This window comes from Lytechinus pictus, chromosome 1, assembly GCF_037042905.1.
Source record: "Lytechinus pictus isolate F3 Inbred chromosome 1, Lp3.0, whole genome shotgun sequence".
Classification (NCBI taxonomy): domain Eukaryota; kingdom Metazoa; phylum Echinodermata; class Echinoidea; order Temnopleuroida; family Toxopneustidae; genus Lytechinus; species Lytechinus pictus.
In genome coordinates, this window is record NC_087245.1 from 22,672,146 (window position 1) to 22,733,093 (window position 60,948).

General features: G+C 37.1%; 4 protein-coding genes across 5 annotated transcripts; 3 read left to right on the forward strand and 1 right to left on the reverse strand.

The window, feature by feature from the left end:
* The first annotated feature begins 4,510 nt into the window (after positions 1–4,510).
* LOC129264581 (kielin/chordin-like protein) lies at positions 4,511–16,586 on the forward strand. Its single transcript, XM_064099765.1, has 7 exons — positions 4,511–4,725; positions 7,673–7,788; positions 8,670–8,755; positions 9,763–9,865; positions 10,430–10,608; positions 11,097–11,228; positions 16,491–16,586. Exons 1-7 carry the CDS (start codon positions 4,511–4,513, stop codon positions 16,584–16,586), a joined length of 927 nt encoding a protein of 308 aa, XP_063955835.1.
* A 3,442-nt stretch (positions 16,587–20,028) lies between these two features.
* On the forward strand, positions 20,029–32,442 carry LOC129269444 (cholinesterase 1-like). The gene is made up of 10 exons (XM_054906980.2): positions 20,029–21,092; positions 23,935–24,094; positions 24,811–24,888; positions 25,130–25,248; positions 25,588–25,752; positions 26,533–26,661; positions 27,754–27,918; positions 28,702–29,042; positions 30,959–31,143; positions 31,582–32,442. The coding sequence occupies exons 1-10, from the start codon at positions 20,715–20,717 to the stop codon at positions 31,674–31,676; spliced, it is 1,815 nt and encodes a 604-aa protein (XP_054762955.2). The 5' UTR covers positions 20,029–20,714; the 3' UTR covers positions 31,677–32,442.
* Positions 32,443–35,181: 2,739 nt separating this feature from the next.
* LOC129259482 (cholinesterase 1-like) lies at positions 35,182–44,512 on the forward strand. Of its 2 annotated transcripts, none has more exons than XM_064098287.1 (10): positions 35,182–35,688; positions 36,460–36,619; positions 36,861–36,938; positions 37,740–37,858; positions 38,297–38,461; positions 40,413–40,541; positions 40,709–40,876; positions 41,363–41,703; positions 42,073–42,257; positions 43,322–44,512. In XM_064098287.1, the coding sequence occupies exons 1-10, from the start codon at positions 35,311–35,313 to the stop codon at positions 43,414–43,416; spliced, it is 1,818 nt and encodes a 605-aa protein (XP_063954357.1). In that variant the 5' UTR covers positions 35,182–35,310; the 3' UTR covers positions 43,417–44,512. The 2 variants fall into 2 exon arrangements, with proteins under 2 accessions (XP_063954357.1, XP_063954365.1); XM_064098295.1 differs by having other exon boundaries at positions 35,225–35,688; positions 36,473–36,619.
* A 2,663-nt stretch (positions 44,513–47,175) lies between these two features.
* LOC135153866 (uncharacterized) lies at positions 47,176–59,499 on the reverse strand. Its single transcript, XM_064098301.1, has 3 exons — positions 59,389–59,499; positions 53,140–53,994; positions 47,176–48,659 (listed from the first exon to the last, which is right to left on the reverse strand). Exons 2-3 carry the CDS (start codon positions 53,987–53,989, stop codon positions 48,499–48,501), a joined length of 1,011 nt encoding a protein of 336 aa, XP_063954371.1. The 5' UTR covers positions 53,990–53,994; positions 59,389–59,499; the 3' UTR covers positions 47,176–48,498.
* Between the last annotated feature and the right edge of the window lie 1,449 nt (positions 59,500–60,948).

Here is a 60,948-nt window from a genome sequence, read left to right on the forward strand (position 1 = left end):
TAAATAAAGGAAATGGTATTCACAAAAAAGATTGTATCGCAGTACTTTCCATTGTAAAGATGCATTGAAGCAGTAACATGTTAACATTACTTTACAATAACATAACATGCAAAAAATAGTTCTGACGAAGCAACGAGAAATATTTCAAGTATTTCATAAAAGTGAGGGAGTATAGAGACAATTTTACGGTTACTATTTAGTTATTATGAGGAGGGTTAAGGGAGGAAGTAAAGAGGAATAGCAAGAGGAGGGTAAGGTGGTGGTAGAGAAGGAGAAGGAGAAAGAGCAAGAGGAGGAGGAGTGAGGAGAGGAGTAGGAAGTTGGCGGACGAGGAAAATAGGAATGTCACTGAGTCTGGAGAAGGAACTCGTAAATTCATTTATAAACTCGGCTCGTAGAGATATGAGCAGTCCATCCGTCATGTTGTAGCACGGCTGTCCCAAAGCTTACGTGATTTATAACCTACACTCCGCCATGTTGTACTTTATCTTCTCCAGATAATCAGATAGTGTTGCAGAATATACGAGCTTTGAAGATGAAAAGAAATTTCTTGAAATAACGTTTGGGTGCAAGGATGAACTTTGGTAAGGATTACCAAGTTCTTGGAGCGAAGCATGTGAACACTGGTAAATATACTGGTTAATCCTTACCAGTAGAGTATTTTTCGAGGATGGGGTTTACATTTTACCAACAATACTTTTAGTTGATCTTCCCAAATTTCCCTATATACCTGTAGACTGCATTCATGCTTTACAGTTGGATTGCTCTTAGATAAAAATAATAGTTCATACTTGTATAATAATTTTCTTTGTTTTCAGTTATTCTGTTTTTCTCTTGTTGGAAAATTGTAGATTAAAATTTATATTCCGAATTGTTTGAATTTAAAAGGTTTAAATGAGACACCACAAAAGTGAAGTGATATAAAAATTAGAATAGTAATGTTTTTTTCAAATTTATCCAGAACATAACTAACCGTTATGTATATAATCTTCGTTTAATATTATTTGAATTATGTTTACGAGGACTTTCTTAATATTCCTACGAATCGGAAAAGACCCATGTTTTCGATAATTTGACCAAGTGAACTTCAAATTGTAATTTCTCTATACGTTCATAAATGATGTATCGCTACGTCAAGCTTTTTTTTGGTAGGCTTTTGCTACCCATGTGGAGTTGGTCCTCCATATTGCATTGGACCTTTAACTATACATTAATACCTTTATACACCCCACTCGCAAACCATCGATCCTATGACGTCAGTTACAAGTCCTTTAATATCAAACCGTAGTCGTAGATTTAATGAAATGTATACAAGTGCAACGGAAAAACATGCAGCATCATTAGATGAAAACAGTTTCATTGCACGATGAAACGGTGTTACTTTCTTTACCTTGTTGTAAACATGATTATTGGAACTTTGGGAATATTAACGCCTTAATGTAATTTCCTTAATGTTTTCAAAATCAATCTTGCTAACTCATTTGAGATTTAATAGTTAAGGCAAATAAAGAAATCCAAATTGTCTTTTTTTGTCAATATGTTCATATCTTCAGTAGATGTCATAAACATTATTCGTCGTTGATTTCCGAAGCTCCCATATTCAGTTAATACATTTATCATTATACGACGGAAGGTAGAAGGGAAAGATATTAAAATCTAAATTGATCTGCGCATGCTCAGTCCTTAATTCAAGAGGACTGGGCATGCGCAGATGGTATTTCATTTGAATCTACCGTCATTTACTAGTATCGGTGAACACGAGTCCGAGTTTCGGGTATTGGGATAAGGATAATATTTGTGTAAGGAGAATGGATTCGTGCGTGTGTTTGTGTGTGTGGAGTGTGTACTTCGACCAGTGCGTGTGTGTTATCGAGGAAGGGGTGTATGTAGGCCTATTGATTAGATATTAACACTCCCTATAACAGTTTTTTAAACGTTTAGGCCTTGGCCTCTCCTTTTCGGTCCTGTCGTATAATTCTGTCATATCTGTGGACGATAAGAGTGACGTGTGTGTGCGTATGTGCGTGCGTGAGAAGGAAAATGTATTTTGGTGTATAATCATTTTGATAAGAAGTGACGTGTGTGTGCGTATGTGCGTGCGTGAGAAGGGAAATGTATTTTGGTGTATAATTATTTTGATAAGAAGTGACGTGTGTGTGCGTGTGTGTGCGTGCGGGAGAAGGAAAATGTATTTTGGTGTATAATCATTTTGATAAGAAGTGACTTGTGTGTGCGTATGTGCGTGCGTGAGAAGGAAAATGTATTTTGGTGTATAATCATTTTGATAAGAAGTGACGTGTGTGTGCGTGTATGTGCGTGCGTGAGAAGGAAAATGTATTTTGGTGTATAATCATTTTGATAAGAAGTGCCTTGTGTGTGCGTATGTGCGTGCGTGAGAAGGAAAATGTATTTTGGTGTATAATCATTTTGATAAGAAGTGACGTGTGTGTGCATGTATGTGCGTGCGTGAGAAGGAAAATGTATTTTGGTGTATAATCATTTTGATAAGAAGTGACGTATATGTTCGTATGTGCGTGCGTGAGAAGGAAAATGTATTTTGGTGTATAATCATTTTGATAAGAAGTGACGTGTGTGTGCGTATATGTGCGTGCGTGAGAAGGAAAATGTATTTTGGTGTATAATCATTTTGATAAGAAGTGACGTGTGTGTGCGTGCGTGAGAAGGGAAATGTATTTCCCTTCTCACGGCCGTGGCCGAGTGGTCTAAGGCGCCTGGCTATACATAAAAAGTCCGGGGTTCGATCCCCGGCCGCGGCACCTATGCCCGTGAGCAAGGCATTTAATCTACAATGCTCTTTTATCCTCCTTTCAAATAAATGGAAATGCTATATGCATTATTGGTAACTAGGTGTGAAAAAAAAAGATAAGCCAAATGTATTGTATGTGTATAACCATTTTGACCTCATGTTTTTTTTTCTCACAACGCTCTCTTTTAATACTGTACTGCTTTCACGGTGTTTCATGTAGTGAGGGCTATCCTACGGATTGTACAACATACAAGTTATTCCATATAGCTATGTACTGCCTGGCATCATTAATCTAATGACGTCAAACCTGTTTACACAAACAACACACATCGAGTGAAACTTTTATGAGAATTAATACTACCAATTAGGTAAACCGGGTAAATAAGTATTTTTTTTCAATTTAAGTTACCCAGTGTGCCCTATTGAAAAAAAAAATGCTTTTCCCTACAGTTTGGGTAATGTTTTCGCCGTTGTGTTTTTCTTTATTCAAATCAGCTTAATCTTAGGGTGTAGTTCCTTTAAGGAGAATAAGTAAACTTTGAGATCTTTATGAAAACTAGAATTCATAATGAAAAGATTGTGATGTGATGTGATGATAGATGCACTTTCGTCATATCATGGATAATTTTATATTTGTAGAGAATTATAAGAAATGCTTCTTTGACCAACAAGATCATATTTAGAATTGACTCTGTTTGAAAGAAATATCTATTCAAGGGTTAATTCAGTCACTATACATGTATATCTGCTTGTACCAATCATCTTAATTCATTTGTTTTATTTGTTATCAGTCCGTTTCGCGGTAGAACGTTAACCGCGGGACAAATAACAAGTCCACTTATTCCGTAGAGTTCTAGTCGCAAAAAATCAATCTTACTAGTTAATTGGCTATACCCCGCATACACGCACCAGCCCAAACTAATGCACGCCACAGCCAGACATCATATGCCTTAACGGGCATAACATGTTTATAACGCACTTGATCAAAATACCACAAGCGAAATATGAACCAAGCTCAAAACACTGGTATAACTGTGGCAACTCAACTATATTGCCGTATAATTATTTGTCCTACTAAAAAAACCGAGTAAGAGAGTAGTTTTGCTTTTCGACTATTCTATGCAAAAAAAAAGTTTGTCGGTGAAAACTTGTATCCTTTTAATCAGTACGTCAGTAAGAAGATCCCTTTGACATGTTTGTAAATCTTGTTAGAACACTCACATTGACCCTCGGTGACATCATTACAGAATGCACATTTAAGTACGCCATCAATAAATAAATTGTCAAAATAAATATGTCCCGCGGAGAGCCAGGGGCGCATTAGAAGTTGTCGTTATGAATTTTAATGAACTGTACTTAAGATCGATGACGTATTGACTAATCCAATGGAGATTCAGTTATGTAAACAAGAGGATCTCCGATCTCTCAGCACCACTTGCATGACTAGGAGTATCTTTACCATCGAGAAATAATGAATGATTGCTTAATTTAGGTAAGCTTGTGGCAACACTTTTTACAAACACAAATCGATGGATTTGTAATGGTTTTTTGCTATGACTTTGTGACGCATATGCCTAAGGACGCCTAGTTGTATAACTAATAAAATCGAAGGCATTGTTGTCCTACATGACCCATCTCTGGACAGTAGATTAGGCATATCTGGGTGCCTTGTATTTTTCTTATTCCTCTTATACTTGATGCAAACTTATCCAACTCACCCTTTTCCTAAAAAAAATCACGATAATGATTGCTTCCATGGGTATTGGGACCATCATGACCATAACTGCCACCACCATCACCAATACCACCCCACCATCGCCAGCGCCGAAGCCTTCATCACCAACACTAGACAATACCACCACGACTACCTTCGCCAGCAACTTCTTCGCAATCATGATCATCTTTAAACCGAGAAGGATACCAATGTCGCCAAACATGGATTCTCATCGAGCACGAGGGTGCACGGCAGGAAATAACAAAAAATATATCAGCTGATGAAGGAAAAGATGAAGAAGAAGAGAAGAAGAAGAAGAAGAGGATGAGGAGGAGAAAAAAAAGAAGAGGAGGAGGAAGAAGAAGAAGGAGGGGGAAAAGAAGAAGAGAAAGAAGAATGAGAAGAGAAAGAAGAAGAAGAAGAAGAAAGAACAGGAGGACGAAAGGGGGATGAGGGCAAGGAGACAGTGACAGAAAGAGAGACAGGCCTATACGAATGCAGAAACAGAGAATGATATAATGAAATTAAACGCCGAAAAGGGTTAGGATAATGGTATATGATAATTCTAATGCTTAACAAATATCAAAGGATCAATTGATCAAACTGAAAAGAGGGTTGGAATTTGGAGATGGGGATGATAATGGTAGGTGGCGGAGTCGCGTGCAAGAAATCCCACAGTCAGGAATAATTGGAGATGGTAGGAGAGATATTGCTGCCGTGCTTGCACGACTGCTGGGTTTTGAGAGAGACTGCATCCTTTGGATATTGATTTCTTGATTCAATTTACACCGGTCGATATTTCTCTCCACACTCCTCAGCTAATTGGCCTCAAGCCCACGTGGAGGATACTTGAAATCTATCGCTAGCATCGACAGGGCGTAGCCACGGGTGAAGGGGATGGGGGAAAGGTTCATGTACACTCACCCTATATCATCCGTTGGCAAAGGGTGTGCGGGAGTTCATGAACTCAGGCCCCCTCCCCATCATCCGATGGTGAAAAATTGAGGTTTACTCCACCACTCATCCGAAACACTTTCTTAGCTTGTTTCAGTATGTCTGTATTTTTTGGTTCTAATTATATGGTACACATCTTCCCTTGATTTGGCAAATGTATTCATCACAATGTTTTATCAAGACAAAACAAAAGAAGCGCAGAAACCTCGGAACAACGATGGGCAATGAAGCTAACGCTGAACAATTCTGAAGTTGATAACAGCATCAACTTTTTATTCCTTGAAATCCTGAAAATTACACAATATGAGAGAGAAAGTAAAATATTCTACAATGGCTTATAGATTGATAGTCTTCTATTGGCAGTATTATGAACCTCCAGGTGTTTTTTTTTCTTCATCTCATACAGTCACATGCAGCGTTCCTGCAGACAGGGGTGCAGTTCCTCGGTCTGCCATTCATGTTATTCATGTATCAGTTATGTTTCATTTGATGTCACAAAAGTATGATGTATTCTCCCTTGCCAATCACCCCTGCAATTGTGAAGTTATACCACACCTGCCTCCGCCTGTAGCTGTGTAAAAGATTACGACGCAATGAACACAGAGAGTAATCTAAATAAGTGCAGCAGTTTGAAATCGAATATGTAAAATAACCACTACATGTAATTACTGTTTTAATGATTTTGTTCGTGTCGACATTCTGGTAAATTGTACTGACCAATAAATTGCGAACATATCATAAAGAAGCATGCAACAATGATTCGTTATACTTTTGAAACAAAAAATACATTTTTTTTTATAGGCGCATCTGCCCCCTTTTTATTCGCAACAACCTGACAACCCAATCACATGCGTCTTGATTCGTCTCTGTTTGTGCTAGGCCAATCTCTGATAAACAGGAACACTGCCGTCTTGCAATATCATCCAAGATTTAAACATATCAATCACAGACATATCAAACCAACAAGAAGATAGAGAGAAAGAGAGGGAAGAGGAGGGGGGGGGGGGGTACCATGATCTGAAAACTAGTTTGTGACCACGACAGGATTACCGCTTTTCGTGAAGCTGTTTCTACGATGACTTCGAGACATCTCCGCAAGACGTCTCCAGGAGACTATGCGGTTCTTCGGGATTGAAGAAAGAAAATGACCCACAGACTTGTCTGATGGACCCCAACAATTCCCTATGGTTTCCCGTCGACGTTTCCAACAATTGCAAGCCCGTAATTTTTTCGAGAGTGAATAGATGTCGCGATAGGGAGCTTTCTTTCGTGATTAGACGGTAGCTTGAAGATACAAGCATACTGGAATGTAATCGCGCTTGAAAGCAAAAAGCGGATGACGCTTTTTTTGGTTTAACCTTGAAGATGGAGCTCCTTCATGCGCACAGGGACTGTTCCAATACAGTTCGTGTGAATTCATATGATTCTTCTCCATCATCTCTGCGACGTCTACCGCTAGAGACCAAGGAGACTGGCGAGACGTCGAAGGAACTTCTCGAAAACGTTTCAGATGCGTGACACCTTTGTGATAACTCAATATATTTCCTCACACGTTTGATCAGGGCTGTTAGAATGCTAGAAATACCGTACTTGTATGTATCTTATCCAGTCATTGAAAAGTCACCAGCCCCAGCCATGAATAGTCTCCTTCCGTTATTCTATATCCCCGTCTATATCCTCCTCAGCTCTTGTCCTGTCTCTTCACTGACTACATGAGAATGGTTTGCTCTCTTTGCCTGTTTGCCGGATGGGCAACCGAGAAGACAGGGAACGGGAAGAGGGGAAAAGCATATAGCAAGGCTGAGAGCAAGAGCAAGAGAAAACGAGAGAAATAGAGCGGATTGAAAGAGAAAGAAAGAAGGATAGAAAAGTGAAAGGAGTAGGACAAGGAAATTGTGAGTCTCATCTACAGAATGTTCCTTATTTTCAATGTTTATATTATCAGAAATCAAGTTGCGGAAAATTCGAAATGAAATGAACAAAAGTGTGTAGACTAATAGACACCCTAATCCCATTGCTCATGTTGAATCTCTCTGAGTTTGAATCAGTGCTAATGCTACCCCCCCTTTCTCTCTCTCTCCCCCATCTCTGCCTTCCCTTGTTTCTCTCTACATCCCACTCTATTTATATCATTCTCTCCCCTTCTCTCTTTCTCTCTATCTCCCTCTCTCTTGTCATTTTTCTGCTTTCTTTTACATACTCTCTTACTCTATCCGTTCTTTCTCTTACATACGCAGGTTTATCAATGTCTGGGCGATGGAAGGAAGGGCGAGAATTCTGCTTCAAGTCTTATCTATAGCTGTGTTCTGCATATCGATCAGCCGATCTCAAATAGAAAATACTTCATCGCCAGGTAAGAGATCTATACCAGGGGCCCGTTTCATAAAGAGTTGCAACTGTTGTAACTTTCCCATATGGCAACTACCATGGAAACCTTGATTTTGATTGGCTGCTAAGCCCTGTTGCCATGGTAGTTGCCATAATGGCAAAGATACAACATTTGTTACTCTCTATGAAACGGGCCCGGCCAGTTTTGTGATTAAATGATTTCGAGAAAATAGACCAAGCGAGGCAAAAATAAGAGAGAAAGAGGGTCACTTTTAACATAATGATTTGTATAAAAGACTAATTTTGTTCTACCAGCCTGAATATAAAAAATACATCTATAAGACTATAACGATAGGTATATTTCCAAAACGATAGGTATATTTCCAAAAAATTACCCAAACAATGATTTTACAAAATTGTAATCTAAGTGAGATTCGGTAGTACGAGCTTTAACCACCTTTCCCCAATCCTACATCTGTACAAAAGGGACTTACAGTAGATGTCTTAGATTTCTAGCGTTAATTTGCACTAATGAGGGTAAAATTTTCTCTTGTATTCCAAAATGGTCGGTGAAAACAGCTCTGGCTCAGATTGTATGAATAACTTTGTAATTATTATTTTATGTCTTTATGTCCAAAGTTATAGGTAATTTTACTTAGTAATCAATTTAAGCGAGTATTTGGGGGAGGGGCTTTAGCCCTCCCCTCTACCATGTCTGCCTCACCTGTAAGGTCTACCCGGGTCAGCGATGAAATCCTAGCCCCAATTTCACTGTAGACGTATGCCCAAGTCTTTGGGATACTTGAAAAATGAATAATCATGTTATCGCTATATGGTTTTTATCTGAAAGCTTTCATGTTCGCCATGTCACGATTACATGTGTTTTATTTAAATCATTTCAAACAGCTCAGTGCCACTTCGAAGGGAAAGATTATCAAGAGGGAGCTAGATACAAATCACAGGTCGATCCTTGTATCAGATGTAGATGTAAGGTATGTTCATGGTTCTAACGAACACGACGAAGTTGTTCTTTTTAATTAAAAGATGCCTGGAAAGTGGTGAAATCGTCAAGAAATTCATTTTGTGATGAATTCTAATTTCAGAGCTTTGTTATACTTTTAAAATCACAAAACTTGTGAATTATGCTTTAAGTATGCAGTATTACAACTTTAATTGTTGAAAATCACCAAAGTAGAACTCCTCCTCCTCCGATCTTGGTAACATTCATGTTCATTCAATGGTGTCATCTTGGTACGATTGTTTTTTTTTTTCTTAACTTAGTATCACACCCACTTCCAACCGATGGGTTGTATTTTTACAAGAGAAAGCAAAAAAAAGATTAGACATTTAAAAAAATGAAATGTAATTTAGACCCAGGCGGATCCAGAGGGGGGCATTTCTGGCCCGTGCCCCCCCTCCCCCCACCCTTGAGAGTCGTAGTAAATATTTTTAATGTAAATATGTCCTTTATACACAAGTGAGCCCCCCCCCCCCTGGAGAGTCACGGGAAATATTGTAAATATGTCGCTCATACACAAATGAGGACTTTTTTTGGCTATTGTCAAACTTTGCTTGGGAAAATGTGTCGCCCTTTTGGAAAATCCTGGATCCGAAAAGACTTCCCCTCTAGTTGTAAAAGCGCGCAAGTCAAACCCATTTTACATGACGACGCATAGCTTCTCTGATTGTTCCCGTCCAGATAACGACCTCCTTCTGTTAACATTCATGATCTGCATTCAAGCAGGCCCAAGAACAGATCTGCTTGAAATACTTTCCTACGTTGGATGATTTTCTTACAGGGTGGTGAATCTTAATGTTCTTTAAACAATAAGAGAGAATGTAAAGCGGGGGAAAGCGCTGAAGTCAAGCCCTTTCCACATCACGACGCATTATCTTCTCTGATTGTTACCGTACGGATAATGACCATCTTTTTAACATTCATGTTCTGCATTCCAGTAGGCTCTGTTGGCAATACTTAAATTGAATACTTTTCTTACAGGATGGAGAATCTGAATGTTCTTTAAAGGCTAGGAGTGCATGTAAACCGGTGACATGTGAGAATCCCATTATCAGCCCAGGAAAATGCTGCCCAAGATGTCCAGGTAAGTCTCTCACTTAACTCAAATCTGTTTTTCCATTTTCCAGAACTTGCTTCCAAAACTACAGAGACTCCGGATACATTTCATCACTAAAAGCGGCTCTACGGTGTCATGGAAAATAATTATGTATAGGCCTACTCGAAATATTTAATTTTCCAATTAATTTGCCCGCTTTCTGAAATCACATTCTACTATGTCCACACACAGTTAGCGCCCTACTTTTTGTATGTCACTCGCTGTCTGGATTCGTTTGTTCTCCAAAACACTCTACATTTTGAAATCTTGCAAGCGCTGAAGGTCATCGGACTATTCTCTCCCTACTATATTAAATTAGCATGACAGGACTTCAGTATTTTCAATTATAACTATTCATTTTTACCCGAATGCGATCAAGAGACCGTGATAAAAATGATTAAAGGAAATTTTCAGCGAACTGACGACACACTAAATAAAGACTCTGTGTCGCAGTCTTCACTGATGCTGACTGTCGAAGTAGAAAGTGGCAGTGGGTCTGACAAAATCATTCACACGTTGATATAATGAGAACTCATATTCACCCATGCTCAGGACCAAACTCAAGGCACAAAGCAAATCCAACTCCTCCACCGACACCAGGGGAAGGAGAAGGAATGACCACTGTATCTTCTTCTGGCTCTAGCATCTTGATAATGAGATTACCACCACCACCAATTATACCACCTCCTCCCCCTTCCGGAGTCCTTGGTTTTGATTTTCATAACGACACAGTAAGTAATATAATGCTTTGATTAGTACAAGTACAAGTATAACAATAAGTAACAATTTCGTTGTCTCTGACAACTGTCCATCTTTCTGCCTCCCTCTCTCTCCAGGGTGATTCTATTATTATTATAATTATTATCATTATTATTATTATCATTGATTATTATTATTATTATTATATTATTATTTTTGATATTATTATAATTTTTATTATTATTATTGTTATTATCATTATTATTATTAAATAGTTTATCATTTTTACTATTATTGTTATTGTTATTATTATCATCACCATCATTTCGTGATCCAATTATTACTTTTGCCCCCTCCCCCATTCTCAACACACCACTATTTCTGCAGTTGTATCATTATGTGAAAACTAAAATTAAACCACTTGTTTTTATCACTACTTTAATATGACTTCTATTCGATTAAAGTGCGATTTATCGTGGGTGATTAATCAATAAACCTGTCTAATGATTTTATAAAACAGTTCATTCCAACAACCATGATGCCTCCAGCCCCACCATCACCACCACCGCCACCTCCACCGACAGATCCAGATACGACGACGACTACCATGCCGACTACCACAGATGATGGCGTGTGTACCATGTCATGCGTGGTATGTAAAAAATATTTCAGTGATTACTTCAATTCTGATGGTGTTTTGGATAAGTCTATGTTCCTCTTTTCTTAACTGTTGTTTAAAAGGCGTTCGTTAAGCACCATGAATGCATTTACAAAGCACAATGAATGAAACGATAAGAGATAAATAAATGGAGACTAAGGCCGATGAACTTAAGCAGTGGAGGGACCGGACAAATCTGGGAGAAGGACAGACGAAGAGAAAGAAAAGGGAGGAAGATGGAGAAAGGGAGAATAGAGAGGCTGGGGGGCACCATCCCTCATCCAAAAACAGACAGGTAGACATACAGACATGCAGAGAAAGAGTGGGGTAAAATTTTTAAAGTGAGGGATGTTGGCTCACTTGACTGACTTTCGAATATACAGTACAGAATCCAAATTAAATGACTGGATTTGATTATGAATCCAAGGAGTTTTTAGAGATGGAGTGACCACGAAATGCAAATTAATTCATGTACATAGCTTCAAATTTTTAAAGGAAAACACAGGTGTATTGTTTGGTGTTTACCTTTGATGCCGCCAGTTTCATGGGGAAAAGTAAAAATCGCTTTGTGTAAAAAATGAAGATAATTGGGAATATTTCTAGTTTTATCTGATTACAAAATGTGAATTTTAAACACATGACGAAATATATCTCAAAGCATTACTATGGCCTGAAACTGGGCAAAATTATGGTATGGTAACCCGATATGGTAATACTTTGATAAATGTGAAAACCCCTTAAAATTTGACAATTCTTGAGTCAATATTAGCAATTTCCAAACACTTCCACATGACAAAAATAAATAAAAATAAAGATTAGTTTGAGGGAATATATTTTTTTGCTTGCTTTCTTTCGTTTACTCTTTCATTATTTTCTGCTTTGTTCCTTTCATTTTTTTTTTCTGCTTCATTCTTACCCTTTTCTGTCTCCTTTCTTACCTACTTACTTTCTTTCTTCCTGTTTTATTCTTTATTCGTACCTGCTTTATATACTTGTTTTTCTTTACTTACTTTCTTTCTTTCTTCCTTCCTCCCTCCCTTTCTTTCTTTCTTTCCTTATTGTGCACGTGTCTCGAAATATATAATAATCAGTCATTGCGTATAAAATGCCTATTGCGCCAGAAACAGTGTACGCGCTTTGCCCATGATATTCTCTTGACATAAGGAACGCTTCTATTGGTTAAACTGACAATATAAAGCGCATTTTGATTGGTAATATCTTAAAAATGGGCGTGTTGAAGATAAGAAGGAGGCAGTCCTTACAGAGATAAGAACGCGTTAAGAAGATTTTCAGAATACCGATTTGCAATGATTTTAGCGTCTTCTTATCTCAATGAGATAAGATAAAAGATAAGAACAAAGATAAGAACGTTTTCAGAATACAGAAGACTTCAAAACATCGCATGCGGGATGTACCGGGTCTGGTCCGAGCTCGGACCCTCGCGCGCATGCGATGTTCTGAAATCGGCAGCGAATTATTACGTGTGAGGAACTTCATGTTGGCTCTAAATCATCAATTTTGAGACTGATAGAAGCATGGAAAAGAAATGAAACTTTGTGTAAAGTAAGAATATTAGTTGTACTTGTTTTTAAAGATCGTGATGTTGCATTAATTTTGTATTTTCTCCCCATAAAATCCCACCTTTTGTCACTCGGAATATCCGATCGAGTTCATGGTCTCGAAGTTCGGGTAGGTGAAGCGTAGTGTAGCGGTAGTGAAGTGGAGTGGAGCCTGCACGAACTTCGCTCGAGGTAACATAACCCACACCTGCACAGATTGATTTCAAATTTAAACGTACCATTTCTACTCTTAATATTCATACATAGAGCCAACATATTTCCAAGTTATCAATACATATAATTATTGAAACCTTAAATACAATGATAATTATATATTTTGTACTTACAACATTGGGCTCATCAAAAATCAGAGTGAAATTAACTTATTCAAATTTCGTGCAACATCATCATGTCCGAAAAATAGGGCTCCCTCTCGAGTCAACTACAATTTCCAAAGAAAAAATGTATCTCTTAGAACTGTCGACATAAACAAATTATGACAAATTTTGGCCTCTTTTTGCCAAGCAAAATAAATATATATTCCAGCAATTTACAGAGGGGGGGGGGGGGGGGGGGGAGAAAGAACATGCAAAAGATAAGGAAAACATATTTATCTCACTTATCAAAAGTCGAGCGCGCAGCGCGAGGTAAAAAAAATATATTCAGATCTGAAATTTGCCATTCATGAAGAGCAAATGTATCTCATCATTTTTACATTCAGACTTAAAATGGGGACATGATTATTTAAGCACTTTTTGTAATCATGAAAACATGCGTTTGTCGCTGATGAAATTATGAAAGCTCGAAGCGGGAGGAAAACATTTTAAACAACATGTAAACCCCTTGGACGGGGATTATGTACTACTGCATAGAACAATCTGCGTGCGCCGGGAAGAGTGAACACATAGCCCCTAAGCAAATTACGTTTCATCAAATTTTGAAAGAAATCGCTTTTCCCATTGATTCTCTTTCTTTCTCCCTCTTTCTCTCCTTCCCCATTTTTGTGCCAGCCAATGGGGGGGGGGGGGGGGAGTGCCCCTGTGTCCCCCGTAGCTACGCCACTGAACGACATAAGTACGTGGGGGTCGAAGGTTCCCAATCGGCTGGCAAAAAGGGAAAAGGAAGAGAAAAATTGAAAAAAATGGGGAATGATGTAAACAGTAATAGAAATCATTTTTTATATATTAAAAATAGTCGATCAGACGCAATGATCATCAAAATTCATTTTGAATAAATTAACAAATAAATTTGCTTGGCAATCCTGGACCCGTTTCATGTCACCACTTCTTGAATAAATTGTGACATCTTTTCACGAATTCATCTTTTCCTCACTGGAGGAGATCAACCTGATCAAATATTTATGCCAGTGCACGTTCGACCATGCCATATCGTTTTTTTTTATAATAATTTATTTGAAATGCAGTGCTCTCACATATTAAATGTCATCATTTGGTTCGACTATGAATATTATGACATGCAAAATGACCTCGAAATTTTGAAATCACAAACTCCTAAAACTTGAAATTGGAATTGCAATAGGAGCGTGTGTGTGTATTTGAGTTTTGTCAGACGTGTATCAATCAGATATGATTATTTACGTCTGGGACCGACCTTTAACGTCACCATCCGAAAGACGTGACCAGGGGCGGTATTCTGAAAACGTTCTTATCTTAATTTTGTTCTTATCTACGTCACGTTCTCAAATTGGTATTCTGAAAACGTTCTTATCTTTTTCTTATCTTTTGTTCTTATCTTTTTCTTATCTTGCTTTCCATCGATGCTGAGCGCGTAAATTTATAATTCGCGCATATGATACAAAAGCGCGCTAAAAGATAAGAACAAAATAAAGATAAGTGGTATTCTGAAAACGTTCTTATCTTTTTTCTTTCTTATCTCTTTTCGATATTTATGATAATATTTAAGATAGCTAGAGGGTTATCACATCTTACGCTGTCCGTCTTCTTTCTTGCTAAAAATCGATGGCCACTGGTAGTAACAAGTATTCCTCCCAACCTTTCTTTCATTCACCCTTTATTTTGCCTGTCTCTTTTTTCTATCCCTTTTTTCTTTCTTTCTTTTTTTCTTTATTTCTTTCTTTCGTCCTTCCTTTCGTTCTGTCTTTCTTTATTTCATTTAGGCCTATTTCTTTTCGCTTTTTCTTTTCTATCTGTTTGTCTTTTTTCATTTCTTTCATTCTTCATTTTGTTTTGTTCTTTTGAATCTTTTAACTTCTTCCTTATTTTTCTTTTGCGTTATTTTACTTATTCTTTCTTTTTCATTTTTTAAATTGAATTTATTTCCGTTAAAAACAAATAACAATACATATAAAATTATACATGTGAATTGATAAATGAAAAACGGGAGGATGGCCCTGCTCAGCAACATCAATCATGGTGCTGCTGGTCTACCGAGGGGTCCTTCCTTTTTTATTTTTCCTTTCCGATTTTTTTCCTTTTTTTCTTTCACCTTTTCTCTCTTTCTTTCTGTTTTTTTTCCTTTCTTCCTTCACTTTATTTATTTTTGTAATCTTTTTATTTCTTCATTTTTTAGGGTAAATTATACTTTATTTTCTTCTTTATTCTTTCCATTAATCTTTCTTCATTTTTTCCTGCCTTTTTATTTTTCCTTTCTTTTTCCTTCCTTCTTTGAATTTACCTTTCTTTTTATCTTTATTTAGTTTTCAATTTTGCTTTACTTTTCCTTTCATCTTTTATCTTCCCTCTCTTATCTTTTTCTTTCTCTCCCTCTCTTTCTTTATTTGTTTTCTGCATTGATCCTTTTATTTTTTAATTTCTGCTTCATTCTGACCCTTTTCTGTCTTCTTACTTACCTACTTACTTTACTTCTTTCTACCTGTTTTATTCTTATTCGTAACTGCTTTCTTTACCTTTTTTCCTTACTTTCTTTCTTTCTTTATTTTGTGCACGTGTCTCGAAATAATAATCAGTCATTGCGTATAAAATGCCTATTTCGCGCAATGCGCAAGAAACAGTGCACGCGCAGCGCCCATGATATTCTCTTACATAAGGAACGCTTTTATTGGTTAAACTGCCAATATAAAGCGCATTTTGATTGGTAATATCTTAAAAATGGGCGTGTTGAAGATAAAAAGGAGGCAGTCCTTACAAAGATAAGAACGCGTTAAGAAGATTTTCAGAATACCGATTTGCAATGATTTTAGCGTCTTCTTATCTCATTGAGATAAGAACAAAGATAAGAACAAAGATAAGAACGTTTTCAGAATACCACCCCAGGGCTCGAACCTCTGCATCAATTTGTAACTTCCCCACAGCTTGGATTACAGGCGCACGCCACAACGCCTAGTTGTGGCGTGCGCCTGCAATAGGAGCCTAAATTAGTTCCATATTTTATACACCGAATCTATCAAAATTAATAGTTAGTAAATCTATTTATCAGTTGGAAATGGTAAAATTAATGAAGTGAGGAGCACTCGTATTACACGTGAATGTAGATGTAATACCAAACGTCATAGACAAAAAAGTATGTGTACCTTCGGTATAATCAAGAAGATCTCATTTGAAACCTCCTTGGTATATATTGTTTTTCCCTGCTTTCCAAAATAATACGAAGAGCGCCCTCGATGATGAGATGATGAAGAGCGAACAGTATTCAGCTTATAAGAGATTTCCTTCCGGTATATGATTCGTATTCAATATGAATCTTTCGATATGAACAGGGAAGTGGGAGGTTCCCTGATCTGAGAAAGCCCTGTCGGGTTCTGTTCCATTTATTATCTCATAATAAGAATATCCGGCTCAATTACACAAATTAACAGTACGCAAGAGCATCAGAACGATTATTATTACCATCATGGGTTTTATTTACTACGGAGAAGAGATCGCAATCGTGTCCAGCACAAGGCCCGTTCGACTTGATATTGGGGTGCGTGCAATGAAAAAGAACACACCTGGGAGCCACTCATCCTGGGCAACTAGATTGATCATCAAGCGCCTCGATGGACCTAATGAAGGACCGGTGGAGGATAATCACGAGGTGGGAATATTCAGTGAGAACAACGAAACCAGGCTAGATGTTGGTTCTTGGTCTATGAAAGAAGAGGTGCCTTCTAGTCATGCAAGCTGGGCAACTGTTCTCAAAATTACAACCGTCAAGGGCAACAGGGGCCGGAAAAGGGACAAGAAGGGTCGTCAAGTTGTCCAGTACGGGGATAAGGTTGGGATCTTCTCCAGCACTGCCGATTGTCGTCTTGATATTGGTTCGGACGCAGTGAAACCCATAAGTAGTAGCCATGACAGCTGGGCTACTCGCCTCCATATTCAAAAGATCCATGAGACAGAGGATAGTGGTATCGCAAGGAAGTTTATCGACGAGTGGCCACATGCTACGATTCATATCCAGGTCTTTGACGATCGCGACCACTCCGGTCTGCCCGTCAGTGTTGCCAAGAACCTGTGGAATAAATCGGGGCTGCGTCAGTACAAGGAGAAGAGAGAATCCTTTGATAGCGACGACTTTAGCTATGTCTACAAGGGAGCTGTGTCCAGATACGCGCACGATGAAGCGATGGAATGTCCTTATGCTGTGGGCATCGTCTTTGGGAAGAAGTCAGGAGCAAAGCATGCTTGCAACGTATTCCTTGATGAGGATAACAATGTGAAGATTTTGGAACCACAAAACGGAACCGTTCTTGATGGGGCAGAATGGGACTGTACACCATATTTTGTCCTCATTTAGGTTTCCATCATTGCAGATATATAAAGTAACTAGGGGTCTATACGGGAGGCAGTAGGGTTCAAATAAAAGAGCCATGATTGCTGACAAGTTAATTGGCTCACTCAAAGAGGAGACAGGTGCATGTGATAATGGTGAAATAATCCCCCTTTTTGAAAATCAACATGATTGAACCAGGGAATTATTTGATCGAACCATACTGCAATTGCGACTTTGTTGTCAAAGCGTCAATAAAGAGTTATTTAGTCTTGAACTCTCGTTGAAATGCTCCCCAGGGAATGTACGTTGTAAGCGGGCATGCCAGGATCTGATGACCGGGGTAATAATAAATATAATCTGTAAAGCACTCAGAGACGTCGTTAAGCGCTATCTAAAAGCGGATTATCATTATAATTATTACTATTATTAAAATTACGTCCATGACTGGCCTTAATGGTACATCTTTTCAACATTACAGCCTTGCCTTGAATTATTTGTTTATGTTTGACCAAGGTGCATTATGATCCAGATACCAATTGGAGGATGCATTAACTGATACCATTTTATGAAAGAAAAATGTGGATCTTGGACGAAGACATGTTTATCACGCGGTTTGAGCCTAAGATAAATAACTCATCTGCCCCAATGAAGATAATAATTTATGATCATATCTGTCTAAATTATGACGGACATAACAGTTTGGTTTGTTGTTGTGTTCATGTTAGAATGCATAGCCATGGAATGTATCGATATAGGCCTTATATTTTTTCAAATCATGCGAAAAGCGCTCTGAAACCGTGTAGTGTTTAATAATTCTGTTGACAGGCTGTAGGGAGCAATAATACCCTATGGATGTGTTAATAAACCTCTAACATAACAGACATAGACCAACCTTTTTGGCGTCGTTTATTGCTGTAATAAGGGGGCTTCAGGTCCGCATAATAAGATACAATTTATGCCATTGACATAGCAGCGCAACTGACTCATTGAATAATTGTTTTTGTTATTCTTTGAGAGCCCCCAGTTATGGCCGTTATAAGATTCATCTACATATATATTTATGGACATTTAAGCTTTGCGATATTTGCTCTCATCAGACTACACCGCACAAATGAATAGAATAGATCATACACAACAAATAGATATAACAAAAGAGAATACAAAGTTCGACCCTAAAATAGTGAGCGCTGTGTATTTACCCCCTTTTCTATGTATGCATTTGTGCATCAATTCATTGATTTATAGGTGATACTCTGATGAGTGCACGATGCAAAGCTTAAAGGAGGAACTCCACTCAAAATACAATTATTTGGACAATAAGAGAGAAATAAACGGAACATAAATGCTGAAAATTTCATCCCAATCGGATACAAAATAAGAAAGTTATCGCCAAGGAGTTTTCTATTCATTGTTATTATCATCATTATTTTATTATCGTTATTTATTATTATCATCATTAACTATATATTAAATATTCATCCTGTTGATTTATATTTTCAGTGCAAATATAATATCATGCGTGACGTAGCATTAATCAATGTTCCCCAGAGCTATCCTCTGCCAAACGTTGCTAAAGCTGTTGTACATGTAATAGATCACACACACTGACACACACACAAACACACCCTTATACACGTCCAATCATCTTGTCATTTTTTTCGCCTAAGTATTTGGTGCAAGACACAGTAGTCATGTTAAGGAGTATAGATGCCTGGTTACATTTATATATATATATATATATAGGTGTTATATTAAATTATCAATTTCGTAATTTCTTTGTTTATGATGTGGAAATAACGAAGTAACTTTCAACTTCCAGTCGAAAAAAAAACGTTTATTGTCGTTTGTCTGTTTTCCGCAATCATTCACACCTGTTTGAAAAGTGACATTTTCCATTTTCCACACTAGGCCTATCGCGTAACTCGTTAATGTGGGAAATTGTCATGAATATAAATGAATGTTCAGGTGGAAGTATGTCGTGCTCCCAAATTTGGGTTGATGTGATCATGGCAAGCCATTATAAACGGAGGTATACTACCGGACTTTTCCAACTCGTTGGGTATTCATGCGAATTAAGCGATGTTCGACTTGCCGATTTCGTTTCTCGTAATTTTTTCGGCTCCACGACGCTCGACCGATTCAAGAACATAGATAATGTTGTCAAATATGCCCTTCGTGACAATAAACAACCAAGAATTCTTTGTCGAAAAATGGTTAATTAAAAGAGCAGTTTCGACTCGGACAAATGACATATTTGCAATTTGCGTGAGCGCCAAAACTTTGGACGAACCTGCTGTTCCGGCCCACCAATTTTCGAAAAGACATCCCAGCTGGTCTTTATCATTTGACGGGCATTGTCAATATATTTACTGTGTTGTTTAATCTGCTCTGCATCGCGGCGCGAAAACTCTCTAATCTGACGATTTTAAAAGAAAACGTTAGTTTTATTGTTATCAACTGATAGTAGATACCTATAATGATTAGAATATTTAACAACTTAAATCAGATTACATTGCCTATTTCGTCGACAAGAGTCCGAACAAGAGTTAACGCATGTACAAAGAAATTTAAACAAAAATGAAATATTGATAATTATGTTCGTTAAAAATCATGACTTTTTTGCCAAAAAGTCATGATTTCTTGACTTCCCGAAAGCTGCCACGATATCCCTTTATAATTCGATTGACAAAAATGATGTATTACATCTTGAGGACGTCTTGTCTCCTATTCAAATATATTTTGTACAAAAATCGTGCCCCTCCACCAAAAATGTGGTGCCAGGATAGGATTCTTCTACTCATGGATGTCGATCACGGGGGAGATTGGGATATATCCCCAAATATTTCAGAAGGCCGGTGCTATCATACTGGGCTTATTGCATGGTGACTGCCGGGTACTTGTCGTTCCCTTAAACAACGTAACCCCTGACTATAAATCTATTATCATGTATCCCAAAGATATGAAGGAATAGGTTGGACAAAGTGAAGGAGGGAGGGGTGCAATAAAGATAGCGGGAAGGAAACTTGGTGTATGACAACGAATGGACTTTGAACAGAAATAATATCAACAAACAAACTAGTGATAATAATTATTAAACAAGCTTAGGTGCAAGGTTATCGGTCAAGTTTGCCGTCGCGTCTCGGAGTCTCAACAATCATGTGCAAGATAATCCTATATGGAACTGAACTAACACCGCCTCTTAACTGTTGTGTGCCTCAATATAAAAAAAATGTCTTCTGCTTTTACCCATTTCGTGACCGTCGTCATGGCGTTGTTCATACGAAACTCGGCGTCTTCCGTCGATGTTGACCAGCCGATCGTGAAAACCTCAACAGCGACTTTCTTTGGAAAGCGACTCGATCTACAACCTAATCAGCTTCCAGTCGACTACCACGGCAGTGTATCAGCTTTTACACGGATTCCATACGCTGAACCACCTGTAGGTCAACTCCGATTCACAAGCTCCATTGCCAAGGTCATCCAGGGAGATTTTGACGCAACTAGACCTTCTGTAGTATGTCCACAGCCAAGGAATGAGATCTGGGTGGTCGAGACAGAGCAGTCGGAAGACTGTCTTTCTCTCGATGTATTCGTCCCCAATCCAAAGGTACAATATCAGGGACATGGGAACTATTTTTTCAGTGGGGGTGCTGAAATCTCTCCTCAAAGGCGGTGGGGGGGGGGGGGGGGGACAGACACAATTGAGTTTTCCATAATTACACACACACACACACACACATATATATATATATACATATATATGACAGTCACTTCTTAGCTTTCTTCTTGTAAAAGAACATGAATATATAATTAGATAATTCGAGCGCTAAGCGCGAGCTATTTTTTGTGGAAATTTCATGTATTTTGTCCTGAAAATTGAACATTTTGAGCAATTTTTGTGGTCCAAGATGCGTATGTAATAAATAATAATTGTGAGCGCGAAGCGCGAGCTGAAAATTTTGACATTCCGACCTAAATACTGGACATTCTAAGCACGTTTTGTAATTATGAACAGGATAGGTATATAACTATATAATTTATGCGAGCGCGAAGCGCGAGCGGAAACAAAATTGAGATTTCAGACAAAAAAACCCTGAGAGATTCTAAGCACTTTTGTAATCATGATGAGGATAGCTATAAAACTATACAATTGCTGCGAGCGCGAAGCGCGAGCGGAAATAAAAATGAGATTTCAAACCTAAAAACGAGACATCTTTTGCACTTTTCTAATCATGAACAGGATAGGTATATAACTATACAATTGATGCGAGCGCAAAGCGCGAGCGGAAACAAAATTGAGATTTCAGACCTGAAAACGGGACATTCTATTCATGTTTTGTAAATCAAGAAAATGATGGGTAATTGGATATATTCTTAAATTAAAAAAAATAATGTGAGCGCGAAGCGCGAGCAGAAAATTTTTGATATTCAGATCTGAAACTCCACACTGAATGTAAAATGGTTTGAACAGATAAAGAAAACTCAGACGAACATAAGAATAAATATTTGATCAAAATCAGACAAGGAATATCACAGTTATTGCATTTCAAAGATTAGTATTATTCCAGAGAAACAGTTTTAGACATGTCATCATTAATATTCAATGAGCAAAATGATGATGTCATATCCCCACTTGTTCTTTTGTATTTTATTATGTAAAATTAGGTTTATTCAATATTTTCCTTTCAAGAACCAGAACAGTTGAATTGACAACTGATTTAGTCCATTAGATATTCTTTGCTGCAACTTATTTCATTATAAGAGAGACATAATCATTCACTCTGGTATGAAAAAAATGAAACAATTTTGATTCCATGTAGTAATACAAGAAACAGGATAGTGGGGATGTGACAGCATCAGTCCATCTATTAAATATTCATGACGACATGCATATCACCATTTTCGTAAAATATTGCTAAACTTTAGAATTAAATAACTTAACTAATCGTTATCAGATTTTGATAAAATTTATTTATTTTGATAAAATGTATATGATATAAATATTTTCAGCCCGGAGTACCCCCCCCCCATCAAGCTGCGTATCTGAATAAACATGCATGCGCGTGTTTAGAGTTAGACCTAGTATCTGGGCATTCCAAACACATTTTTTTACTATAAAAATCAATAATGCGAGCGCGAAGCGCGAGCAGAAAATATTTGATATTACGATCTGAAAGAGGGTGAATTTAAACACTATTGCAAGTAATGTGTCGGAAAATTCTGAGGGGGGGGGGGCGGGGGTTTTACAAAACGTCGTTCATTTTCATTACATTTCTGTCATTTATCATACCTACCACTAGATTTCCAGGAGGTGCGCTGCTTATGGAAAATAAAACACGCAGCACCCCCAAATTTGGGGGGTGCTTCACCCCCAGCATCCCTGGTTCCCAGCCCCCAGGGCCATGGGGCAGGGCGAAAAAGACTGTGAAATTTGATTTCTATTGTCTGACTTGTAATTTTTGTGTACAATACACGGGCGGTCGGGCGCGCGCTCACTTGATTCGACATAAAACCTGGAAGTTTCAAGTCCAACCCATAGAGATATATACTAATCTCTATGGTCCAACCACACCCATGTCCCTCCCTGCTATCGAAGAGTGTATTGGTTACCACGTATTGCGCGCGACCACGTCTGTATCGGAGTGCTGCCCCGCTGGAGCTTGATTGAGTCGCGTTATAGGAGGGATGTTATTGGAATATGTGATAGACTATGTAAATGATTTGCGATTGTCGGATGTGATAATTATGTACATTATAACATATTTAAAAAAATACAGAGGGAACCTGATTTCGTGGGGGTGCTGCCTATGGAAAATAATACATGCAGCACCCCCATGATAATTTCTGGGGGTGCTTCAGCACCCCCAGCACGCCCGCTTCTCAGGTCCCTGTACAATATATCATTATGGGACAGCACGCAGTAACAGTGTTATTGATTTGAAAGGGGGGAGTGTGCTTGGCTGGGACAACCTAACGGTAGCGTCATTTATTTGGGTAACATGGCTCACATCTCTATTTTGATACTCTTCTCTTTCGTCCCCATGTACCTTTTCAACAATTCAAAGATTTATTTATTGATTTTTTTTAAGGGGGGGGGGGTCGCCCCCTGCCTCCTGTAGCACCATCCTTACCTGAAATCTCTTGTTCATCTCAGCACGGCGATGAGTTTCTTCGTGATAACCAGAAACCAATAACCAACGTGGGATCCAAAGAGGGGAATGTATACATCGGACAATTGTCGCTTTTCTATATAAGTAATTTACCTAAACAAGTGTGGGTGCGTGGGTGTTTGTTTGAGGGAAGGGTGTGGTGGGGTGAAGCACAATCCTTCGGTTCCGCAGCCTGGTTAGTTGGACAAGATTGTACCTGAATTCGTGAAGAAACATGAGGAAGTTTCATTGATAAGTTCGATTTCATAAATGATTTAATTCATAATGTTATCCATTAAGCCCCAAAATGCAGCAGTAATGATGTGGATACACGGTGGTGGATACCATATCGGACGTGGATCTTTTCCAGGTCAGCTCCCCGTCCCTTTAGTTGCTTTTAATGACGTCATCGTGGTCACTATAAACTACAGACTAGGGGCACTAGGATTCATGACTACCGGTAAGACAATTTCTCTAAAAATTGTCATGTAATGGCAATGCAACTCTTTTGGGGGCTGAAGATAATAGATGCGGATGGTATTTGGCTGTGAGTTAACCTTTGTTCATTTATTCGAAGGAACCTCATGCAAACTAGGTTGAAAGAATATAACTCTCATTTGAAAAATACCCTACTAGTTATTGTTAGGGGAGAGGTAATTTTCCCAAACCCCAACAATATGCTGGTGAAATTATTTTCAACTTGATGGAATTATAAATACAGCGGTGACACCAGTTAGAAATTGATTATAATCGATGACCAGCGATTCTCACCGCTGACTGGCGTCTTCACAATGTAAAAAAAAGTAGATTGTGTTATGCTTCATGTTCATATTACATATTTAGATGAAGAATGTGATTTTGAACAATAGATTGATTTGATACCACACTCTAAAAAAGGAAGAGCTAACTTAGCTCTTAAAGAGCGTGTATAGTGACTGCACTTTGGAGTGCTGATTTGTCTAGTTCAAATTCGAACGAGGAAAATCAGCACTCGGAAGTGCAGTCACTATACACGCTCTTTAAGAGCTAAATTAGCACTTCGTTTTTTAGAGTGCACCTGAGATCACATCAAATGAGAAAAATTTACGAGGTACATAATAATACAAAACATATATATATATATACTTCAGTAAATAAATCAACAGGTTGATGTATGAATGGATTTATATTCTGCAGGTGATGGTTCGATACCAGCAAACATTGGCCTCTTAGACCAAAGACAAGCTCTTATCTGGATTCAAGATAATATTGAAGGTAAGAAAGAAGGGAGAAAGAGAGCAAGATATGAATGATATAAAGAAAGAAGGAAAGACAGAAATAAACTAATTGGAAAGTAGGCCTATATATAATATAAAATAATATATGGCAAATCAAAGTACAGAGCTAATGATTTTGAAACTGCATGAATTGTCGATTTGTATTAAAGAAAGTAAATTTAGATATTAAAGCATTTAATGTATATGAACATCCGTCTGTTTCTTAATCATCAATTTAGCTTTCGGAGGTGACCCAACCAGGGTGACAATCTTTGGGGAGAGCGCCGGGTCAGCCAGTGTCAACTTTCACGTACTGTCTACAATGAGTGCTGGGCTCTTCTCGGGAGCTATCATGCAGGTTGGTTCAAAACACAATTGTCGACCAATTTTTATTTTGTTTATGATCTTCCAGCAATACTCTGTGCCGAAGAAGGTTGAAAAGTTAAACCCAGCTGTGGCGTCCTTAATCTAGGCAAGAGGTTGATCTACATTTGCCACTCTAAACCCAGGTAACTCGGTAGAATGTAAGAGTCAATGTGGTATACATTTATTAATTTGAGCAAAAGTTCTTCAAATAAGAACAAAAAGTTGCAAATATATATGCCGTTTGTCCAGAGTCCAGGACGACACTGCTGTTTGATTCACCGATTTTCTACTTCTTTAAATGGTTAACGCCCCCTTTTTTTTTTCCACATAGAGTGGAGCTTCCACCCTAACTTGGAGCCATCACTCTAAATTGGCGGATGCGGTTCGTATGAGCTTTAATATCGGTAAAGCCGTTGGTTGCGACGTTAAAACCACCAGTCAACTCGTACGTTGTCTCCGACGCATACCTGTTGAGGATTTTATTGAGTTAGAAGGGGTAAGAATAATGACATGTTATTCTATACTCATACACGCATAATTATGACAGTCCCCCTCTTGCTGGACGGAGTGAAAATATTGAGGTGACTTGGAGGCAGGGGGCTGGGAATTGATCAATAGAATCGATTCCCCTTCTTTGCAACTTTTCTCCGTCTTCTACATTTTCAGGGAGTTATTCAGAAAAATTGGCGTAAAGATACAATTTTCATCATACTTTCGTGCGGGAAATGTGCATTTTATACATTACATTCATGTACATGCTCAAATAACTGATTTCTATTGTTGTATTTCAATTTTTTCAATTCAATTTATTTTCATTCTTCAACATAATGCAAATAAATACAAGATAAATTAATTCAATTTAAATAAAAGCATGAACAAAATTCAACATTGAGTAAATGATATCACATATTCAATAAGTGATTCAAATATAAATTAACATGCATGTCAAATATAAATCAATATGATAAATATAATTAAAAATAATTAAATCAATATAATTATATATCATAAGAAGAATGGAGCGTTCTCGAAAAATTTCCCGTCCTGTATAGCTGTCGTTATATTTTGGACAAATAGTGAGAACGCGAAAGAAACGAGCCCCAAACTGATAATTTTTTAGGACCAACATATACCCACGAAAAATTACAAGCATGGTCTTCCGTGAAACCACTACACTCGATAAGTTTGATTTATTTTGTTTAAATATCTATTAGTTGAAATAAAGTCAGTAGGAACCGGTAATTATTGTTTATTTTTCTAATGTACAATTTGTCAGATTTCGCGGATCAATAGCGATTTTTTTGTACGCCCTGTGGCCGATGGTCAATTCTTGCCTGATGACCCAATCAAGATGGCATCGAAAGGAAGATTTAATCAAGTGGATGTGATGATCGGCTGCATGGCGGTAAGCTAATCACTATCATATCAACAATGTCGAAAACAATTTCAAAAAACCAATTGGGAGAGCATTAAGATTTCCCTTTGAATATAAGGCCTGCTGAAACGGAGATTGTATGCGGACGAAACAATTGCTTACACCTATGATAGGCCTTTGAAACGATTCTTTAAAGGACAAGCCCACCCCAACAAAAAGCTGATTTGAATAGAAAGAGAAATTTAATTCAAACAAGCATAACACTGAAAATTTCATCAAAATCGGATGTAAAATATTAAGAAAGTTATAATATTTTAAATTTCGCTTAATTTCACAAAACAGTTATATGCACATCCTGTTCGGTATGCAAATGAGGGGACCGATGACATCACCCACTCACTATTTCTTTTGTATTTTGTTATATGAAATATTTTGATTTTCTCGTCATTGTCATGTGAAACGAAGTTTCATTCCTCCCTGAACACGAGGAATTCCATTATTTTAACATTTTGTGGTTCAGGCAAGGAGGTCCTAATTGGCAAATTCGTAAAAATTGTAATATTTCAATCATTACAAAATTCGTAAAAATTGTAATATTGAAATAATTCAAACAATAAAAAAAAAATGAACAAAAGGAATAGTGAGTGAGGGACATCATCGACTCTCTCATTTGCATATCACTGAGTTTAGCATAGAACTGTTTTGTGAAAATAAGCGAAACTTTAAAATGTCATAATTTTCTTATTTACATCCTATTTTGATGAAGTTTTCAGCGTTATTTATGTTTGATTTTTCTCTATTTATTTAAATCAACTGTTTTCTGGGGTGGAGTTGACCTTTAAGTGATCAAGTAGTAGCGGGAACGGTAAACAAAAGCAGAAGGGTAAGGAGCGTGACTTCCTATTCACTCATTTTACTCAATAAAATTGGTATAATTTGATTAAAATTTATTATTTTTATATCGTATATATTTGCAGACTGTATCTCTACGTTCAAAGGACAACAACGTAAAGAGTAATTTGCCATTATTATGATCACCTTTGTAAAACAATTATTCTGTGTTCGTCAGTTACTGTACTGAAGTTGTTATTTGTTTAAAGTTCTATATTCATTTTATTGCAGGACGAAGGATCTATCTTCACAATTCCTTACATGAAGGGACAAGAAGGAACTACACCACATCCTGTGAACCACTCTGAATTTCGTCAGACTATTGCAGTGACTCTCGGCACGGATGACCCAATGACTCTCGATTTAGCTGAACAACTCTATGCATCACCAGAGGAGGTGAGAACATCCTCCCCCTACATCTGCGGCTAATGATATTAATACCCCTGATCAATAGAACACAGTGGGCTCACACAGTGGCCATAATTATGAAGACAGAAATGTTTAAATGTTCTAGAGGAATTATGATAAATTCCACGCTGTGGACATCTCGACAGTGTGAGTGGTCACAGTGTTCACATATATAGTGGACTAAGTGCAAATGTGATCCACACGGAAAAAAATGAATAGTGTGATGATTATTGTGTTCCACACTGTAAACACACTGTGGAACACACCTTGGGACACTATGTTCTGTCAAGTAGGGACGGTTTACAAAAATACATGAAGGGAACTCTGCCCCGGTCCCCGAACGATAGAACTGTTCTTACTTTCGATCAAGAATAAGGGGTATACAATACTGAGTCATACATATCGTCTCCCGCTTTAAGTTTAATCTCTAGTGTACTTGTTTGTACCTATTCCACATCGTTGAAAAATGGTAGCGAAATTCTTTAAGAGCTTTCCACGATCCACAGGGTTTTCAGTCGGTGATCCCCCATATTTCTGTAAACTGGTGTGGGTCTTTGAAAAAAAAAATAGCTAACACTTTTTCAAAAGAGAATTTGTGATATTTTTCGGGAACAGTTATATCCGTATTTATCTTGGTCCAATTTTGACCGAGCATTTTATCTTCGACGTTAATTAGTTGATTCATCTACGCGGAGATCATTCGATGAAACCACTTCTGAATAAGAAAGCGAATCTGATAAGGTTATTATTATTAAAACTTTTCTCACTTAGTTGTCCAAAGCCGATGCCAACTTCGTATCACATGTCACCGCACTGTTTGGTCAGGCCATGTTCCTCTGTCCGACCTTCGATCTCTCTATGGACCTTTCTAGGGCAGGAAGGAACGTCTACCCGTATCTAATGTCACACGTCCCTTCCTTCTCAATATGGGGCAGCAAGTATGACTGGCTAGGTGCCGCCCATGCTGAAGACATTGCCTACGTTTTCGGTTCACCTTTCCTGAGCAATTCCAACGACGACCACACGGAAATTACTGGTCGATTCGGAAACGACGAAGATGTCGAGATGTCGCTTCAGATCATGAGATACTGGTCCAACTTTGCAAAAACAGGGTAAGACTTGTAGGCCTACAAGACATTCGTATTATATATATATATATATATATATATGTATATATACAGTTGAGGCCAGAAGTTTACACATACACCCAGGAGATTCAAAGAAAAGTTGACACTTGCCAAACATCATAAAATTTACTGTATCTTACTGTATCTTATAAAATATTTGTGCTATCATGACAAATTTGATATCAAACAAATGAGTATGTCATGCCCCTTTTTCACATTGCTTTGTCACCAGGTGCTGAAAAATATTTAGGTGTCATTTTTCCCAAAAAATCTTCATATTTTAGACAAATTAAAAACAAATACTTGACAAAAACATTTCATATTTGTGCTTGTTACTTCTCAACACAAACTTTTTTTTTATTTTCACTTTTTGTGTCCAGTGGTGACATATCATGATAGAAAATGTAATTTAAATCATAGATTTGACATTTTTATATTTCTATGAAACGACGTTTGAAAATATAATAACAAACGATAGAATACATTTAGCACGAATATTACTTTTTTATTCAAAGAAAATTCCACCTCAAATATAATTTAATCACAATGGCATCCCAATTCTGTGAAAGAGCTTGACATACTCTTTCATTTGATACCAAATTCGTCATGATAGTATTTATATTACTGAAGATATAGTAAATTTTACGATGTTTGGCAAGCGAACAAATATCACCAAATTCCATGGGTGTATGTAAACTTTTGGCCTCAACTGTATATGTATGTATATATATATATATATATATATATATATATATATATATATATATATATATATATATACAGTGCGTGTCAAAAAAAAGTTTACACTTTGAAAAAGCCCTGGGGATTAAAAAATATACAACATGTGGGTATTTTTTTCACATATAATCTTGGTTTTGGGTCTCATCTATCCAATGAAAGGAAAAGTTTTGACAGAATGTTACAATTGAGTGAGCACTGTCCATTTTTGTAAAGCTCGCAGAAATCTGTTTGCGCAGAAATCCTTGTTTTCACGCTGTGTCAAGGGGAAAGGGGCGAAATCAAATTTACCCTGCGAAACATTTCTCATACATGTTCCTTGCACTTTTAGTCATTGAAATTAAACGGATACATTCAAGCATTTTGTAACAATTTTGCCACCCAAATTGAAATTTCAACACTTAGTAAGCACAACCTTTACCCTTTTTGTGCCAGCTGGATCTGAGGACATAACTGAATCTGAACAAAAATTTATCAGACATCTCCAGCATTTTTTCACTAATTTTTTTATCATTTAAAGTGGGTTTACATATCATTTTTCATTCAATACTTGTTTCTCCACTTTTTTCAAGCTTGAAAATGATTAACAAAATGAAAATCAAGCCTAAGTCATTTCATGTAAATCACAGCTCGGTGTAAAGCAAATTTTCTCATAATGGCCTTGTTGTGTGGGGGAGTGGGGTGGGGCGCACTTCACGCTTCGAAGTGTTTTGGGCAAGGAAACAAGTTAAAAAGTAAAAGATATCTTCAAATCAATTTTACTAGCTAAATTCCACGTGTTCTTCATGATTAAGGTCTACCTTTATTAGCATAAGTATTTCAAGGTTCTGCGCAAATGATTTTTCACGAACTTTTCAAAAGTAAGTGGTGCTCCCTCAAGCGGAAATATTTTTCGACAGTTATATCGTCATTTGCTTAAATGGATCTGTACCGATGTTAAAATGTGGAAAAATCTTCAGGATATTACAAATGTATAATTTTAGAGGATTTTTTCAAAGTGTAAACTTTTTTTTTGATACGCACTGTATATATATATATATATATATGAGAGAGAGAAGGGGGGGGGGGAATCTATAACCTGATAATATATATAAATATATATTTCATCCACAACTATTAATTCAGGTGAACCAATTCTTAATCTTCCTTTTTTTGTTGTGCAGGAATCCAAATTTATCAACCGATGGCAAAGAAGCAGGCTCGAAGTATCCGACTTGGTCCAGATACACCCCATCAGCACCTAGCTACAAAGAATTTACTCCTACATTCGAGAACCGTGAAGGAACACCGAATTCAAAGGAATGCTACTTCATCAAGAACCTGGTCCCAAATCTCATCACCAACGCAGGTATGATAAGGCCGATATCTTTATTGGATCACAATTTAAACGCACAGGGAGAGTTCAATGGAGTACATTGATAGTCAAAAACTTTCTCGAAAGGCAAGATTGGAAATGTGGTCCAAAGATGGTTGTGAGAACGAGAGCAACATCAGGAAAGAGATGATGAAGAAAACAGAACATACTTTTAGAAATTATACTCCAAGAACATGAAGAAGGAGATTGCTAGTAAGGTAATGCAAAGTTATAATTGGCTTCTAAATTTAGTAAGGATTCTATTTCTCGAGTCAGAAAGTTTATCTATCACTAAAAACTGGCAATCGAATTTGGTAACCCCGATTGTACTATTTTCCATTAATTTCAAGGAACCTTAGTGTCTTGAGAGCTTTCAGTTCAATGCGCACGAGTTTTGAAGTTTCCGTCTACATGTTTCTTTATCCTCCACAGAAGAGATGGCCCACCTGAGATCTCTATTGGAAGACAAGGTCAGAGAAGACAGTACTGAATCTTGTCATACCCAACAGTCATGCCCAGAACAATGAGGACGTCAAACAGACCAAGGAGGCACGGTTACAAATTGTTGGAATTGATGGTATAGCGGTATTTCTTGATTGATGTCGTCAGAAATCATTATAAGATCAAATTTGACAAGAATCCTGACATAGGCATAATAGTTGTGCGACTTTGTTTTGAGATGATTGCATTGCTCTAGTTCCCATTAAACTCAACAAAAGCAAAACATGAGTATGAAACGGCATGTTTCGTTGTATCAGAATTTATTCGCATTTAATGATTGTCGAATAAGAGATGAAAGCCACTCTAAATACACTGAGTAAAATTTCACCCAATATTGGGTAGAAAGGGAACATGCATGTTTGCTGTGTACATTTTTAAACCCCATATTGGGCTATTTCAACGCAACATTGCTTAAAATTTTACAAAATATTGGGTATCTGTTTACCCAACCAACATCCATGTTCCCATTTTATCCAATATTGGGTATACTACCTTTTTTCTAAGAATGTAAAAGTTTAAAATAGAGGGATGTTGATTAAGGCCAATGGAACACATATTGGAAATTGTTTAACTACACTCTCCTTTTGCCCTTCAAAAAGAAACAACATCAGTTCTATGATATATGTGTTTTTCTGTCAATTCCCATTAAGAAATCGGAATATTCTTGAATCCGTTGCGTAGATTAATGAAGCCAGTATAACACTTTATTTGAAGTCAAGAATAAAAAGAACAAAATATCTGAAACTGAAATATTTGTATTCATTAAAATAAATAATTTGTGTGTGGGCATGTATGGATCCAAGAGTGTGCGGCGTTATCTGAAAAAGAAAAATGAATTATACAAGATGGGGAATAAAACAGTGTCTGGGGCCCCAAAGTGTATTTTTTTGGCTTGTCACTCGAAGTCACCTAATATGAAAAAAGTTGGCCTCTCGTTGTGGCCCCTCATTGGCCAATTCTCGATCGGCTGCTGGGTCTGTGAGGGTATGTATGTGTGTGTGTGTGCAATAAAAGAAGAGGGCGTTTGTCGATGTAATATTTAGATGTCTTCTACGTAACAATATAAAAACAAAAACATGGGCCGCGCCATAGTATATTGAGGAGGGGGGGGGGGGTGACTATAATGTAATGTCATCGCCTTTGTCAAATAAGAATCTTATGTAGATATCTTTGTTAATGACACAATATAGTCCCTTGACCGAGACCTCCCTCTTCTTTCTCTTGCTTTGCCTTTTCTCCTCTTATAAATTTCATGTGAGGCCTATTTGAAAACTCAAGGCCAGGGGGATACTGCCTCTTATACATTGTGACACATTCCTTGTTGTTGTTATCATAATTCCTCAAGATATCGATCGCATGAATAAAGAATAGACAAATAAAACGGGGGGGGGGGCAGGGGCGGATCCAGCCTTCGCCAATAGGGGGGGGGGGGGGCCTGGAATTTTTTTTCAACCATATTTTCCCCGATCGGCCACTCGAAGATATTTGCAGGGATTTTTGGTTTTTCTGAAGGGGTAGTCCTAATATAGTCACTTCTTACTTTATTCTTATGAATAAACATAAATATATAATACCATAATCCTTATTTATATAATGCGAGCGCGAAGCGCGAGCTAATTTTTTTTGGAAATCTTATGTATTGTTTTCTAAAATTTTGAACATTCTGGGCAATGTTTTTTATCCTGAAAAAGATGTGTATGCAAATGAAAATTACTACGAACGTGAAGCGCGAGCAGAAACGAACTGATGGAAAAGGAACTGGTAAAGACTGCTTGCAGTTAGCCATAAATTTCATATTTTAAAAATCCAATAATGCGAGCGCGAAGCGCGAGCTGAAATCTTTTGACAATTTTGCCTAAGGAATGGAAATTCTAAGCACTTTTTGTAGCTTAAACAGAATAGGTATATAACTAAACAATTGATGCGAGCGCGAAGCGCGAGCGGAAAATTTCGAGATTTAGACCAACTGAACGAGACACTCTATTCAGGTTTTGTAAATCATGAAAAGGATGAGTAAGTGGGGATCTTCCTTACGTTAATAATGCGAGCGCAGAGCGCGAGCAGAAAATTTTTATATACGTTTTGAACTGATCGAAAATGTACCTGTAAAGGACTGCTTGCGCTTAGCCATTAAGACGTTACATATTTCAACAATGAAATAATGCGAGCGCGAAGTGCGAGCTGGATAATTTTGACATTTCTACATAAAGAAAGTAAAATTTTAATCAATTTTTTTAATAGTGAACAGGATTTGTATATAACTAAACAGTTGATGCGAGCGCGAAGCGAGAGCGGGAAAAAATTCGAGATTTAGACTTAAAAACGGGACACTCTATTCGTGTTTTGTAGTTCCTGAAAAGAATGAGTAATAGGGGGTCTTACTACATTAATAATGCGAGCACAAAGCGCGAGCAGAAAATTGTTGATATTGTGATCTGAAACTGGATAATGATTTAAATAGAGAACAAGTTGACCATCTGAATAAATATGCGCGCGCGTGTTTCATATTTATACCTATAATCTACGCATTCTAAATATTCTTTTATCATGAAAATCAAAGCGATAAACTATTTGATATTCCGATCTGAAAAAAGAGTAAATTTTAGCTCTATATTTCAAGCACTTTGTAGGAAAATTGTGAGGTGGATATGGATCGCACTTAATAAAGAGCTGATATTTTTAAATATTATTACTTTGTGTTTTAACATAGGACCGGGACATCCTTAGGACATGCATATGAAAATGATGACTATCTTCCTATTCCTCTTGCTAAGTGGGAGATGAAACAAAAGGGACAATTTAATTATTGAATTAATATCTTATTCATTAATGCCTAATGAGGGCGCAAAATCTGATGATATTATGGCTTGAAAACTGGACATTTCAAGCACTTTTGTAATTATAAATAGGATACATCAAGTTAATATATTTTAACCATAATGCGAGCGCGAATTGCGAGCCAAAATTTTTGATGAACTGTCATGAAAAGGGGATTTTAAGTAGTTTGTTGTAAATCAATATTGAGACATACATAACCCGCCGATCAAAATGCGAGCGTGCAGCGCTAGCTGATACGTTTTGACAATCAGACCTGAAAATATATATTTTGAAAACTTTATGGAATACACGAAAATACCTGATAAATCAAAATTTGCGAGCGAGCAGCACGAGCAGAAAATGTTAATATTCAGACCATAAAACTGACATTTTTACAAAGCACTTTTAAAAAACAATTTGTAAATCACACAAAATAATGAAAGTTCGATATCCAAACTTGATATTTAAACTCAATATTGAACAAGATATGAAAATCACCCCTTCTTTTTCTTCTCTCTTTTCCCCTTTTTTTCTTTCTTTCCTTTTTTTTCTTTTTTTTCGCTCCGCCAATAGGGGGGGGGGGGGCGGGCCCCTCGGGCTCCCCCTGGATCCGCCTATGGGGGGGGGGGGGAGGGTACATCATAGAGAGGCGGAAAAGGAAATGTTCGGTTGGGTGCCAACAAATGAACTATGATTAAACGCGCGTGCAGGGTTACAGGTCATCCTCGCTGTTTCACGAGCTATGAATAAACAAACAATACACGCATAAAATGATTCTCTACGCAAAACTGAACGAACACTGAGTCTAAACGTAACTGTTGGGTGCTGCAATATTAACAGAAAATGTTTTCTGCATTCTCCTGTTTCGTGTTCGTCGTCGTGGCGTTGTTCATTCAAAACCCGGCGTCTTCTGTCGATGACGACCAGCCGATCGTGAAAACGTCAACAGCGACGTTCTATGGAAAGCGACTCGATCTACAACCTCATCAGCTTCCAGTTGACTACCACGGCAGTGTATCAGCTTTTACACGGATTCCATACGCTGAGCCACCTGTAGGTCAACTCCGATTCACAAGCCCCATTGCCAAGGTCATCCAGGGAGATTTCGACGCGACCAGACCTGCTGTAGTATGTCCGCAGGAAAGGAGTGAGCTTTGGGAAGTCAAGCCAGAACAATCTGAAGATTGCCTTACCCTCGATGTACTCGTCCCCGATCCAAAGGTACATGTTCGGTGTTCCATGCTTTCGTATTCCTTTAGCCGTACATTATTCACTTTTTAAATATAAGAGCGAGCGTAACGAGTGAGAAAAATAACCACTCCCTATAGGTGTGATAAAATTGAATTTCGTAATTGCATATACCACAGCTCTCTATTATGTCTATAAGATACCTATTTGTTTTATGATCTCGACTTAACAAATATTTTGCTTCCCTTACTGCTTGTATCTCAATCACTTTGAGCGAGTGCAACAAGCAAGGAAAAAATAAATAATATTGAAGAGAAGATAATTATAACATTGACAACTACAACATATTGCTAATGTTATTAGTCTCGATCCTAGCTTGCCGATTCTGTATGTCTTTTAAAGCCACACCAGCATGCTCTGCGAGCGAAGAAGAATAAATATTCTCTGCATGTGTTATATACATTGCGTGCCCTCCCCCCCAAAAGGTTAACAATTTCATCTTACTTGTGCTGCTTGTCCAATCTGTTTTATCACTAAATATCCTGTATGCAAGCAAGAACGAGCGAGTGCAGCGAGTGAGAGAAAATAAAGTTTTTCGATGGAAGCTATGAGTGTAACGTCATTGGCAAAATATATGACTTAATAACCTCGCGAGCATCATGTGTAAAATGTACGAGCGAGCACAGCTGAACATGCAGATGATTACAATTGGAAGAAATTTTCATTTCGAAAAAAAAAATGAGGGAGGGAAATTGTTAGATTAAATTGCATGCATGATTTAATTCATAATTTTGATCCATAAAGCCCCATAATGCAGCTGTAATGATGTGGATTCATGGTGGTGGATACCATATCGGAGGCGGATCTCTTCCAGGTCAGCTCCCCGCCCCTTTAGCCGCTTTTAATGACGTAATCGTGGTTACTATAAACTACAGGCTAGGGGCACTAGGATTCATGACTATCGGTAAGACATTTCTATCATATGACTTTTTTTTCCTTTGAAAGTTCTTCAAATCGTAAAGCATTTCACCGCCGAGTGTGTTAAATGTATATATTATTTCATATTGCACAGTGTATAAAAGTCTAGTAAAATATGGTATATTTTCGTACTTTGATAATTTGTCAATTTGAAAGGTATATAATTATTTGTAATTTGAAACATAAATCATTATTGATGCGTAAATTGATAGCTATTTTGCATGCAGGTGATGGTTCGATACCAGCAAACATTGGCCTCTTAGACCAAAGACAAGCTCTTATCTGGATTCAAGATAATATTGAAGGTAAGAGAGACAGGTGATAAAGGAAGCGTGGAGAAATGCAACTATGGAGCTTGGTAGAATTATTTCGCGGTGGGGGTTACTTATCTATGTTCCTGTACACACTCGAGACAAAACAAACGCGTAAAATGATAGTCAACAATTGTTGCGTGATACAAAAAGGGTATAAAATGCTATTGACACTGTAAAATAATCTTGATTTTTCTTTAAATTCTTGTTTTGTGGTATTGCCTATAAATGTCCTACATCACTTCAATTCTACACATGTTTAGTGTATTAATTTTTGAAGTACGAAATCAATATTTCTTTTGGGGTGGGCTTTACATTTAGTACCACACATGTGGACAATTTAGTATACTTTTGATCAACAAGAAGCAAGGTTAATGAACTCCGACAAGTACAATCACACACATTCGACTTAAAGTCACTGGTCATAGTGTGTTCTGGATGTTTAAACTTCTTCCAAAGTCAGGAAATCACACTTACGCGTTTGACCTTATGACAACTAAACATAAATATATTGTCACTTTGCATAAATTTCACCATTAGAATGTGAGTTCTTCAAAATCAATCCAGTAGCGCAATCTGTCATTTCCCATGGAAGACCGAGCTTGCCCCTATCCGACGTCATGCCCCCTCCATTGTTGACTGGCCCCTCCGGAATTATTTATTTGTTTCTCCATGGAGAGATGATAATTAACAGAGGTAGTTATTCTTCAGGTGATTCAAGATTTTGATAAACATGTATTTATAAAATTATGTAAATTTTTAAAAACTTCTCACTTTCGAAATGTCACGAATTAGCTTTTGGAGGCGACCCAGCCAGGGTGACAATTTTTGGAGAGAGCGCTGGGTCAGCAAGTATTAACTTTCACCTATTGTCGACAATGAGTGCTGGTCTTTTCTCAAGAGCAATTATGCAGGTTGGTTAAAGATTAAACACTCTGGAATGTCTAAAATACGAATTGAATATACCAAACTAAAGTTCATATAGGTCTGATAAAACAATTGGCAATCTTAATTTTCACTAATACACCACGACAAGAGATCAGTCGCTCTCAATGGCACCGACAGCAAACTACAACGAAAATGTACCATACTTGTGGTTTCAGTGGCAAACAAATCTTACGAAAAAATGCCCATTTTGCTACACTATGTAGTTCCATGTTTAGATATCGGAATGGAAATAATTACTAACTTGTATATTTCCCGATCCCGGACAATCGGTTTATCACAATATCCACTTTCCAAATTAAGACTGACTATCCCTCAAATTCTTATTCTTCTTATTCAACCATTACTCTTTAAATTCTTACTTTTTTCTTTTCTCTGGCTGTCATTCCTCCATTTCACTGATACAGAGTGGAGCCTCCACCAAAACTTGGTCCTATCACTCTAACATGGCGGAAGCAGTTCGAATGTCCTCCAACGTCGCTAAAGCTGTTGGTTGCGACGTGGAAACAACAAGTGAACTTGTACGGTGTCTCCGACGTGTACCTGTTGAGGATTTTATTGAAGTAGAAGGGGTCAGTGTGATTACAGGTTCAGATTCGGATTTTTACTGTCCATGTACAGATATGACTATATTTATTTTATCCTATTATGTGAGAAATAAATAGCAATAAAACTTAAGTCCAACCGGTGATGGTATGAAAATAATAATATACAATTAAAAACGTACCTTTTTGTGAATAACTAAGGATGCCATATAGTATCTACCCAACCAGGGGGCCGTTTCATAATGCTGTTCAGAAGTTAAGAGCGACTTTATGAGTGACTGGTGATCCTTTCTTACGCGCTAGCCCATCGCCAATGAACATTTTGGCGCATACCATTTACCACAAGAAAGGATCACCAGTCGTTCTTGAAGTCGCTCTTGACTTTATACGAACAGCTTTATGAAACATCCACCATAGATAATATGCATTCTAAACGATTGCTTGTCCATAAAATCTGTTTTCATTGTAATTCCTGGTGAATGTCATGACGTCCAGGACTTTGCGAGGTGCTGTGACCGAGCATGCCGAGTGGGCTAAGGCGCCCGACTACGCCAAAGAAGTCTCGGGTTCGATTTCCGGCACGTACAGCCCTTAAGCTTGAGGAAGGCACTTTATCTACATTGCTCATTAATCTTACATCAAATAATAAAAATACTATATGCACTATTGTGCTCGCATCAAAAAGAAAAATCTGGACAGGCATAAGGTTGTTTGTATTGTACAAAGTTCTTGTGCATTTTCGAATACACCAAGACTTTTAAAGACAGTGAACGAGCTATGAAATTATAAGAATGTTCTGTTCAAATCATAAAAATGGCAAGTACAGTATGTCAAGAGTTGACACACCCGTGGAATAAGAAGGCACGAGGGACTTTACGTTACAGGATAGGAACCTTCCTGGTCCCTTGCTCGAGAACGATAGATATTACCAAAGAATTCAGTCATGCATTCAATCCCCGAATGCAACATTGACGAGGGTTGTCCTGCCTAATTTTCTTTACGGAAACAACGCCATTTTGTCTCAATAAGATGTAGAAGATGGAAACAGGGGCGTCGATCCATTTTTCAGATTGGGGGGGGGGGGCAAAATCATGAATCAACTTTCCAAAGGCGCTCGATCACACAAAACAAACAGACTCAAACACACACACACACACACACATCTCACCAACAAATAAAAAAAAAAATAATAATAATAATAGATGCGAGCGCAAAGCGCGAGCTGAAAATTTTGATATTTTGATCTTAAAAAAAAGAGTTTAATTGACGTTTTCAATAAAGAACAAGAAATATATCCAACAAAAGATTATTGCAAATCGAAGTGGGAGTTCTTTTGAGGTATAGAACTGAAAACGGGACATTCTATTCACCTATTCAATCATGAAAAGTATGGGTTTTTGCTACAGAAATGATGCGAGCGCGAAGCGCGAGCTGAAATTTTTTTATATTCTAATCTGAAAACCGGACATTTTGAGCACGATTTTAGATGAAGAACGAGTTGTGTATCTCAATCTCGCTTGCTGATTTCTGTGTAACATTACAATCTTATTTTATTTTTTGCACATGCGGAATTATTGGGGGGGGGGGGCAAAACGATATGTTTGCCCCCCCAATATTTTCATTGGTGGGGCGGTTGCCCCCCCCTGCCCCCCATGATCAACGCCTCTGGATGGAAAGAAGTGTCATTGCCGCATGCGTGGAAGGGAAATCGAGTTGGTTGATCAAATTTATTGAAGTGTAGTATTTAGCGTACTCGGAAATGTTCCCATCCTGTAACTCAAAGTCAGAATAAATGGTAAGGGGACAGTTATTAATATGGTGCTCTATTCTGATCAATTTCCGAGAAAGCGAATGGAAGGAGCCCCAAATCCATAATAACAAATAGGCCTATAAACATTCTTGACAAAATATTTGCTGGTTTGAAAAATAAAAATAGTTCGAGATCTTAATTATTATCTTATTATTTCTAATCCGTCAGATTTCGCGGATGTCGAGTGAACTTTTTGTACATCCTGTGGCTGAAGGTCAATTCTTACCCGATGACCCGATTAAAATGGCGTCAGTAGGAAGGTTCAATCCAGTTGATGTGATCATTGGTTGTATGGCGGTAAGCTTACCACTATTTTAAAAGCTTTTGCATTTTTCTCTCGAAAAGGACCAGGAAGCCATTTTGATTTGGTTTGCTAATTATATTTCATAACGGTATATATTCATCTTTTATTAGTTATTACAAGTAAAAAAAGTACAAAGTATAAAATATTCATTTTATGACAGAACGAAGGATCCTACCGCTTCATCCCTGATCCGAAGAAGGGCCAAGAAGGAACGACACCATATCCTATGAACCATACAGAATTCCGTCACACCATTGCTAGTAACCTAGGCACGGATGACCCCATCACTCTCGACTTAGCCGAACAACTCTATCCATCACCAGATGAGGTAAAAACACCCTTTTCCTATTTCCGAGCTTATTGGTCTAAGACACAGTTTATAGAAATACATATTAAGAACACTGCCTCCGACTATAAGTCATGTTCTTAATTTCGATTAGACCCCAGGGAAACTTACACAATCATGTGTGTAATCATAACGATCAGTATTACCGTTTTCAGTCTTTACACATAATTTTATTTTTCAGTATACTATTCTTTGGTGTGCCTTTCGTGCATTTGGTACCGTTGGCTAGCAGCATCTTAACCTCTTTAAGAGCTTCGTTCTATCCAAAAAGTCTTCTGCTTGTTTTACTTATTATTTTTGTATTTCACACAAAACTACCACAGGCCTTTAATTTATCTAATCTAGCTTTAAAAAATTGGTACTTGTAGGAAGACAAGGTGCAGGCATACGGGTAGACATAATGTTATAATGGTTGGAAATCGAATGTTGAACCTGTGGGATTAGTTTTGAAATTTTCTTACATCCGAGTTGTCCAAAGACGATGCTAACTTCGTATCACAAGCCACCACACTGATTGGCCAGGCCATGTTCCTCTGCCCGACCTTCGATCTCTCTATGGACCTTTCTAGGGCAGGAAGGAACGTCTACCCGTATCTGATGCCACATGTCCCTTCCTTCTCAATATGGGGCAGCAAGTATGACTGGCTTGGTGCCACACATGTGGAAGACATTGCCTATGTGTTTGGTGCACCTTTCATGGGCAATTCCGACGACGACGACTGGAAAATGACGGGTCGATTCGGCAACGACCTAGAAGTCGAGATGTCGCTTCAGATCATGAGATACTGGTCCAACTTTGCAAAAACAGGGTAAGACTGGCCCCTTACCTATAAAGAAGCCCTTTGTACTCACCTTCCCTTGTATAGTAGAACAATGTTAATATGTTCAAGTAGGATGTTAGGATCAATCATTTCGTAAAATCCTCTCTTTTTAATTTTATTTAATTTTCTATCTCTTTCAGGTAATTACAACTTTCTTCAGTATTCAGTGTATCTATCATCTCTTCAGCAAGATGGATCCACATAATGTTAAAGCGATCACACCTAAGATTGAATAGTGCATTTGTATAGCATTAGAGACAGAAATAGAGAGAGAGGGAGAGAGAGGGGGGGGGGGAGAAATGCGAAACTATTACCCCTGATTAACCAATTCTTAATCTTCCTCTCTCTGATGTGTAGGGATCCAAATTTATCAACTGAAGGTGAAGAAGCAAGCTCGAACTATCCGGCTTGGTCCAGATACACCCCATCTTCACCTAGCTACAAAGAATTAAGTCCTCTATTCGAGAACCGTGAAGGAACACCGAATGTAAAGGAATGCTACTTCATCAAGAACCTGGTCCCAAATCTCATTGCCAACGCAGGTGATTAAATGAAACCGGCTGATATAATTGTCGTACTAAGAAAACAATGTTTAAGTGTAGGGTTACAGCCGATATTGTTGTAAAGGCCTCACGGGCCTATTAACATTGGGAAAGCAAGAGATATTCATTCGAGCCAACCCATTGCTATTTTTTTTATTTTGATATGGCTGATTGACAAAGTGTATGCATATGATTGTCCATCTAACACTGATTCTATTTTTGGTAATTACTGAACTTCCTTTTCCCAAATTGGGAAGAAATATCGTCAATTTTGGACTATATTTTGACTGGCGGAAGGATTAGGGATATTTTGCTGTTTGAGGTGATGAATCTGCTCCCCCCGACGGTGTCTTCAAACACGCCAATTTATTTTTAAAATGAGCCGGTCGAGGGACCCTTTTCTGGTCAGATATGGATTGCCAGATATATATCCTATCCACTGGTAGTAAACATTCGACCCCCGAATTTCATCCTTATTTTTTATGAATTTTTTAAAGTGCCAATTTAACACACGAGTCTATGGGGAATGAATTAGGCCTGTGAGACCTAAACTGGTGTGGGAACAAGAGTTATTTGGGGGGAGATACTGATAATGGAATGTGAGAATAGATAAGTATGTTCCAAGAAAATGATTGCCATAGGTAACGCGATCAATCACGTCGTAAAGATAAGTGTCATTGTGCGCTCTGTAAGTTATTATTCACAAAGTTATGTCACCAATGGTCTGAGAGGACTTTAAGTCACTACTCGGGTTGGCTACTTATATTTTTTCTTTCATGGGGGGCATTAAAAGAAACCCGGGATCAATTTTAAATCTATAATAGAACCCAGTCATGACTAATGATTTTATATGTTAATTGACTAAAGGTATGTTTTTCACGACAAGTAAAGTATGATTGGCTGTTCTTGAAATTGATTCAGCATTCTCAAATCAGAGGTTGAATTTTGCATTGAATGAAAGTGAGCTTTTTGAAACACACCATATTAACAAGTCGAAGACCAGTTCCATATTATTGCCAATCAAAACAAACGTTTCCTTTCACACGTTTCTTTATCCTCCACAGAAGAGATGGCCCACCTGAGATCTCTATTGGAAGACAAGGTCAGAGAAGTCAGTACTGAATCTTGCCATACCCAACAGTCATGCCCAGAACAATGAGGACATCAAACAGACCAACGGGGCACGGATACATATTTTCGGAAAGGATGGTACAGTGGCGCTTCATATTTAATTGGTTGAGATCGCTCAGATAGCACCAACGGATCAATTTGACTAGAATCCTGACATAGGCATATATACCTGTACAATTTTTTGAAATGATCGTCATCTCTGCATTCCTCTAATTCCCATTTGTCATTTGTAGATTTGCCACTGGGTCTGTGTATAGGTGTATAATGGATGAGTGTATAAAGAGTTAGTGGGTATGTCCGTGCATGTGTGCTTTGTCCTTGAAATAACAGAATTACATTTACTTAAACCTCACAAAGAAGCTGAACTATAGATTCGTTCCTAACAATTGCCTTTTGATGTATTCTAGATTATATAGGAAATCAATCAGGAAAAGATTGTCGTGAAGTGAACTTGAAATACTTATTTGAAAAAGAAATATGTAAAAGAATCAAAGAAGTTATTAATAGTGAGAAATAGTATCACAACAAGTCCTACCAAAACGTATGATGCTGTAAGTTTTTTCTCTTTCATAAATAATGTCTCATTTATTTGAATATGCCATATTTCGATTTTTTCCTTGTTATTGCCTATGTAATGTGATTTTGAATGTTGAAACACGAATACAATAAATACCCATACGGGGTTTTATATGATTAAAATATATTTTTTGAAAAAATAGAACAAAAAAATATAGGAGAAAAGTATATATATGGAGATTAGCAAGAGTAAGAAGATCAAAATGAGAAAAGAAGCGTTGACGAGCAAGAAAATGGGAAGGGGAAGAACAACATCAACAGTAGGCCTAAGAACAGAGCAACGACGTAACAAACGAGAGAGAGAGAGAGAGATAAAGTTGAATAGAAAGAAAATAGATAATAGGGAAGAAATACGAAATACATAAATATGTAACCATACATAAAGAGGACTGGATAGCGGTGATCGGGTTACTAAAAAATCCAGAGTTGCTCATGTAGTTTATTAAAATTCAACATGATAAATTGTCAAGGTTAAAAAGGTTAAATAAAAAAGTTAAATCTATCATCAAACAAATAATACAGTGCATTTTTAAAAGAGTTTTTGCGTTAAAAGAAAAAAAAAAATAGAAATGGAGAAAAAAGAACATAGGCAGAAAAAAATAAAGATTTATAATTTGAAAGGAAAATAGAAAAAAGAGCAAAAGAGAATAAAAATAAAAGAATAAATAGTTTGAGAGATACAAGGTGAGAAGGAAGACGAAAGGGAAAGAGAAAAGGGAGAGAGTATGTGAGAATAAGGAGAATGAGAGGAAGGTAAAGATATCCAAAAGAAAGAAAAAAGAAGAAGAAGAGGAAGAAAAAGAAGATGACGAAGAAGAAGAAGTAAAAGATGAAGGTGTTGGAGGTCGGCGATGCAGTTGACGTCATCTATAGACTTCATGAAGGCCTACGATAATGTCCCGCACCAGAGGCTTTAGTCAAAGTTGAGGGATTTGGCATTTCCAAGCCCATATGTGAGTGGGTCAGATCTTTTCTAGTCGGTAGGAAGCATCGTGTTTGTGTTAATGATGCCTTCTCTGACTGGGCTGATGCTACTAGCAGAACTCCGCAAGGGAGTGTCCTCGGACCCCTTCTTTTTGTCATGTACATCATTGATCTGCCAGGTCAGATTTCGTCAAGTAATATTTATTTATTTGCAGATGATACGAAGATATATGAACATGTAGAGAATGACAATGATGCCGAGTTATTACAAGCAGTTTCGTGGTCTAACAAATGGCTGTTAAAGTTCCATCCGGATAAATGTTGTGTAATTACATTTGGAAAAAAGAATGATGAATTCAATGGCTACACAATGACACATAGTAATGCCACACATTATCTATCACAAGTTGAAACTAGTGAAGATTTAGGCGTCACAAAGCTTATATTTTTGACCAACATTTTCAGGCAAATAGGAATAAAGCCAAAAGTTAATAAATCTAATAAGAAGAACATGTTTATCAAGGAAAACTTTTTACTCCTATACAAAGCCTTGATCAGACCACATTTGGAGTATGCCGCATGGGGTCCTTACTTGAAGAAACATATTCATGCACTATTATTTACAAAGAAGCGCCACTAAATTGGTACCTGAGGTTAAAAAACATCAATTCGAACAAAGATTGATTCAACTTAAACTCCCTACATTGACTTACCGCCGTGCGCGAGGAGATACGATTGAAAATTACAAGTTATTTCATAGATATGACCAGGAGGTAGTGCCAGATCTAGGTCGGGTACATGCCGGGGTGCATGGGCCCGAGGTCATGATAAAAAACTGTTTATCCCAAGATCAGTCACTGAGAAACTTAAGGAATCTTTTTATAAAAATATGAGAAAACCTTGGAATAGTCTCAATAATGAATTAGTAAATGCACCTACCAAGTGTCTACAGCTTCGAGAATGAACTGGACAATACCGGATCCAACATTGCCTCCCAGTACATGCAGTATGGCTAGCGATGTGGATGCCGCAGCGACTGGCGGAGTAGCAGAGAAGAGCATGAATAAGCTTACATGGACATGCCACCGATTCGGAGTGGTACTTCAGAAGATCTCATGCATACGTATATGGATACCGAAGTCTCTCTGGTGACGTTATGTCCACTGACATGTGAGCAAAATGATGACGGGTTGATTGATAATGAACTGTATCAGACATCAAACTAACTTTATTCAATTTAATTTATATCGCAGTTTTAACAAAATGAAAATATGTAGTAGGCTTACATCGTAAATAAAAAACACGTCTGGTCGGTCGTCGAGGGGGAGGGCTTTTTAACAGAGCTCTAGACTGTTCTACTGCAGTCCATACATACAAACACAGGTGAACTGTGTATGAGAATTCTACGTAGATCGAGAGATTAATATGTTTTACATCTGATTTGAACAATGACCGTAACAACTGGCATTTCAATAGATTGATTGGGACCTGTATCTATAAGACCTTAATACTAGAATATATGTATGCATTATTTCTTAGTATAACTATTGTTTATATTAGAAATGTTGAGCATGAATTTCTTAGAAATGTAGTGATGTATTTGAAATGAATGCAGGACCCTATGCAATGGGATCCATGGATTGAGATGGAGATATCATAATATTTTTAATGGAGCGGGGGGGGGGGGTATGTCGTATTATCACCTGCAGTAATTTGCTCTTTTTGGTTGTTGCCACCCATTTTGGTCCCGATTTTAAACTTTTTTCAACTTCCTTTCTCAGGCGAAAATAAATAATAGGTCTATGGTCAAGTACCATGAACTATATGTAAAATAAAAATGGCTATTATGCTTGTGTATAATACCCTGCTTTTAATTTAGATTACACCACTCTTCTCCAACTAATTGTACTTAGTCTTTGAATACTTTTCAAAACAAGGTTTGACCACTTCTATCCTGGAATATTTTCGTGAGTCACTAATCCAAATGCCCGTTTTGAATAGTTGCATGTTTTGTTCCCATCTCTTCCAAGCATCCACAACTTCGTCATTCTGTGTCATTTAAAAAAAATCAAAACTTTTGTGCTACCCGTATTTTCCGCCTTAACACAATTACAATATCACGATTATCCACATAATGATTTTTTTTCCAATTTAGATGAGGAATGCTAGAATCTTTTAGAAAATGAAAGAGTTCAACTTACAACCACAACCACAACCACAACCACAACTTACAGACTGCAATTCACACGTGTTTACAATCACAAAAAACAACGCCACTCGTTTTACTAGATTGATCAATCAAATGAATTTAATAACTTTGGATACCTTCAAAAATGACCAAAGAAAGCACTATTATTGAAAATACGGGCAATAAGTTAAAGGGGATAATCTGAGGAGGCCTATGCACATGATGCATGGCTAATGAGCGTTTCCCTATTATGTTATAACTTTACAATGCTGCAAAAATCACTATGTAAACCCTCGACAGCTTACTGGTTAATGACAGTTTTACTCCCAAAGACTTGAACCTTTGTCCATTATGTTTAATGAATAGGTCAACGGATCTGCTCCACAGAGAGCTCTAATTAAACGCAACTTCCAGAATCAAACATAATTTCAATTTCGACCAATCAGAAGGGCGCAAATGGGACCTGCATTCTTATGTTGTTATTCTAATTGTGTTTTAAACACCAATCATTCTGGGACAGACCCAAAGGATTTCGTTGTTATTTTCATTTTTTGTTTGGCGTTCATTCAACATAAGCATATCAACCATCATGACCATAGAGTGAGATGAATTTAAATGCTTATGCACAAGAATGTTTGGTTTTCAAGTAATATTTCTAGCTCCACACTGGACCTCTTTAATAATACCCTAATAATAAATGAATGAACGAAATTGATAGTCTATTCAAATCGTCCAGAACTCAAGGCAAAACGAAAACTGAATGAAATTAGAATGCCCCAATATCGATGCTATATTCCTTCTGTGGTCACGATCACCAATTAATTTGATGGCTGTCTAGGCCTATTGAATTGAGTAAATGACCACCATTACGTTCGAATATGTATGAACAAATATCGGGTGCCGTATTGATAGCTGCCCAGTTATAAATGTTTTTTAACGATACCAATAATAGAAAGGACTGTGGGATATTGTTATACAATTTTAGATTTAAAAAACAAAACAACTAAGTGGATCGACCAAGGGAAGATATAGAATAATGTGAAAACACATGACGTCATGATAAAAAAATATGTTGCAACCATAATCCAGAAAGTAAAACCAATAAATCAAACCTAACCAGAATTGATTTTTTTTTAAGTTACCATGATTGAATCAAAATAATTTCTAAAGAATGAGACAAGGTACCAAATGTACCAAACCTAAACGCAAGCAAAGTGGAGAATATACAATCCGAGAAGTCAAAATGCGGAATCGCAACTTAATTTTGCGAGGCTGTAAAGGTCGGATGCCGGTCCAAATTCCAAACTGTGCTGTATAGCACGTATCCACTAAGACGCAGAACATTTGACTGATTGTTGATTCTAGGGAGAAGTCCTATTCTACACCACTGTAGCATTCTGCGCCCCAGCGATCGCTGGCGATCTAGCTTGGCTCAGCATCCCTGGCCTGGGTCGCCTCCTTTCGAGCCATGGAAGCCATAACATCGATTTCACCAACCTCTGTACTATTAGCCATCATAGCTTCCTTGGCAGTCATGGCAGCCATGGCAATATCCAAAGCTTTATTGTAGACAGTAGTTGGATCTATAAGTGGAATAACGAAGAAAAAAACAAGAGGGTGACATATTGAACAGTGACGATTATACTGCCCCAAATAAATAAATATATACAGCTTGTAAATATTCCATGTGACTTTCACATCCTATTAGCATGATTAGTCATCAAACGAATATTGATTTTTTGGGGGGCTTCTCATGCAAATCAAGAATAAAAAAGTTCAAAATGAAAAAAAGTTCGTTATTTAAATGTCAATATCTTGTTGGCTGTTTCATAATAATTTTGAAGCAAAATTAGAGTTTTCACTTTTAACTTTGAAACTTGAGAAAACACACAACAGGGGTGGGGTTATAGTTCGGCAGACAGGGGATCATTCAATTTCTAACTAGTAAAAGTAATAACCAGTCATGTGCGCATGTATATGAAGCACGCAACAACACATTTATGAATTGGGCATGGGTATGCATATATGTTCTTAGCTTGCGGTGTGGGGAGGGCTTGAAGAGATTAAAAAAAAATGAGAAAAACAGCTGAAAACATCGATGAAAAAAAAGAGTTAGATTGGTCCCTAATAACACTCATCTCAGCGTGAGACGAGGGTCCAGTCGTTTTGGAGTGGGATTTACATCTTTTGAAAGTGGATTTACTTCATTTGGAGTGAAAGGCCCGTATTCTGAAGTCGGGTTTAACTTAAACTCAGGTTTAAAGTTGTGGTCTAAGTATGGACAGCCAATTGTTACATAAATCACTAACAGAAGGGATATAATATTTCAGCTCATTTGGCTTTCAAATCATTCATAATTGTCAAGGAAGTATGTATAGATTATTGTCTTCACCATCGATGAATCAGGAAAGAGCACAGCAAACATAAGAAACGTACAACTTAATAAAAAAATTAATACTTTTGGCTGTCCATACTTAAACCACAACTTTAAACCTGAGTTTAACTTAAACCTGACTTCAGAATACGGGCCATCTTGTCTAGATATATACACTTTTCACTCCAGAAGGTGCTATAATGCACTATCATAAGATGCAAATCCCACTCCAAAATGACTGGTCCCTCGTCTCACTCTCAGAGGAGTGTGATCAGGGACCATGTATTTATTCTGAAGTCAGGGTTAACTTAGACCGCGATCTAACTCTGTGCTAAAATTATAGGGACCCAGAAGTTGAACAATTCTGTTTATATTGTTTATTTCTTATGTATACAATTTTGTTTCCTTTTGCTTTCATAAGGAAGAAAAATACTTCAGTTATCATTCCCAGACAATTATGAACAATTTGGGTGTCATTATGAGTTAATGAATTTAATGTGTACTGTAAGGGATTTGTGCTCCAATTGGCTCTCAAATGTTAAACCACAACTTTAAACCAGGGTTTGAATTAAACCCGACTTCAGAATACAGACCACTGTGTCCATAAAATTTTAGTTTCTGTTTTAAATAAAAGTCAAAACACGTTCATCATGTCTGGAAATGGTATAAGCCTATTTTACATGAGCTGTCGTAGATACGAACCAACGACCTCAATAACATCATCACCTCAAGTTCACAAATACACACACTTGACCAACAGATTCCTATCCCATAATCATTGGCGGAAATCTGTCCCTAAAGGTAGGGGAGACCAGGGACTGGAAACTTTGATAAGCGAATTAAAAAAAGACTATCACTCATAATGTAAGGTCATTTATTCCAAAATACATGTATTATTTCGATTGTGAATGATACTATTTTTCTCCATCATAAAAGACTCAAAATAGTAGGGGGACATTTGATAATGTGTCCCCCTACTATATTCGGTTTATATATATATACATATATATATATATATATATATATATATATATATATATATATATATATATATATATATATATACAGTGCGTCCCAGAAAAAACGAAACCGAGATTTAGCGATGATTTATTATAACTTAATCATAAATACAATAGACAAATGACCTACCACCGTAAAGCTTAGAATCTCCTCTTTCATCTGATACCAATTAGATTATTCCTCATTCACGCATGAGTGAGCAAAAACAATTCGAAGAAAGGATGCCAAAAAATCATTTGGCGGGGCGTATCTGAATTTCAAAAAGAAAGTCACATGACTAAAAAGTTCAATATCTGCTCTTTTATTTGATACCTTAATCACAGAAAATGGTCAAGAAATAAGAAAGTTCTGGTTATTTGAAACAAGGCTTGATTTTCAATAAATTCATGAAATTAAGAGGTTTTACAGGCTAGCGTCCAGACTCACTCGACGCTCCGTTTTGTTGACGATCAGCCATGCATTTAGTCTTTTGTTATACCGTTCGATAGCTTAGTGGTAAACCGGTGAAAACACGTTTATTTAATGAAATTATGGAAATACAAGCATTGTTTCGAGGGATCATAACTTGTTTACTTCTGGACCATTTTTTGTGATTAAGGTATCAAATGAAAGAGCAGATATTGAACTTTTTAGGCATGAGATTTTCTTTTTGAAATTCAGATACCCCCCGCCAAATGAGTTTTTGGTATCCTTTATTCAAATTGTTTTTGCTCACTCATGCGTGAATGAAAAATAATCTAAGTAATACCAGATGAAAGAGGAGATTCTAAGCTTTACATTGATAGGTCATTTGTATAATGTATTTATGATTAAGTTATGATAAATCATCGCTAAATCTCGGTTTCGTTTATTCTGGGACGCACTGTATATATATATACAGTGCGTCCACCAAAAAACTATACACTTTTGAAATGGCTTCCAAATGAAAAAATGTAGCATTTTTGGGGAAAAGTCAACTTTCAAATGACACCAAAAAGTTGGAAAACTATTCATGCTTGAGCGAGCACTGCCCACTTAAACAAATGGTATGAAAATTAGGGTGGGCCGGAATTAGCCTTTCAATTTCTTTCAGGTTTGTTTGTTTGGTACTTGCAAAGTTGAGGGTTATTTGGTGAATTAAAGATCAGTTGTGATCAGTTTGTTGTTTGTGAAAATTTAATGCGTTATTAAATTGAAATTTAAATATAGCAATATAAATAGATTCCCCATCTTAAGGATGCTTTTATAAACTATATTGCGAAATTTGATGAAATTTCCATGGATTTTGACTGAGTAATAGAGGTATAAACTCGGTGATCTCGTGAAGTCTAAAAAATGCTAAATTCTTTTGAACGCGCAATTCTTTATAACATCCATTTTTGGAGAAATTTGAAGCTCTATGGCAAAACATCATGCACGAGGACCCACGTTGATTTTTGCATATGTGGAATATTCAAGTGTTAAAGTATCTATGTGCAAAGTTCGGTAAAAATGACATGGATTTCACTTTAACTGTGGACCGTCCTTAAATATAAAATATCAGTTTCTTTATTCTCTTTTTTCTTTATTCAAATTGTATTTGGTAATATCCTAATATCAAGAATTCGTTTGTACATTATAGCCATTTGTTTCTCTTGCATATCTTCAGATACCTAAGGGCCGAAAGCTTGTTTTAAAGGTCAAGTCCACCTCAGAAAAATGTTGATTTGAATCAATAAAGAAAAATCAGACATGCACAATAATAATGCTGAAAATTTCATCAAAATCGGATGTAAAATAAGAAAGTTATAACATTTCAAAGTTTCGCTTATTTTCAACAAAATGGTTATTTGAAGTAGTCAGTTACATCCAAATGAATGAGTCGATGATGTCACTCACTGTTTCTTTTGTTTTTTATTGTTTGAATTATACAATATTTCAATTTTTACGAATTTGATGATTAGGACCTCCTTGCCTGAAGCACAAAATGTTAAAATAGTGGAATTCCACGGGTTCTGGGAGGAATGAAACTTCATTTCACGTGACAATGCAAGAAAATCAAAATATTTCATATTTCATGTAACAAAATACAAAAGAAATAGTGAGTGAGTGATGTCATCAGTTCCCTCATTTGCATACCGACCGAGATGTGCATATAACTGTTTTGTGAAATGAAGCGAAACTTTAATATGTAATAACTTTCTTATTTTACATCCGATTTTGATGAAATTTTCAGTGTTATGCTTGTTGAATTTTTCTCTTTATTCAAATCAAGGTTTTGTTGGGGTGGACTGTCATATAAAGGATGTACTTTTTGTCCCAACAGTCAACACTACGTGTTTCGAGTTATGGGAGGTGGGGCCATACTAAACCTAATGATATATGTAAAGGTAAAACTGACGACCGAGGTCGGCGACATAATAAACATTAAAATATCGCTGTACTTGTTAAGGGGTTAAATTCAGAGAATACTTGCCAAGGGTGTCGTTTTGTTTCCAATACTTACTAAGGGTAGGGTTTCACACACCAATCCTTGTTAAGGGATGCATTTTCAGAATATGGAAAATATTTGTTTAGGGTGCCATTCGAGACTCCATAGTCGCGCATGGTATCCACTCATCAATGAAAGTGCCCCCCCCCCCCGGTAAGGGTGTATGTGTGTGGGGTCGGTCTGTTGATGTGTGTGTGTGTGTAAACCGAATGAAACTTACCGAGACCAAATGCGATATTTCCTCGACACTCAAAATGTGCAGTGTATACTACTGTGTCGCCACATTTTCCGATCACTTGACGCAATATCACGTGCTGACCCTTTTCCACCTTGCAGTTGACCTTACGAGTGGTAACCTTACTGTACTCTTCACTGTTGGTGTGTGACCAGTCATATGAAGTTGAAGTTGAATATGATAACTCAGATTCGAATATCCCCTTGATTGATAGTCCTACCGAAACTTCGACAGAATGGGATATACTCTCTCCGTGAGTAACAGAGGTGCCCAAAACCATTCCCGACTGGACCTCGTAATCGCACGACATTTCTGGAACGTTGGGGTTGTTACATAGTTGAAGAATCTTATAGGATTCTTCAGGTTTACACTCAAACGGTGCGTTCGTAAAAGCACAATCACACACCCAGGATCCAAAACGCCCTAAATCATGAACAAAATAAGCAATCTTGCCAGGTAAATCGTAGTAAATTAAAGGATAAACCCCAACTTCCATTCTGACACCATTATATTTTAGAGAATCGTCATATTTAAAATTGTCCCTCCCGAATGGCTCAATGTGACATCCGGGTCGTACTACGAGTGCTCCAATAGCGCCTGGCGTTTTAAAAGGTTTATTTTCATAGGCGTTTCTAGTGATGTCCCCGTTAGGAATATCGAGAAATTCGCCTTTGCACGACAAGGCCTCCACGTGGTGGCCAGTTTCATATGCACGGGCGCAAACATATTTTCCGTTCTTAGATACTGGGATGTCATCTGGTTTAGGACAACGTGCAAGAACGATACCGGTGAAACAAGCAGCGATCAAGATGATGGTGAGTTTGAAATCCATCATTTAATCTGGAGAAGAGATAAATATAAAAAACTACAGTATTTAGAGAGAGGGAGAGATAGAGGGGGACAGAGAACAAAATGATTTGTATTATATTAATTCAGTCCAACAGGACATTGCTAAATACAACACCATTAACTTGAACAATTCATGAAGACATATAATAATTATTCATGATATACCCATATACCGAACATAATACATTGATCGGTAAATTGCCAATTCGTCCATTGCCAAATCGTCCACTCACCACATGATCTACCTTTATTTAGTCTAAAGCCATTCCGTCTATTTTGCACAATTAACACTTTAGTTTAATTAGAAATATGTGCTTATAAAAAAAATTTACGTAAAAATTTCTCAAGATTCAAGAAGATCAACAAATTCACTGGCGTAAATCCGGGGGGGGGGGGATGGGGGGGGGAATATCCCCCCACTTTTCGAGGAGGGGGGATGGCCTGTACAAACATCCCCCACTTTTTACGAAAGAAATGAAAAAAAAAATCACAAGAGATAATTGTTTTATTGGTGAAGATTCTTCCTGGAATACCGCTTAACAAATAAAACAATATTATTGAATCATAAAATGCAAATAAATGTAAATAAAACTTATGTCTAGCTTATTATAACATTGGAGAGAAACCCCCGTTTCATCCAATTTATCAATGTTGGGGCCTTTGGGAAGGGATTAAGATGGAATGTCAAAAAATTTGAATGTAATCTCTAATAAAACCATTAAACCATCATGGGGTAAAAAAGATAATAATATTGGAGGGGTATTTTCCATATGGACATACAGTGGTGTAACTACGGGGGGGAGGCATGGGGGGCATGTGCCCCCCCCCCAAATCGGCTGAAAATGGGGAAAGGGGAAAAGGAGAAAAGAGGGAGAAAGGAAGAGAAACGTAGTGGGAAAGAAAAAAATATTATTCATTATAATGTTATATTATATTATATCATAATTATGTTATGTTACATTACATAAGAAACATTTTTTATCATAACTTTATGAAACATAATTTGCCCAGGGCCTACGTCTTCATTGTTCCTGGTGCTTGCATTGTCTGTCCTAAAATCAGTCCTTAACATGTCCCTTCTTCTGATCTGAATATCAAAAATTTTCAGCTCGCGCTTCGCGCTCGCATCATTTGGTTAATGAAATACGTATGGTCCTAGGTAATTCCTACAAAGAAACCTTACAATACCCCACTTCAGGTCTGAATTATCTAAATTTTCAGCCCGCGCTTCGCGCTCGCAATATCTTATTAGTGAGATGCGTACGATAATCATGATTGCAATGACTACAAAAAGTGTTTCATGTGTTCAGATGTAATTCTAATAAAATTAGCAAGCGCTTGGCACTCGCATGAGATGACTTTATTGAGATGTGCATACTCTTAATGGATTCCTAAAATATATGTCTTAAAATCTGGCTGTTTGGGGTAAAATTATACAAAAAAAACTTCAGCTCGCGCTTCGCGCTCGCAATGTTTAGCGATACAGGTACCTATCATGATTACACAAATTTGATTATAATGTTCCTTTTTAGGTGTGAGTATAAAAAAATTTCAGCTCGCGCTTCGCGCTCGCATTATTTGATCAGTGAGATACATATCCGTTTAATGACATTGTCCTTAAAATGTCTCTATATTAGGTCAGTATAACTGGCAACTGAGCATGCTCACTCAGTGATTCAAACATTTTTCTGGTGCCCCCCATGATCTAAAAACATGATTGCAAAAAAAGGCCAAAATATTTCAGTCATCCCCTCACCCATCAACACGGATTTACGCCAGTGAACAAATTTATTACATTTCCATCAGAAACATCAAATCAAATGCAAATTAGTAATGAGTACAAACCAAGTACAGATTAGTTAAAAGAATCATGCAACAGCATTATTATGTGATAACAAAAGCTTGCAAAAATAATTTCAAATATGTATGGAAGAAACACTGCTTGTAGAGTGTTGATCCCCGAGCATACATAATGTAGGCATGATAAAACTCTGAGGTATGACAGTGTTCTAAAGAGTGTATTTTGGATTGTTGCTGATGCAGTTTTGGTAGTGTAATAGTAGAAATCAATATATATTTATTTAAAAAAAGAAATATTAGTTGAACTGTAATCGAATGGGTTCACGAACCCACTAAAAATTACGCCCATCTATTCACCACGTCACACAAATGTTCTTCCATGAAAATAACCATTAATGGTGATTCCAACCAAAATAAAAACTTGCTTTTACAGGAAAATGAAAAATCATATAAAGTTGATAGATGAAAGCTTGAACAATATCGCGCAAACAATAAGAAAGTTACGATTTTTGTTTAAAGTTAACCCATGGTGACATCAAATTGGCCGCAAAAATATGTGATGTCATAGTAATGTAAGGCAGTACTCTTCCATGTACTCCAGACATGAAATAGCTAAAATGTATATGTTTTGTTCAAAAATTTTACCCTAAACTATATCCCTTTTTCATGCGGACATAAAAAAAATATACTACTGGGTTATATTTAGATTACTGCCCCAGGAATGGGAACTTAGGCAAAAACCACGTATCCCTCATGATTAAAAGGTTACTCCGGGCTAAGATATTTGTATCGGACTAAATAGAGTAAAATTCACAGAACAAAACGTTGAAAACTAAATTTGTTATCCGACTTTGATCAAATTTTGATCAAAATCGGATAACAAATAACAAAGTTATTGAATTTTAAACATTTGCATTTTTCCGGTGAAACAGTTCTAGGCATGTCTTCATATTCATTAGGTAGGCTGATGATGTCACATCCCCACTTTCATTTTTCTTATGTTATTACATAAAATCAGAATTGTTTCATTTTTTCATAAAAGTGTAAATGGTGTGTCTCCTTTATGATGAAATAAGTTGCAGCAATAAATAAATAATGCATTTAATCAGTTGTACAATTATTTTAGTTCTTGGTAGAAATTTTTTTTGAATAAACCTAATTCATATAATAAAATACAAAAGAATAAGTGGGAATATGACATCATACACCTATAATGAATATTGATGAAGACATGCCCATAACTGTTTTATCGGAATAATGCAAATCTTTAAAATTCAATAACTTCGTTATTTGTTATCCGATTTTGATCAAATCTTCAGCATATTGCGTTGTAAATTTTACTCTATTTATTGAGATATAAATATTGTCAGCCTGGACCATCCCTTTAAGTACAAGGCCTATGGGAAAGTTGTTCTTGCCCTTTGTCATTATTTACTTACCCAATTGCCAATTTGAAAACTACAGAGTCTTAGGGATCTCAATTTTTAAGCAGCCACAACTTTCTTATTGCTTGTCTGATTTCTTTAAACTTTCACCATTCTTGTTTAGTTATTTTTCTTTTTCTTTCCCAACACAACATTTAACGCATAACGTCGCAAGTCTTAACGCATATGTCGCATCGGCATTCAGGAATCAAGTTGCAGATAAGATATAAGATATATTTTTACATTTTTACTGAGTAATTTGTTCAAGCTCTGTCATCTGAACGTTTTTGAAAGTGTGTTTGGTGGGACAGGCGCGAATGCAGGGGGGGGGGGCAGTATTGAAATCATTATCATGAAGAGATGGTCACTTCTAAAAAATCACAATATTTTATCGCTGTTCATGATATTTTAAGAAATAAATTATATTTTGTATTGTAACTCGGAATGTACAGTATGAACAATAATTTTTAAAGCGATAGGTCCTATACAAAATCTCCCGTGGGGGAGAGGGGAGCCAGTGATAAATGAATAACATGTTGTTACGCAGCGGGAGGGGACAGAATTAATGCCCCCGGTAAAATTTGAAAACATTCCTTTTTTACTGAATGTGCACGAAATTATTAAATATCACTTAAGATTCGTTTTTCCACATCCACTCCTCACAGAAAAAAAATCTGCGTTTAAAAAAATACCCGGGCACTACAAAGTTTTGCATGCAACCTATTTGCATTTCTCTTCTAACGAGAGCCCCCGAGCAGCGGCGGCACCAGGATTTTAAAACTGGTGGGTGGCAAAGGTAAAGGGATATAGGGGGACTAAAATTTATTTATTTATTATATATATATATAAAGCGTGATTTCGCCAAAAGGGGCTGGGGCGCAGAATGTTTTCATTCATGTTTCCCCGATCGGCCTCTAAAAGCCAATTTTTGCTGTTAGAGGGAGCAGTCCCAACTAAAGACTGAAGTTTTAAATACATTTGATTAACTATCCTTACAAACAAGATAGGCTATCTCACATTGCCTAAATAGATAATGAGAGCGCGAAGCGCGAGCTCAACATTTTGGGTATTTGATGCATTTAGACCAAAGTAATGAACATTCTGAGCAGTTTTTGGCAGTATAAGATATGCGAGCGCGAATCGCGCGCTAAATTTTTAATATACTGATGGCACATTCCGAGTAACAATACGAAATATGATTTATGTATTAATATGTCATGAACAACAATGAAATGTAATTAAATTTGCATTTAATTTTCAGCTAGATGACTTTACCCTCTTGCAAAATAAGTTGAATTGCATGTATAGCGATATGCCCAGATAAATGGTGATATGCGTATACTTCCGTTTCACTAGTCCACACATTACAATCTACCCCTTCTCCTGACAATTAATTCAATACTGACCCCCCCCCCCCCCTGCACCCGCACCTGCCCCACCAAACACGCTCTAAAAAACGTTCAGATGACAGAGCTTGTACAAATTAATCAGTGAAAATATATTTTATGTCTTATCTAACTCGAGTCCTGTAGCGAATACTGCTGCGACATTATGCGTTCAGACTTGCGACGTCAGTATAGAAAAGCTACGACATAATGAGTTGACGCGTGTACCCCGATCCGACACTCGAATAAATTGCGAAGTACTGAGAACAATGCGAGTTTTTACGTTTTGGACCAAACAGTTCGTAAATCTTTCGGTTCACGGACAGAACACAGCTTTATCTGAATAGGTCGTGTTGAAATAAATAAATGAAATTAATTTGAAAATGACATGGAGGAAAATTTACTTGTTTGGTATAAAGTGATGCAAAGGTTTTGCAAGGTTGCCTGCGTAACATAAGGTTATGACACATCATTCCGTGCAAGCCTTGCGGTGAGTTGCGGGCAACCTGCGGATAGCAAAATAATAGTTTCTCGCAAGTCACGATCAAGACTTGCACGGAACGATGTGACAGGTCTTTAGACAAATGGGATTTTCCATTTTTGCCAAGATCCCACTTTCGCCACCCTGTAAGAAAAGCCAGTTCCTTATGATCAGGTTATAATGATCAAGCAAGGAGTAGAGGAAACATTCTGCCGAAGTTGGCTTTGGCTCTGGGCTCAGCCAAGTGTCTGTGAGAGAGTTTATCCAGGGACTCATTCCCCTGCAAATGACTTACCTATATAGGCCCACAGGACTGTAATCTCTGCTTTCTGGAAACTACCGAAAGATTCTAAATGATTCTCTTCTCAAATAATATCGATGCAACGGAATCATCGACGACTTCTACAGGGGGTTGGTCGACATGCTCCTGCTTTTATACATTTCATGTAAGCTGCCACCCGCCCGTATAATTTTGTGGTAATTTTTTTCATGCTACCACAATAATCACATTTACCATATCGATGAGGTTTTACCTCATCATATAGATGAGAAAAGATAATAACGTTATGTTGTATATGCTTTTTTTTATTTATATCAATAAAATCAATTTTAATTTCCCTCCGATCCCCCCTCCTCTTTGCACTTTTCTGAATCCAAAACTCTGTAAGTTATACTTAACCTTGGTTTTACAGACTTTCTCACGAAATTAATGTTTTACTGCAACTACTATGATTTAGCTTTAAGAATATGTGATGACATTTAGTAAAAACCTGTGTGAGATAATTATTGGATATCAATGAGACGAAATGAATAGTATGTTACCGAGTCTTTTTGTCTAAATCAACGAACTTGTTTTTTGTTTTGAATTATAACATTTAAAAAAATTTATTCTGAGAAAATCATATTCCATAAAGCCTGTATATAAGATTTGGTATCACCAATTGCGTGACTAAAATTCCAAGTCAGTTGATCAAGATCAAATGTCATTTTAGGTCGAAAAAATGGATTTGCATTGATACTTCTTTCAAACTTCAATGCGAATGGTCATTTTTACTGAGGTGGCCATGATAAAAGTGTACTATGTACAAAGAACATCTTTATTATCGTTATTATAGAGGAGCAGTAGGAAAATGACAATTTTTTTATGAAGGATTGGTGTATGAATGTCATCATGATTATGGTCTCTCGTCACACGGCTGAATCCCTGCTGAGTTAATGTGACGTATTTTGTGTTGATTTGAATAGACAGACAAAATATACGAGTTTCTATCTTGTCTTCAAAATATCCCGTATACTTAATAATATTTGATGATTGTTTTGATGTTCCAAACTCAACTCTACCATATTGAATTCAGTATTTTAATCGGCCTGAATTCTACGTTTACACCATCATGACCATGGAGCTATAGCTCCATGTTTACACGGTAAACTGACTTACTACCATGTACAGCTAAATTCTTACACAATATCCCCCACTCTCTTTTAATATAACAATAAATTAACAAAACTTTCTACAGTGCGTATTAAGAACGGGACAGTTTTGAAAAAAGTGTATCAAAATTTAGTTTCAAATTATGATGTCTATATTTTGATGTTAATAGATGCTCTGATGTCTTATCTTTCAAATGCCATTAAAAAGAGTTTTGTTCATGCTTGAGCGAACACAAAACGTTTTTGTCAGGGGTTCATAAAAGGCTTGCTCCAAATGGCATGAAATCAGAAAATATTGATCATCAGACTTCTTGCTAGTTTTTATTGTCTCACCTGCATAGCAGAGTGAGACTATAGGCGCCGCTTTTCTGACGGCGGCGGCGTCAACACCAAATTTAACCTAAGGTTAAGTTTTTGAAATGAC

Bases quoted from the DNA above. Each gene is read 5' to 3' on its own strand.
- LOC129264581 (XM_064099765.1), top strand. From the start codon at position 4,511: ATGATTGCTTCCATGGGTATTGGGACCATCATGACCATAACTGCCACC. The intron at 7,789-8,669 runs GTAAGAGATCTA...CATTTCAAACAG, and splicing joins AGAAAATACTTCATCGCCAG to CTCAGTGCCACTTCGAAGGG. The intron at 11,229-16,490 runs GTATGTAAAAAA...CGATATGAACAG, and splicing joins TGTGTACCATGTCATGCGTG to GGAAGTGGGAGGTTCCCTGA.
- LOC129269444 (XM_054906980.2), top strand. From the start codon at position 20,715: ATGTCTTCTGCTTTTACCCATTTCGTGACCGTCGTCATGGCGTTGTTC. The intron at 24,889-25,129 runs GTAAGAAAGAAG...TCATCAATTTAG, and splicing joins GATTCAAGATAATATTGAAG to CTTTCGGAGGTGACCCAACC. The intron at 25,249-25,587 runs GTTGGTTCAAAA...TTTTCCACATAG, and splicing joins TCTCGGGAGCTATCATGCAG to AGTGGAGCTTCCACCCTAAC.
- LOC129259482 (XM_064098287.1), top strand. From the start codon at position 35,311: ATGTTTTCTGCATTCTCCTGTTTCGTGTTCGTCGTCGTGGCGTTGTTC. The intron at 37,859-38,296 runs GTTGGTTAAAGA...TCACTGATACAG, and splicing joins TCTCAAGAGCAATTATGCAG to AGTGGAGCCTCCACCAAAAC. The intron at 40,542-40,708 runs GTAAGCTTACCA...ATTTTATGACAG, and splicing joins TGATCATTGGTTGTATGGCG to AACGAAGGATCCTACCGCTT.
- LOC135153866 (XM_064098301.1), bottom strand. From the start codon at position 53,989: ATGATGGATTTCAAACTCACCATCATCTTGATCGCTGCTTGTTTCACC. The intron at 48,660-53,139 runs GTAAGTTTCATT...TTCCACTTATAG, and splicing joins AAATATCGCATTTGGTCTCG to ATCCAACTACTGTCTACAAT.